At 37.8% G+C, this 72,089-nt stretch overlaps 1 protein-coding gene across 2 annotated transcripts; it reads left to right on the top strand.

Moving 5' to 3' along the window:
- Window positions 1-28,838: 28,838 nt before the first annotated feature.
- LOC133852155 (protein LUTEIN DEFICIENT 5, chloroplastic) lies at window positions 28,839-57,049 on the top strand. Of its 2 annotated transcripts, none has more exons than XM_062288842.1 (16): window positions 28,839-29,109; window positions 29,223-29,385; window positions 35,885-36,101; window positions 36,206-36,277; window positions 36,409-36,519; window positions 36,916-37,107; window positions 37,231-37,392; window positions 43,988-44,083; window positions 44,158-44,259; window positions 44,759-44,791; window positions 44,883-44,963; window positions 45,060-45,142; window positions 49,439-49,570; window positions 55,971-56,031; window positions 56,116-56,181; window positions 56,532-56,656. In XM_062288842.1, exons 1-16 carry the CDS (start codon window positions 28,992-28,994, stop codon window positions 56,553-56,555), a joined length of 1,713 nt encoding a protein of 570 aa, XP_062144826.1. In that variant the 5' UTR covers window positions 28,839-28,991; the 3' UTR covers window positions 56,556-56,656. The 2 variants fall into 2 exon arrangements, with proteins under 2 accessions (XP_062144826.1, XP_062144825.1); XM_062288841.1 differs by having other exon boundaries at window positions 28,840-29,109; window positions 56,608-57,049.
- Window positions 57,050-72,089: the final 15,040 nt, after the last annotated feature.

Below are 72,089 nucleotides of genomic sequence, written 5' to 3'. Positions count from 1 at the left end.
CGATATAATCAGAACCCAATATGCGAACACACTGCCACTCTTAGTATAAATATTATCCCGATCCTCGGCTATTGCCCATTTATGTCAATTTTAATAAAATTATTGTGTAACAATGACTAATTTTAATTAAATTATATTTCCCTTCATTACTTTTTTTTTTTTTTTTTAATTATTATTATTATTGGGAGGATTTATACTACATCAAACATGTAATAAACACATTTAATTACAGGGCTATGTTAGATGTGTATTTACCGAGATGGTACATTTTGTATTAAACCGGGCTAAATATACCTAATAATTTATTGGAGAGTATTTTTTTTTTAAACAAGGAGAAACCTTCATTATAATATGAGACCCAAAAGGCCATATGTAGTAATTAGGGGTACAAAGATTCCTAAAAACAAAGTCCAAGACTGAATCTTGACTTGGGGAGCAGCTGTCAAAGTAGATGGACAAACAATACATGCCTCTTTTTACACATGAGTTCCACTAGAGGAGATAAGAGAATGTAAATTCTGATCTAAAAACAGCTATTACAGTTCAGTTTAGATCTAAAATTTACTATGACAGGTTGCAAGGGTAACAATATAACATAAACTTAAAAAACTAAAAAAAACTAGAACAATAACAAAACAATACTGGCCGGCTAAAATGAGCATAGGGAGTTGCCGGTGGCGACACGTGTATATCACGCGCCCACACCAGAAGACAACCCACCATCAAAACAACCATGAAAACTCTCGAGAATCGCCAACCACGAAATGGAGGAGATGACGGAGCCAACACGCACTAGCGAGTGAGGAGCAATTGCTTGCACGTGCACACCACGCTCCATTGTACAGACGGCCGGGAAAAACACGCCTAGATGCAATAGAGGTGGGGGATGCCGATGTACACCCTAGAGGGGCACGTGACATGCAGATATTGATTGGGAATCATATATCTGGCTTAAAAAACAATAGGCCTGTAAACCAAGCCAAAATACTTTTCTTGCACTGGGTGGTTGCTGGCACCTTACCCAAATCAACCTACCAATAGATTGAAACCCTCGACCTTCCAAATCTTCCGAAGGATTGGAGAAAATTATCTTTCACAGAGTGAAATCGAGAAAGAAGAAACAACAGCAACCCACGGCTCAGTACCGGGCTAAAACAATAAAAACAAAAAGCAGAAACAAATCCAAAAAACAAACAGGGGGTTGGGGGTTGGAGAGTATTGACAATATTATTAATCACAACTACGTTATATATTCATCAAATATGATAATAATTAAACATATTAGTCACTTAAAAGAGTAAATTAATATGATAAGCACTAGCTAATGGCGTATAATGATTATTCAATGAGCAATAAGTGTATTTACGATACGTGTCATTTAAGAAATGACAAGCCACCCTTTTATTTGAAATGAAATAAATAGTATTCGTGATTTAAAGTTGATATATTTAACTGTGTTCATAATTTAATATTATTTAATTTTTTTAAAAGACTTGTCAATATTAATTTTATATGCATTATTAATTGCATCAATTTTAAATTAAATAATCTTTATTTTACTTAAAAGAGAAAAAGAAAAAAAAAATACTATTCCAGTAATTTTAATATATTATTTGACAAATTTCCACCAATCAATAATTTGATCATTTATGAACTTCAAGCTTCAAGGCAGGACTTTCCTGCCTTCCCTTTGACATTTCAATGGTGGATGGATCACATCTTCAGGTTAGGTAGTCGATCCATTTAACCCCTCGATTAACCGTTGAAACTTCAAAAATCCAACTGCCCACTTCTCATCACATGGACAGATGGACTTGCTTATTTTTCTTCAACTGCCGAGTGAAGTGACCCCGAGGTGACCCCCACTCCAGGCAATCCTTAATGGTCTGTACGAAGCCACGATATTTGATAAACAGTTATATGATTATTATATAATTAGAATAACGTAATAATAAAAATTAATTCTTTTTTTTTTTTTTTTTTAACAAATCTTTGTTATTCAAAGTTAGAAAGCGGACCAAAAAAAAGAAGAAAAAAAACAACTCTCAGTAAGTGGTTCGGCTATAAGCCCTTATTGATTCAAAGTTAGAAAGTGAGAAAAAATAACGGTGGTAAGCGGTTTGACTTTTACCTCAAGTCTCAAGCTAAGTATAAGCATAATTAATGACTAACTTTGGTGATCGGGTCCTTGTGACTCAATTTACTTGTGATATCATCTTAACTGGTGATTCCGGCTTTGTGGCATCCGTGCCTCGAGTCAATGGGCCTGTATCATCCGAAGCATTGCCCCCGCGTACTTTCGTTTATAGTTTAAATTTTGGGTTGCCCAAGCCCGGTTATGTTGGTGTTTTTTATTTTTTGATGTAATCGGTTACTGTTGTATTTATGAAAAAAAAAAAAAAAAGAAAAGAAACTTTTACTGTCATGTTATTTTAATTATAAGACAATAGTATAACAGTTTACTAAAACAATTATTTTTCCTCGTGAGATAAGATAGAGCATGCACAGTCCCATCATATATGTATATAAGCATGTAGTCTGTTAAAGTGGCTTCCCCAGGCCGGACAGAAAAACTTACACAAAGCAAAGCAGAGTAAGTAAGAGGAGAAGAATGGCACCCATCACTACCCTTCTCTTATTCCTTCTCTCTTCAATTCGTTTTCTTTTAATTCCTCAGCCAACGACAATTTACAGTCCCAGTTATGGCACTCCCTTGCCGTTCCCAGTTGCGCCATTGGGTTATGGTTTTATGTACCCGGATGTTCTTGCCATGCTGTAATCTCGACTGTTGAGCTCTGTTTCTGACAGAGTAGTCAGTCATATACTTCCTCTGGATCTTGCATGAGTCCTCCTCCCATGTGATTTTTCTTTTACTTTTTTACTCTGAAGTTGTAATCTTATTTTGGGATTTGGAGAATTGGATTCATGTATAAGCTTGCATCTGTTTCATGTAAAATATATAGTAGGATCAGTATGTTTTACTTGAAATTTATTTTTCTTTTTGTTTGGTTGAGACGATATTCAGAGATTTAGGGGGGGGGGGGGGAGGGGTGGGGTTGCAATGCAGGGGAAATCTTCTTTGCATGTGTTATACGTGATGAGATTTTCTTTTTTCTTTTTTCCTTCTTCTTCTTCTTTTTTTTTTTTATTTATTTATTTATTTATTTTTATTTTTATTTCGGATGTAATTGAGCTATGGACACAAGTTGGACGTCAAAGTGTTGACAATATAGAGAGTATTTCGAACAACATCACATATTAGAGAATTGACATCTTATTAACAACACAAAAGAGGAAAACCCCTTTCTTTTTCTCATCAGTCTTCCGGTCGAACCACTCTGGGGAGAGGGAAGCACTGTGCTTCCCTCCCCTCCTTCCTCTAATGAGGCTTCAAGCTCTAGCTTTTCTTTGGCTGGCGCTTGCTCTAACATTTATCTATCTACTATTTTTTCTTTCTTTTCTTGTACATCAACAAAGAAATCACCGGCCATCTCTTACATCCTCTTTGTTTATTGCAAATTTTCCCAAGATTTTTGGATCGAAAATTTAGAATCTAGATCTACGCATCTCCGCCAGTCTTCACATGCCACGCGCCTCTCCACCATGACCGCCGTCGTCCTTTGCTTCCACCGACACCACTCGCTTCTCATTCTGATACCAACTGCTCGGAGCATGGGTTGCACGCGCCAGAAAGGTTTTTTCTCTTTCACCGTCACGTGCAAGGCCAACTCTCCTCTCCGCCCCCCACCGCCTCTGCTATTGGTGGTTTTCAGTTGCGTGCGGCTCTCATGGGTGGGGAGAGGTCTCCAAAAGCTAGTGCGTGGTTCACACGCGCTGACAATAGAGTCTCCCATTCTTCTTCCTCGGTGCTCTTTGTTGATTTTGTCTCTCTATTGTATTTTTTGGCTTTTCTGTAGTCTTGTTTTTGTTGTACATATTCTCTTTGTATTTCTCTGTATTGGTTATCCATGGTTTTTGGGTCCTTTGGATTCTTTATAAAGGGATGCTAAACATTCAAATACTTTTTTCCAGAATTTGGTTCTAATATGATGTGTCACAATTCCATGAGATCTATCATTTTGGGAAATGTGCCACAATCTCATGGGATTGTGACACATCAGGTTGGAACCAAATTCTGGAAAAAAAATGTTGGGATGTCAATCATTTCTCTTCCTTATAAACCATTTACCACATTTAGTGGTAACTTCGATTCTTTGCATCCGTGCCCAAAATTAATGGGCCCGCATCTTCTAAATCATTTCCCCTGCGTATTTATTTTCTTAGCCTTTTACTTGTATTTCCTAGTCTTTATTTGTAATTTAATTGGGTTGCCCGGCCCTAATTAATGTAATTTCTTTTCAAAGTATCTATATATAAAAAAATTAAAAAATATAAAAAATAAAAGAAGAAGAAGAAGGAGAAAAAGAAGAAGAAGAAGAAAGAAGAGAGTATTTCGATGGTGTGATTGAATTTTTGAGGTTTGGACGTGGGGAGGAGAATCCAAACAGGCACATTTGTTGTGAAGAACTCATAATTATTAAAGAAATGGAAGATTATAATTTAACCTCCCAAATTATCAGTCGTTTTAGAAGTAGCCCTCAAACTATCTACCCTTGGACTCTGGCCCCCACACCATCAAAAAGTTTCAAAATAGCTCATTTTGTCAAAATATGCCTATAATACCCCTGCAACGTGTCATTTTTCAATTAAAAAAAATAAAAATTTAATTTAATTTAAAAAATAATTAAAAAAATTAAAAAACTAAAAGAAAACTATTTTTTTTTCAATTTTTTATTTTAACAAAAATATAGGAATAGTCGACCACCCCCATTTTTGCCAGGCCGGTTTTGGGGTGGCATGGGCCATGAGCGTGGTTCGTCCACCCTCAAGGACCAAAATAAGGGTGGCCGAACCACCCCCAAGGACCATGGGTGGTGTTAGACTATATATTATTATATTATTATATATATTGTGTATTGTCCCACATGGGTTATATTGTGTATATATCTTTCATGTACTAGCCTATATATATAGGCCTCTCATGTACAGTTTTTTGTGTGATTCAATACATATTATTTCTCTCAACATGGTATCAGAGCACAGGTTCTGAATCACCGACTTATTTTATTATTTTCTTTTTTTCTTCGACCTCTTCCCGGCAATTTTCCAGCGCCGCCGCCGTCGCTTCTGCCGTATCTGATCGCTCTGTCTTCCAGTCCTTGTTTCGACTTGGTTTATATACCAATCGAAACCTTGGGAGACCACCGTGCCAGAGCCGTCGAGAACAGCCATATCGGAGCATTCACGCTCCTCCACGCGCCGCCTGAAGATTCTGCCGCCGCCAGACTCTGCTGCCGTTCCGCCTTCAGACGATCCAGCCGTTTGATCGCTCCAATTTCAGCACAGATCCCTAGATCAGCTGCCTAGCTGCTCAGGGACACCAATTTTGTCCAAATCCGACGGTGGACGCGCCTCCACGCGCCTCTAGAAGATTGCAGTCTGCTGGTTCACGCGCCCACGCGCCGCCACCCCTCGCGCGTGTCATTCACGCGCCAACCTTCTGCAGCGCCACGTCAGCCCTAGTGCCACGTCTGCGTTGACTTTTTGTCGTTGACTTTGACCGTTGACTCGGCTGACCAGGTGTTTTCTACTTATTTTCTCGTTCTGATTTCATTTTTCTGGTCTATTTCTGCTTTTGGCATCTCCAGATGGCACAAAACGAGATTCTTACTCATATTCATGCTACATTGGATGGCACCAATTACATTGTTTGGTCCCAATCTATGAGAAACCTTCTTAAAGGCCGCAAGCTCTGGCTTTATGTGACTGGGGATATCCCCAAGCCTACTAAAGTCGATGTCGAGACTGATGCTGCTTTCCACACTCGTCTCATTGATTGGGACAGCAAACATCATCAGATTCTCACGTGGTTCCGTGCCACCACCATTCCCTCTATTGCGGCTTTATTTGGCAGTTTTGATGATGCACAGGGTGCTTGGGATATGCTTGCTTCTCGCTACTCATCGATTGATGGTTCTCGCGAGTACCAGATTATTCTTGATCTCTATCGTCTGAAGCAAGAATCAAATCAGTCTATTACGGATTTCTTTGCTCACATGCAGTTCTTATGGGATCAGTTGGCTCTTTCTAATCCTGCTTGGAGGGACCCTACTGATGCTCAGATGTATGCTGCCCGCAGGGACCAGCATCGTCTCTATCAGTTTCTGATGGCTCTGCGGGATGATTTTGAGCCTGTTCGTGGGCAACTTTTGCATCGCTCTCCTCTTCCCACTTTGGATCAGGCTGTCTGTGAGCTTGTTCGAGAGGAGACCAGATTGTCTACTTTGCGCTCTCAGCACACTCCGCATACTCATTCTGTATTAGCTGCTCCATCTCCTCAGACCGAGCACTCTGACAGGTCTGTTCGTGGACCATCCAAGAATCGTGACAATCCTTTTTGTCGCTATTGTCATCGTCGTGGGCATACCATTGACAAATTTTGGCGCAAAGCCAAATCTTCTACACATGCTGCAGCTGTTACCACTACTGAGAGTGCTTCTTCTTCGGCTGCCCCAGCTGCTCCCTCTGGCGACTCTACCGGATCTACTCTCACCTTATCTCCAGCTGACTTTGAGGCAATTATCAACCAGGTCCTCGCTCGTTCTGGTAATGCATCTTCCTCTGTCCTCTCCGTTTTGCCAGGTAAATCTTCCTCTTGGCTTTTTGACTCTGCCTGCTGCAACCATATGACGCCATATGCCTCTTCATTTACCACTTCTGTCCCTCCACCACATACATCTTTAATTCACACAACTGATGGCTCTTCTATGACGGTTCAATCCTTAGGCACTGTTCATACACCTTTCCTTTCTGTTCCTGATGTCTTTCATGTGCCTAAATTATCCTTTAATCTCTTATCTGTTGGGCAACTGTGTGAATTGGGTTATAGACTTGTTTTTGACTCCTCTGGTTTGTATGTGCAGGATCCTCGGACGGGCCAGACACTTGGGACCAGGCGTAGAATTGGGCGACTGTTTGAGCTTTCCTCCTTACATCTTTCCATCCCTGGTGTCTTTGCTGCTGCCGCTTCATCGCCGCCATCTCTTGCTCTTTGGCATTCGCGTCTTGGTCATGCATCTGTGTCTCGGGTACAGGTTTTGGCTTCTAAGGGTTTATTAGGTTCAGTGTCCAATAAGTCTTTTGATTGTATTTCTTGTCAACTTGGAAAACAACCAGCTTTGCCTTTTAATAATAGTGAGTCTTTTGCATCTGCTTCTTTTGATTTAATTCATTCTGATGTTTGGGGGCCTTCCCCTGTTCCTAGTATGAGTGGCTCACGTTATTTTGTGATTTTTGTTGATGATTTTTCTCGTTACACCTGGGTGTTTTTAATGAAATCACGTTCTGAATTATTGGATATCTATCGCAATTTTGCAAAAATGGTTGAGACTCAGTTTTCTAAACACATTAAAGCTTTTCGTTCTGATAATGCCTTAGAATATACTCAACAGGCTTTTCAAAATATTTTAAAACACTATAGCACTGTTCCTCACTTGTCTTGTCCAGGCACCTCACAGCAAAATGGAAGAGCTGAACGTAAACTTCGGCACATTCTAGACACTGTTCGTGCTCTTCTTCTTTCCTCTTTGGTTCCTACTCCTTTTTGGGGTGAAGCCACTCTCACAGCTGTCTACACTATCAACAGGTTGCCTACACCTCTTCTTGCACATTGTACCCCTCACGAGCGATTGTTTGGCTCTTCTCCCACTTACCATCAACTTCGTGTTTTTGGTTCTGCCTGTTTTGTTTTGCTCCAATCTCATGAACGTACCAAACTCGAGCCTCGTTCTCGATTATGTTGCTTTCTTGGGTATGGGGTAGAACAAAAGGGTTATCAGTGTTATGATCTCGTGTCACACCGCCTTCGCATCTCTAGAAATGTGGTCTTCTGGGAGCATAAGTTATTTCATGAAGTAGGGAAATTTTGCATGCCCTCTTTCCCTCCCTTCACCACACTTCTAGAGACACCTCTCTCTCCCTCTACCTCTGGTGATATTTGCCCCGAGTCTTCCTCACTTGAGCCGCAGTCTTCCAATGCTCATGATGACGCTACGCCTGAGTCCCCAGATTCTGTTCCTTCCGAGGCTCCGGCTCCTGCCTCCCCACCTGCTCTTCGCCGATCCACTCGGGTAATGTCTCTTCCATCTCATCTCCAGGACTTTCATTGTTTTCATGCCTTAGCTGCCTTACATGAACCTCACTCCTATCGTGAGGCTTCCACTAACCCTCTTTGGCAGGACGCGATGAAAGAGGAACTTGATGCATTACACAAGAACCATACATGGGATCTGGTTGACTTGCCTCGAGGGAAGTCTGTTGTTGGGTGTAAGTGGGTCTACAAAATCAAGACTTGTTCTGATGGTACTGTTGACAGATACAAGGCTCGTCTTGTGCCCAGAGGTTTTACTCAGGAGTATGGTGTGGATTATGAGGAGACCTTTGCTCATGTTGCTCGCCTATCTTCTGTGCGTGCTCTATTGGCTGTTGCCGCCTCTCGACATTGGTCACTTTCTCAAATGGATGTAAAAAATGCCTTCCTTAATGGCGATCTCAGTGAGGAAGTCTATATGCAGCCACCTCCTGGTCTCTCTTCTCCTCCGAACAAGGTATGTCGTCTTCGTCGGGCTCTTTATGGACTAAAGCAAGCTCCACGGGCATGGTTTGCTAAATTTAGCGCCACTGTAGAGTCTTGGCTACTCCATCAGCTCGTATGACTCTGCCTTGTTTATTCGCCGCATAGATCGAGGCATCATTCTTCTGTTGTTATATGTTGATGACATGATTATCACTGGCGATGATTCTCTTGGTATTCTGGAGCTCAAGCAGTTCCTCAGTCAGCATTTTGAGATGAAGGATCTTGGCACTCTCAGCTATTTTCTTGGCCTTGAGATTTCTTCTTCTTCTGATGGTTTATATTTGACACAGGCTAAGTATATATCTGATCTGCTTTCACGGGCCAATCTCACAGACTGTAAGATCGTCGACACACCGATTGAGCTTAATGTCCGCCTCAATCTACAGGATGGCGAGCCTCTCCGTGATCCCTCTCTCTATCAGCATCTGGTTGGTAGCCTTGTCTATCTTACTGTTACTAGGCCTGATATCTCATATGTTGTCCATCAGGTGAGTCAGTTTATGGCTGCTCCCCGTTCTACTCATTTCTCTGCTGTCCCTCGCATCCTTCGCTACCTCAAGGGGACATTATTTCATGGGCTCCACTTCTCCTCTCTGTCTCTTCTTGAGTTGTATGCTTATACTGATGCGGATTGGGCAGGTGATCCTACAGATCGTCGCTCCACCACCGGTTATTGCTTCTTACTTGGCACCTCTCTTATTTCTTGGCGCAGTAAGAAGCAGTCTGTTGTTGCTCGCTCTAGCACTGAGGCAGAATATCGTGCTTTAGCTGACACCACCTCGGAGCTCCTTTGGTTGCGATGGCTATTACAAGATATGGGTGTCACTCTTTCTTCAGCTACTCCTGTCTACTGTGACAATAGAAGTGCTATTCAGATTGCCCATAATGATGTTTTTCATGAACGGACCAAACATATTGAGATTGATTGTCACTTTGTCCGTCATCATCTTCTTCAGGGCTCTCTACAACTTCATTCTGTTATGTCTCATGATCAGTTCGCGGACCTCTTCACAAAGTCTCATCCTCCAGGGCGGTTCCGCGATCTTGTGTCCAACCTCAAGATGGTCTCTTGCACTCCACCTTGAGTTTGAGGGGGGGGGGGGTGTTAGACTATATATTATTATATTATTATATTATTATATATATTGTGTATTGTCCCACATGGGTTATGTTGTGTATATATCTTTCATGTACTAGCCTATATATATAGGCCTCTCATGTACAGTTTTTTGTGTGATTCAATACATATTATTTCTCTCAACAGGTGGTTTAGCCGTGACCGAACCTACCCCCAGGGCGAACGAGGGTGGTTCAGCCACTCCCAAGGGCTAAAAAGAAAAGAAAAAAAAAACCTCAAATTGAAATTTGCAACAAGGAGAAAGAGATAAAAATGGAAATGAATTGATAAATTACTTAGACTTTCACTACAAAAAAACCGGCTTTTAGAGCCGTTTTTGTTGGAGCCGCTTTATACAAACGGCTCAAATTGAAGCCATTTTAACCGAAACGGCTCAACATGGAGCAACTTAAACAAAACGGCTCCATTTGGGGCCACATTAACTAAAACGGCTCCAATTGGAGCCATTTTTGTAAGGCGTCTCGAATTAGAGCCGTTTTTAAACGGCTTCAATTTGAGCCGCTTTATGATAAATGGATTTAATTTGAGCCGTTCTAATGAGACGACCCATTTGGAGTCGCATTGAATAAAACGGCTCCAATTGGTGCTGCTTTATAAGAAACGGCTCTAAATTGGAGTAGTTTTATTGAAAACGGCTCCAATTGGAGTCGCATTGTTAAAACGGCTCCAATTAGAGCCGTTTGTATAAAGCAGCTTCAATTGGAGCCGATTTACAGCACATTAAAATGGCTCTAATTGGAGCCGATTTAAGGAAAGCGGCTCCAATTGGAGTCGATTTAAAAAGCCTCCAATTGAGGCCCTTTTTGTTAACACGCCTGTAATTAGAGTCGTTTTTGTTAAAACATCTCTAATTCAAGCATTTTTGTTAAAACGACTCCACTTGGAGCTATTTTGAAAGTGAAGTCGTTTTTTTTTTTTTTTAAAAAAAAAAAAAAAACTCCATTTATAATAACCCTAACCCTAGGATTTAAGATTTTAAGACTGATTCGTTTGTGAGTTGAGCTTAATTGAAAAGTTGATCTCGAATTAGAACTAATCTATAAAATGTGTGTTAAAGTATATATATATATATATATATATATATCAAAAAAGCTGATTAAAAAATAAAAATAAATTATTGGAATGCTGTAACCGTTATTTGAAAAACGAATCCATTTGGAGTCGTTTTAGAGAAAACGACTCCAACTGGAGTCGTTTTTTCGAGAAAAAAAAAACGGTTGTAGTCGGTTTAGGCGTGTGCGCGGGACAGGAAATTGTCCAGCGCATACACCCCGGCCAAAGGCCAAATCTTCTTGTTTTTTTTTTTTTTAAAAAATTTTTTTATTTATTTTTCTTTATAAAAGCGGCAGGTTCCTTCTCGCTTACAATCTCTCTCTCGTTACTACCACCCTCTGTCGCACACTTTCACAGAGACCCCCACCGGTACGTCCTCTCTCTATCTCTCTCTCTAGCTCTCACACACGAACACTCAAAAATTGTTGATTTTTAAATCTGATGCTTGGGTTGTGATTTTTGTTGGTGTTTGTCTTTCTGCCATGGCTGTGTTGGTATGTAGTTTGCTGGGTTGATGGCATATCTACGAGTCTTGCCTATAAGTAGTGTGGGTAATGTGTCATCCAGTCAATTTCATCTCCCCTTTCTCAATTTTAGTGGGGTGGGTATTTGTTTTCCAGAAAAAAGGAGATGGCTTTATGTGATTATATGCACTTTCTAGATGAAATAATGGTTGGGATGTGTTTGATTTGTGCTCTTTTACTGGCTTTTATACAATTTTTGCCTTGATGTAGCAGATTTGGCTTCCTAGTTTGCTTTCCCCTTGCATTATGATTTTCTTTAGTTTTAGCATCAATAGTTAGCACTTGCCTTTGGTGTAATGAAACGCAAGCCCTTAAAGAATTCTTTCCTACGCTTGAATGGATTAATTCCCTCCTCTTTTAAGGTTCAATCTTAACTCTGAACATGGGAATACCTGGATTACTGGATAACATGGAAACAATTTTATAGATGGAGTGCAACACACAGGTAACTAATGCAGTGGGTGAAATAGGTAAACATGATGCCCAATATCATTACTCTTTTACAATGAAAACTTATTCAATAAAGATGTACTGTTTTGGTGTTTGGTTATAAAGATTTAATTCATCCAAAAAAAACTTATTCAATAGTACCTATTACAGAGGGAGATACAAAATCAAAGCTATATAAAATGAAAAAAGAAAAAAGAAAAAAAAGAAAAATGGGACCCAAAACAGAGGTGTAAAATTACAAGATAAATTAAAAAACCCCATCTCACATGTTTGATGGAATGTAGAAGAATTAACCATATACCTGAAGCTTGAGCTCTGATATTAAGAAATTTTAGCTTTCTGGAGCTCTGATATTATGAAATTTTAGCTTTCTGGCACATGGGAACCCCTTTGAATTGGGAAATTTGAGGACTTGGCCATGTACAAAATGTTTTTCAGCTAACCCATTTAGGAATAAGCAAGATGGCACAGTGGTTACAGTCAATGACTGTAGGGAGCAACCCTCCATTGCTGGGGAATTTTTTGAAAATTTGGGGAGAAAGAAACGGTATTTTATCCTGTGGTGCTTTTTTAGCTAGGCAGTTGTGGCAAGCCTGCCCATAAACAGGGAAGCAAGCCTGTCTTCGCAAACAGTATAATCCTAACTCTCCTTTGTTACTTGAAAGCTCACTAAGGAAGTCTCACAAAGCCAGTGTCCTGGTTCCGTAGTTGTTCCCTGTATTATTCTATAGCTATTAAGAGTAGATATCAAATCAGTAAATTGTTTTTGACAGAATAAAAATCTCATATCAAAAAATGATCTTCAAGGATTTTCTTTGAATTTGTCATAAACACTGGCCTTGCTTGTATATATGAATGGTTCCATTTATTAATTCACTACCTTTCTATGTAAACATGGATCACGGTCAAAAAGTCATGATCTTTTAGTTCTTGATGGAAATGCAATGTCTTTAGTATCGTGATTGTTTTACTGTGTCATTGTCTAAAACTTTTGTTGCTTTGTTTTCAGTCATTTTATCTCATGAAATTGGATACTGTTATATTGGAAAAAAAAAGGGCTCAAACTCCCCAGTAAAGTTGAAGCTTGGATTGTTTCCCTGTTGTTAGTCTCAGATTCAATTCATGGAACTCTCCAGGAAGATATTGCAAGTTAATGCTTTACTATGAATTAGCCAATGAATTAGCTCCTAATCACATACAAGGCATTAGACCTTGATATCATAAGCTATGCATCAAGGAGAGAATCAGGAATGGTAGACAAATTTAAGAATATCATATGTTATACAGATATATCTAGAACTATCCTGAACCCTCAGGTACCTTCATTTAAACCTATCTTCATATGGCCTTTAATAGGTACTTAATTCCTTCAGGATCACTGAGTTTTCTCAAACTACGTGTTTTCCATTCTCCTTCCAAATTATTGCAGCCATTTCTTGTGCATTAATTCTTCCTTACACAACCACTTGCTTCTTATTAAAATGAAGAAAAACAAGTGAAAAAAAAAATCTTGTGTTTTTATGCTCATAAATATGCAATGGCAATGGGAACAGCAGAATACTCGGGTCGTGTTCGTGGAACAGGGCTTGGGCCACTACCGGTTAGACCCACTTTTCGCTCACCTGCATCATCAGCATCACGCTTGTCCCAAGAAGCTGCATTCAATAATCGAATGAATGAAATGATGGAAAAATGGGAGGAAGAAAGGAGAAAAATGGATGAACGAATGGAGGAAGATAGGAGAAGAGCGGATGAAGAGAAGAGAAAAACAGATGAACAGATTGCAGTACAGAGTCGAATGATAGAGAATATGCAAAAGATGATCAAAAGTGTTGCGGCTGACAATGCAGGATTAGTGGGCAACACTTCAACTACGCAAGACACTGAGTCACCTAATGTCGTGAGGGTGAAACCTTTAATAGCCAGTCAACCAGGTTAGCTCCCAACATGATTAACTAATTAACAAAGTATAAATTTTTTAGTCTATACGATTGAAAATGTTACGTGTATCGTTCTTATATATATATAGTTGTGTAACGTATATTTTCTCCGAATCACTAATGTAGGTGTCGTGCCCTCAACCCCGAATGATGATTCGTATGAGCGACCGTCGTTACATACATTATCTTGATATAGTAAGTGACGATACTGTTAAGAATGTTTTGTCATTTAAAGCGTATTTCTTATTCTTTAGACGTATAAACTTTTGATGTTTAAAGTATTTACTTATATCTTTTAAAAAAAATTGTTTAAGGCTTCTAGGCGGTTTGAGCATGGTTGTGTAATAGTATGGTAGACTTATATAGCAGCTCTAGTAGTTATTGGGACCATGTTACAAGTATTTAGCAATGCAATTGTTTTTATGCTCATGACATTCTAGGTGCTTCGGCCAATGGTAAGGAAGTTGTATGGTAATTATTGCAATAGCAACTGTGGATGCTCTTTGGGTTGTGTAATGTCTTTTGAAATTCTGAAGGAGATGCATGTTGCAGTTGTTTGAAATTTTGAAGGAAGTGGAGTTCAATACTACAAGTAGCGCTTTTATGCAACATCACAGATTGATCTGTTTAAGTTTTGTCATGTCATTCTAAAATATACTGTGTCACATGCAGGCAATTTTATCTGATATTCTTAGGCTACTTGGTATGGTTAGCCTTTGTTTATTTGTAGTGATGAAGATGGATGTGGAAGGGACTGAGTTTGATTTGATTCCGAGGTTGTTTTGAGACCGGGGCGATTTGTTTGATTGACAAGATATTTCTAGAGTGTCTTTACAATAGGTGGCAGAGATGTTGACCTAGTGAGAGGAGTCTCGAGTATGAGAAAACCTATGGCCAATGCTTGGAGCTTTTCACTTCCATGAGGCAAAGTGGAAGTTTTTGTTTATCAATGGTGGCAATAGCAACTGTGTGTGCATTCTCTTGTGACATCTTTTTTCTTTGTTTTTTACTGTTGAAATGTTGTAGTTTTCTTCTTTTTTCAGATTTTGACGTCAATGGTTGTAGTTGAAAATGAAATTTTATTTGTAGGTGAACACAATTTGAAAGTGCTTTCTTCTTTAATTAAGCTTTAGATTTCCATATAACATCCATTTTGTTCATGTTATAAGAACGCTATTTTCTGCAATATATTACACCTTACTGTCTAGGAATTGGGGTTGAAGTACCAGGTATAAACAAAAGTGAAAAAAATAATGATTTAATTTTTTTTAATTGTTTCGAGTCATTTTCAGTCCTAAACGATTTCAATCATTTTGATTCGTTTTGGACCTAAAGTGTTTCAAAATGATTTGAGCCGTTTTGAGTCCTAAACGGGTCCAATCATTTCGAGTCGTTTTGGACCTAAAGCGTTTCAAAACAATTTGAGCCGTTTTGAGCTGTTTTAGACGCCAAACGGCTTCAAACAATTTGAACCGTTTTAATAAAACCGTTTCAAATAACTTTGAACCATTTAGCCAAAACGTTGAAAAACAATTGGAGCCGTTTTGATTAAAACGGCTCTAATCGTTTGGAGCTATTTTAAACAAAAAAAGCTCTAATCGTTTGGAGCCGTTTTGGATCTAAAACAGCTCAAAACCGTTTAAGCCGTTTTTGTTTAAAATGGCTCCAAACGGTTAGAGCCGTTTTTGTTAAAAAGGCTCTAATTAGAGTCGTTTTAGTCACAAACGGCTCAAAACCTTGATTTTCATATCCCATGTTCTAAGCCGTTTTCAAAAGGCTAAAAAAAAAGGGCTCAAAATGCCATTTTTTTTTTTTTTTTTTTTTGTAGTGTTTATGGAGTTTTGTATACAATATCAAAACAAAAGTGACTCAATTTCTACGATTATTATCATGATATTTCAATCCGATTGTATACTAGAAAAAGAAATGAATTCGGGGTTTGATCTGTCCCACTCGTTGGCTAAATTCGCCACCCCCAATGGCCAAAATGGGGGTGGTTTCGGACACCCTCATGTTGGCCATTGGGGGTGGCTGAATCATCGTTAAGGGCCATGGGAGTGGTTTGGCCAACCCTAAAACTGGAGCCACCCTTGGCCAAAATAATGGGTGGCCAGCTACCCCTATATATATTTTATTTATTTATTTTTAGTTTTTTAATTTTTAATTTAATTTTAATTATTTTTAATTGAAAAATAACACGTGGCAGATGTATTATAATCATATTTCGATAAAATGGGTCTTTTTGAAACTTTTTGGTAGTTTGGGGGGTTACTTTCAAAACGGCTAGTAGTTTAGGGGGTTAAACTGTAATTTTTCATTTTTTATTTTTTTAATTGAAAAATGACACGTGGCAAATGTATTATAAGCATATTTCGACAAAATGGGTCTTTTTGAAACTTTTTGGTAGTTTGGGAGGCTAAACTATAATTTTTCCTTAAAGAAATTAAAAGAAAAAGAGCAAGAATAAAGGGTTAAATACAAAAAAGCCATCCAAACTACCACCCATTCTCTAGATGGCTCCTCGAACTACCAGTGCTTGCAGTTTGACCCCCCAAACTACCAATTACTTATTTTTTGGCCCCATCTGTCACTTTGTGCCGTATAAGTGGATGGAAACCGAGTCACCTGCTGTGCACGTGACTCTTTTAGCTAAAAAGCTTGAAAATACCCCTCTCCCTAACGTTGAAATTCCCATTGTGCCCTTCGAAACAATGAGTGTAAATTTCAGGGCATTATTTACAATAATGCCATTCGGTAATAACCTATGCGATTTGGGCATTTTTAACTTTGTCTTTTTTCTAGGGTTCACGATCGTGGAGAGCTTTAAAGAGGGCTTTGTCTTTTTTCTAGGGTTTACGATCGTGAAGAGCTTCAGAGGAGGCTGATTGTGCGGATTGTGCTGAAGGAGGGTGTCGACCGTTTTTTATTGCCGTGGACTGAGTGAAGACGAGAGGGTGCCGAGTTGAAGCTGAAATTTCTGGGTGTCAACTGTGTTTTCTTGCCCATTACTGAGTGAAGACGAGAGTTGAAGACGAGAGGGTGCCGAATTTTTGAATGCTGACCTGGTTATTTGCTACTGAATTGAAGACCCATTCTCGGTATAGAGTTGAAGACCCATTCAGAGGGTGCCGACTTGAAAACCCATATTGCTGCCGAGTGATTTCCAAGCTCGTCAAGTGATTTCCAAGCTTCTCTTTCATCGGGTTGCTCTGCCTTACCAAATCCACAAGCCTTGAGAATTTTTTTAGACTGCCCAAACTCAAGTATGTTCAATTGCTTTTATAATGCCTTATGTTGTTTGTTTGTTTATTGAAACCTCACTTTGTTTATTGGGTGTAGGACATTTTTTCTGTTAGTTTATTGGAAGCCTACATTTTCAATTGATTTGCTTGTTTAGTTGGTCCCACAATTGAGTGAAGATAATGCCGACATTATTGGGGTGGGGTTGTGTTGTCTGCTTGTTGTCTGGTCAGTTTTTCAATTGGTTTGGGTTGCTTGTTTTGTTGGTCCCCCAATTGAGTGAATATAATGTCGACTGTATGGAAGCTTTAGTGGTCCCCTAGGCTATGATCATATTTTAATAATAGCTACTTGTTGCCTTTAATAATGCAGCACGTCCTATAACAAAACCCTAAATAAAGCCTAATGCATTGTTACAGTACATGAATGTTCTTTTGAAAAAAAAAAAACCCAAAAAAAAAAAAAAAAGTCTATGGTGTTCATAATTTGTTGCTTGTGGGGGCAAGAAATTTTGGTCCTATGTGTCTGTACTTTGGCTTCCAAAACATCCTAATTTCTAATTAAAATCTTTCCTAGCAAACATGGAGTCTAAGGGGCTAGCTCCTGTTAGTGGGGCTATTGTTCTTGATGTAAAGTTGCCATGATTACTTTTCAACATGCTTTAGTTTAGGGTTTTTATTTTTCTAGTTGAGTCATTTAGACTTACATATATAATATACTTATTGCTTTATTTTATTCTCTTTTATTGTGAAGATGGCTAGATGAGCATTTGTTTTTGAGGTGCACTATGGAGGTCACTTTGATAGGTGTTTCATGAATACATATGTTGGGGGAAATATTGATGTGTACAAAAAGACCATTAAGCATGATAGATTGTCATTTTCTGTTGTTGAGGGTATTGCAAAAAGTTATTGGTACAAATTAGGGGACTTAATTTACTACTTACTGCCGGGTAGTACCCTTCGAAATGGTTTGAAATTAATTACATCGAACTTTGCTGTACATGAAATGGTTCAAGCTCACTCAGGTTTACCAATTGTTGTGTTGTACATCAATTCATTTAGTGAGTCCATACCTGACATTGGTGAGGAGAATAGTGATGATGATAACGGTGATGATGAGGGGGAGTATTCTAAGATCGAGTGAGACGAACCATATTGGGATGAGGTGGATGAACCAGACCTGCTCGTTGAGAATAATGATGTTCCTGGGCCATCTATGGGGGGGACAATAGAGATGTTGGAGACATTGGTGTGGAGGGTAGGGAAGATAGTGGGGAAGATAGTGATGGTGGTGAGGGTGAAGAGAGTGGCGAGGATGAAGAGTGTGAAGAGGGTGGTGAAGACGGTGGTAGGTCAACAGTCGACCGTTTCAATATTAGATCTGATGATGATGATGCTAACTCAGATAGGGAACGTAGTGACATTCTTATATCTCATCCCAAAAGTGATGAGGAGTACGAGGTAGCCTCCCAGAGTCGGAGGAAACATGTCACAAAGCGGTCTGAGTTTCATATGACTGATATGGGTAATAATGATTTTGTGGTGGGTCATAAATTCTCATCGATCCAGGTGTTCAGAGATGCAGTTAGGGAGTCTAATGTAAATATGGGAAAGGACGTAAAGTTTAAGAGAAATTACATTGCTAAGTGTATAGTAGTATGCAGAGATACAAGCTATAAATATAGAATTTATGGGCGCCAATGAAAGGATGAGGAATCCTTCGAAGTTAGATCATTTCAGCCTGTACACAGCTACAGGAGGAAACATAAAATTTTGATTTTGAAATCAAAGTGGATTGCAGACAAGTTGATTGACAAGTTCATGGCACAACCCAACATGCTTGTAAAGGCAATTGTAGAGGAGGTAAAAGATAGATGGGGTGTTGATGTGAAAGTGCATAGGTTGTATTGGGCCAGAAGATTAGCAAAAGATAAGATTCGTGGCAAAATGAACAAACAATACAACAAACTATGGGACTATATGGAGACAATTAGAAGAACAAATGTTGGCAGTTGTGTAATGATGAAGGTAGATAGGCCTTTACCTGACATTCTAACAAAATTTCAGCAGCTGTACTTGTCCTTAGCTGCCTTGAAGAGAGGCTTTCTTGCTGATTGCCGTCCAATCATTGGCTTGGACAGATGCTTCTTAAAAGGCCCGCATATGGGCCAATTATTGGCTGCAATTTCGAGGGATGCAAACAACCAGATGTACCCATTGGCATTTGCGATTGTGGAAGCAAAAATCAAAGAGAGCTGGACATGGTTTTTAGAAGCTTTGCTTTCGGACCTTAGCACTCCTCCCACAGAGGGATGAACATTCATTTATAATTGTTAGAAGGTAAAGATGTTTATTATGATACAAATTAATTTAGTTATGACATTTTAATTTTACTTTGTGCAGGGTCTGTTCCCGAGTTTGGAAGTAGTGGCTCCCGGTACTGAGCACCGGATTTGTTGTAGACATTTGTACGCAAACTACAGAGATGTAGGTCACAAAGGTTTGGCGTTGAAGGATAAGCTATGGACAGCGGATGCAGCCTACACAGAGGCTGAATGGACTAGAGAAATGGAGGAGTTAAAGAGTATAAGCCCGGACGTGGACGTGTACGAGTACTTGTCCAAGATTGACCCAAGTACGTGGTTGAGGGCTTGGTCTAGTACCTTCCCCAAATGTGATTTAATTGTGAACAACCTCTCAAAGTGTTTCAATGCGTGGATTTTGAAACAACGTGACTTGACAATAATATTGCTACTGGAAATGTTGAGGAAAAAATTGCTGAAGAGATACCAAAAGAAGTGGGATGGCATCAAGAACATGGATGGTAGGATTTGTCCCAAAATTCTGGCGCGGTTAGATGAACTCACACATGATGCTGGTCATTGCTATGGCGTGTATGCTGGGGATGGGTTATTTGAAATCACAGACAAGAAGAAACAATATGTGGTGAACCTAGTGACAAAAACCTACGGGTGTAGACAATGGAACATGACAGGTATCCCATGTGCACATGCAATATGTGCAATATGGGTTGATGGTGCTGAACCTATGGACTATGTTTCTGCTTGGTATATTGTGGATATGCTTAAAAAGGCATATGAACCGATCGTGTATCCCATGCCTGGAAAAGAACAATGGATAAAGACAAACTGCAAGCATGTAGACCCACCAGTGGTTAGAATACAACCTGGGAGGCTGAGAGTAGCGAGGACCAGATGAGCCCAGGAATAAATACAGGATGAGGAAGGGTGGGGTTACTATGAGATGTTCCAAATGCAAGAGGACTGGACACAATGCAAGAACATGTCCCTGCGCAAGAATAGAAGCAGTGAATTACAAAGGACTGAGCATGAGTGATGTAAATTCCTTGGACATTTAAATTCCTTTGACAAATATTTTTTCAATGAACCAAATCCCCAATCTAAAGTTAATTCTACATTGGTAATTTTCAAAACTCTCATAACTTTTCCATCATCTACATTGAATTTGACACTAACTCTCTAACTCTCTAACTCTCAACAAGATTTTGCAGCCCTCAATTCCCCAACATACCCCACAAACCAATGTTGCATCGTCTAGAGGTACCGTTAGGGGTAGGGGTAAGGGTAAGGGTAAGGGTAGGGTAAGGGGTCAACCAACCCCATAAGGGCTTACAGCTTCAAAGGATTCAACTGCAGGTAGAGGTCAGCCTCAGCCTCGGACCAATGCTTGAGTGAGTGCTCAAAAAACCTATATTTTATGTGTTGTTTATTTATTTTGGTGGCTTAGTTGGTTTATGTAAATTCTGGTGTAAACCAATTAATGTGTCTTGACAGTCTCGAGGTACCACCAACACAGTAAGGTGGTGTGGACCACAAGCTGTAGGTCATTCGAAGTCACAGCCTCGGACCCAAACCAATGTTATTGTGAGCATTCATTTATATTTCCTCTATTATATTTCATATTTCATTATGTTCTACACTAATTAGTGTGTCTTTACATTCTCAAGGTACCGTCAACACTATGAGATTGTATGGACCCTCGACAGTAGGTCAGTCACAGCCTCAGACAAATGCTTTCGTAAGCACTCAATCCACCATTCTTTTATATCAGTTGGTTTATGTAAATTTTGGTGTGCCCTAATTAATAATATTTTACAGACCTAGGGTAATGTCAACACAGTTAGACTGTATGGACTTACTAGTACAATAAGTCAATCACAGCCTCACCCACATACTAATGCTATTGTGAGCAATCAAAACACTCATTTATGTCTAGAATTTTGTTTAAATTTTTGACTCACAACATTGCTTTAATTTCAATTTACAATTTTAAGGGACTGTCAATACAATAAGATTGTATGGACCTCCTCAACCATCAAGGTCTACTCAGCCAATAGGGTCTTCTTAAGCAGGAGGGTATACTCAGCCAACAAGGCCTTGACAGGCAGTAGGGCCTTCTTAGCCTTCACAGTCAGGAGGGTCTTCATCAAGGCCTGTAACTAGAGCTCGGATTACTGTTCTAACAGTGGAGAAGGCAATAGAAGTACTTGAGGCTAATCAGAGAAAGTGGAAGAAGCCGGAATGGCAAAAATATTAGGCTACTTGATGTATTGCTGTGTTATTACTATTTTGTTGGATTGTTGTGTCGTTGCTATGTAATTTGAGGACAATCAAAGTGTTGGACAATGTTTAAGTGATGGATATGATGTGTTATTTTATTTGATACTGAAGTGATGGATATGGTATGTTATTTGATACTTAAGTGATGAACATGTTATTTGATGACTTAAATGATGGACATGTTATTTGATGCTTAAGTGATGGATCTGATATTAGATATATAATGTGAAATATGTAAATCCAAAAAGGCTCAAATCAATAGCTTGATTGTATTGGAACTGCAATATGGTTCATCCCAAATCACCTTGACTTACATTTTGGTAGTAACTTACATAAGTATTTATACAATGTGAATAATACTTGGTAGGATTTATACATTTTGGGGTTGTGCAGTGTATTTACCAAAGCTTTTAAGTTGTAAAATGTTGGGAACAGGGGCCTTCGGTAAAATTTCAAAATGATGCGTGGGTTGCCGTAAAAAAGATCAAATATAGAGATGCCAACAGTATTGACCAAGTCCTCAATGAGATGCTCCATTTGATAAATATACATACATAACATTCAAAACAGACAAGTTCGAATTCACAAAAAGTAGTACAACTAAACTGTTTCCACAATTTCATTCTAACATCAACTTAGTACCTCTAGATCCACCATTACAACCACTAAGATAATAGACCAACAACAACATGGTTACTAATGCCATAGCTCGAAACAGCTTCCCATTAGTTTGACTCAACCCTAACTCCCGCCGTAGTTTATCATAATGTTCCTTGCATTTTCGTTCAGTCGATTCCTCAACTCTGACATTAGCAGCATGCATTCTCAACTCCATTTGTTGCAGATATTCCATTAATCTCTTCTCGTGAGCGTTCACTTCCTTATCAGCACACTCAAAAAAATTACAATCACTAGGTTTCTACATGATAAAAAAATAGGCAAAAGTGTCATAAATTACTAACGACGAAATATAAAACAAAGCTAAGTTCATAAATTACCTTGTAGTTAATACATCCACACCACTTCCTACCAGGATTGGTCTCGATCTAAGAGTTTCTTACATGTGCATGAACTCCACATCGACATAATAGGGGACCACTTGACAAGTCACTAGTAGTAGACATTTACTCGTGCATACATTGGAAAACACATGACATGAGAATCTTATAATATTTATAATTGAATTCAATACCATACCAACAAATGGCTTGCATAATCTGATTAGTAGTAATGGATTACATATCAAAAGAATAATAGAAATCTGTACATTTCTTTGGTGTTGTTGGTTTGAGTGCATTTAACCAAGCCAATAATCCAGCATTTACCCCTAAAGCATACTCTATATTCAAATAAATCTAGCATTTATGAACAAGATTGGAAAATTCCATGAGTTAACCATTATACATCATTTTAAAAGTCTCAGCAGCTAGAGACGGAGGAGGGGGGGGGGGGGGGGGGGGGGGGGTGGCGGTAGGGGCCATGGTCCCCCCCCCCCCCCCTCCCACTTATTTGAAAAAAAAAATTCTAAAAAAAAAAACAAATAATTAGCCCATTGGCCCCTTCTCAATTTGTTGGCCCTTACCCAATTAATTTTTGTTCATTAACAAAATAAACCTAAAACAAAGCCCAAATCCACATATTTGTTGTAATCTTGTAGTCTACAGCCAAACAACTCAAATTTTGAAACAAAAATATTTAATAAAAAGAAAACTGAAACAAGAATACGGAATACCTCTACTCTTCTCCATTCCTCAAGCCTCAGCCGACTCACTGCTGCACTGCTGAGTCTGCAGTTTCTAGTTTGCACACCAAATCCGCCGGTTCCATGACACATGGTAATTTATTGTGTTCATATTTTTTGTTAATAACTATTGATGACTTTTGTTTTCAACTTGACATGAACAAGTGAACTTGTGTTTGGGCCGTTTGGCTTTCGCCTTTCTGAGGAAAAAGAGGAGTTGGCTCTGAGTCTTTTGCCTTTCTGAGGAAGGAAAAACTATTTTTTTTGTTTTTGTTTTATGGAAGTGTCTAGACATAAGAAAAGTGAAAAAATATTGTGGATTTGTGTACCTTTTTGACTTGACTTATCAATTGAAAAAGCTTTAAGCTTTTGACATTTGTTCAATTGTCCCTAGAGAGTGAAAGAAAAAAAATTATTTTTTTTTGTTCTCAAATATTCAAAAAGCTGATAGTCATTGTGATAGAGATGCTTTGAATACAGTTATAGGTACAAAAAATCACAGCGATAGGTACAAAGTTTTTTTTTTTTTTTTTTAAATAGGTTTGTTAATTGTTTTGTATATTGTGTGCAAATAAAATTTACAAAGTTTTTTTTTTTAATAGGTTTGTTAATTATTTTGTGTACTGTATACAGATAAAATTTTGAAAATGGTTGATTTGATATGATTTTTATGATACAGAACAATAATTACTTTGCAACACAAAAACGGTGTAAAATCACTCAAAGCAGGTCGCACTTTTTGAGGTTAGTTTTTTAAGCTCAATTCCTAATATAAGTGGTATTGTAATTAGAATATTATGATTATTAAATATTGTGAATATTTGTTATTATAATTTATAAGTCTAAACAAAATTGAAGATGAGTTTTTGACGGATTCTTTAATGGTGTACATCGAAAGAGAAGTTGCTGCAACAATTATCATAGATTCAATCATAAATGGTTTTCGAGATTCAAAAACACGACGGGTTCCATTTTGATAGGTGTTTTGGCTTAAATTTAATGTATTATGAAACACATATTTTATATATTTTCTTTTGTTTATTATTATTTTTTTTGTCAAAACAAAATTGATGTTAATTTTGTTTTTACATATTTATTTCATCTTCAATCTTTATATATTTTTTATTCATACTTTGACCCCTACTCCGATTTTAATATACTTGTAATTTATGCCTTAACGGCTTGGCCCCTGCCCAAAATACTTTCTGGCTCCGTCCCTATCAGCAGCATTAGTCTTAGAATTAGATTATCACAAAATATAGAGTTAACACTCACAGCTGTAGCAGCAAACTCTTCTAATAGAATTGAATTATCACCAAATTATGTATTACACATTGATAACTAGGTAACCATTTGAAGTATACATAGTCCCTTCCTTATTTTACCTTCTAGCATAATCAGTTCTCTAAAATCTGTACATAGTCCCTTTTTTTTTTTTCGATAAATAATTTGAACTATATTAAAACTAGAATCAAACCATACAACTGTTCCTCAAAACACAATCAAAACAACAAAACACAACCAAACAGAAAAAAAAACTCTTGAGAAACAAAACATACAAAAGCCATAACTGGTAAACCACCAGCATTTCTGGAGCTACAACCTAACTAGCAACAACCAACATAGTCCTCTCCCTTATACTTTTTCTTAAATTTGTTTTTCCGTCAACATTCCATTTGTTCTAATCATATATGACCTCTAATCGAATAACTCAATTTTGAGAATTATGTCTACTAACCCAATCAACCAACCCAAAACCCTAAAACCTCTCCAAGAGTAAATTGCTACGAATCAGCATCAACAAGAAAGAAATATACCCTAAAAACTAAACATATGGGAGATTTAGTACCTTTTATTTCGGTTTTCCTATGCTGGGATTTGGAACACTCACACTCGGGATTTGTCGCCGGTGGGCTACCGGAAGACGAGGTCGCACTGGGTGGAGCGTCGAACTGCTGCGCCAGTTCGGTGGATGGAGTCGCCGGGTTGTATGGAGCTCCGGACGTGTGACCAGTGACGGAAACGAGTTGTGAAGAATGAAAAATAAAAGGGAAAATCAAGTTTTAACTCAAATAAACAGGTGGGAATTTTAATGTTAGGGAGAGGGGTATTTTCGGGCTTTTTGGCTAAAAGAGTCACGTGCACGGCAGGTGACTCAGTTTCCATCCACTTAGACGGTACAAAGTGACGGATGGGGCAAAAAAACAAACAATTGGTAGTTTGGAGGGCCGGACTGCAAGCGCTAGTAGTTTGGGAGGCCATCTAGAGAGCAGGTGATAGTTTGAGGGGCTTTTTTATATTTAACCCAAGAATATAATAGAGACAAAATTTTATGTGGTTCATTGTATGATCTACATCCACAGAATGAAGTACTAAGGCTACATCAACATGTTACTTTTATTCACTTGATGAGTTTACAATACAAAATACTTATTTGTAGAGCTTACATATGAAATATAATCCTACTCAAACTGCTTAATTTAAGATGATTCAATCTAATCAAATCATCGTCAAATCTCTAACTTTAAAGTAATCCAAATATACTTTAATGCATTGTCCATGTAGAAAGTGTGTCAATCGCAAGATATTGCCATCCAATAAGGTGTACGACCATTGATGACAGTGGAGATTTGTCAAGGTTCCACGTGTTGGTATGCTCATGAGAACTGCTTGTTCTTGCCTCTAGTCCGCATACTATGGGTTTGTTTGGCAACGTCTTTTAGGATAGCTTTTTGCTTTTTAACAAAATAACAAAAATATTAACAAACAACTCTAAATACAAAACATTTAAAACTACTTTTATATTTATGTTTCATCACAACCAAAAAATAAAAAGAAAAAAAAAATCATCTAAAAAGTTTTACCATATGAACATTGTTGGAATTGGTTTGTTTGGTTCACTCCGATTGTGTTGATCTTGCTTTTGTAAGAGCATTCACAGCAGCTTTCCTAAAGGGGATCTGTTCCCTAAGTTTTAGGATAAGTTTCAAGAAAGTTACAAAAACCTCTCCACAACAGTTTCCCTAAAATTTTCGTTTTCCTGCATTGGAAGCACTATTTACTTCTCATTCCAATTGTTTATTCTAAAAATATATTATCTCTCTCCTACTTTATCTTCTTTTTCGTATTTTTAATTAAAGTAAAAGTAAAAAAAATAATATTTTAATGATATAGGGAAAAATGAAGGGAAGCTGTTGTTGGGTGTTTTGTGATAAGGAAGTAAAAAGTAGTTTTGTTTCCTATATTTAGGGAAGCTGCTGGAAATGCTCTAAACTATAATGAATTTAGGTGAACAGGAGTTTTCTTTTCATGCCAAAATTCTTTTCTATTGGATGTGGAATATCCTTTCCATGGAGAGCAGTTTCTTCTCTTCAACGTTTCTTTTGGTGTGTTTTGAATTCATAGCTTTGAGTCTTTGACTTATCAAATTTATGGATTAAGTATTTCTTTCATTTAAGTGGGGAGGAAAAATTTATTTCTCTAATAGTTTATGTATCTATTACACCTTTGTTTCTATAAGATGATTTGTTAGAAAGAAAATAGAGAAAAATACGATTTACCCTCAAAGTTTGACCACTTTCTCACTTTTGCGTCCACTATTTAAAAAGTTGCAATGTGCCTCAACAAAGTTTCTAAAATTCTCAATGTGACCAATCCATTAGGGACTTCCGTCTATTTTTAACTGAAATTATTGAAAAGAACTAAATGCGATTTTTTTTTTTTTAAAAAAAAGAATAGAAAAGAAAAGAAAGGAAAAAAAGGTAGGCCAAACGGGGTGGCTGATCTAACCGAAATGGGGGTGGTTCGGCTACCCCCAAGAAGCCAAATGGAGGTGGCCGAAACCACCCCCAAACCCCTTTGGGCATAGCTCAGCCACCCCCTTTTTTCTTTTTTCTTTTAAAAAATAAGGGCATTCTGGGAATTAACACGTATATATGAGGCAATTTTGGATTTTTTGTACCAAAAAATGCATGTGCAGCCCACACGAACCATTTTCTGTCAAAGAAGATAGATGTGGCTAACATAGTGCTTATATTGAGAATTTTGAAAACTTTGTTGGGGCACGTTACAACTTTTTAAACATTGGAGACAAAAGTGAAAATGTGGTCAAACTTTGGGGGGTAAATTGTATTTCCCCAAGAAAACAATAAAAAATAAAAAAAAAGGGAAAATTACATAAAAGCTCCTCAAACTACCAGTCGTTTTTAAAGTAGCTCCCTAAACTATTAACACTATCACTTTGACTCCCAAAACTGCCAAAGAGTGCCAAAAAGATCACTTTGGTTGAAATATTCTTATAATACTACTGCTATTTGTCATATATTCAAATTAAAACAATTTAAAAATCAAAGAAATATTAAAAAAAAAATTGGCCAATGGGGCTTGTCAGCCACCCCCCATTTTGGCCAAGAGGTTGGTTGAACCACCCCTATGACTATTGGGGGTGGTTCGGCTACCTTCAAAAAGTAAAATTGGATTGGCCGAGCCACCCTTGTGGCTCATGAGGGTGGTTCGGCCACCCTCATAAGGCCAAAAGAAAAAGAAAAAGGTTTGGCCCTTGGGATTGTTCGGCCACCCTAGAATGCCATAAACATAAAAAAAATAAAAAAGTTTAGGGTTTAGGCCTTGGGGGTGAAATCCAACCCCAGGCCAAACGGGGGTGGCCGAGCTCTTGGGGGTGGTCAAACAACTCCAAGGGCTATGAGGGTGGTTTGGCCACCCCTAGATTGGCCATGGGGTGACTGAGCCACCCCTCTTTTTTTTTGTTAACTTTTTTTTTTTTTTTAAAAAAAATATTTTTAATATTTCTTTGATTTTTAAATTTAACTTTTAAATTGGTTTAATTTGAATATATGACACGTGGCAAATGTATTAAAAGAATATTTTGACAAAATGAATGTTTTTGGTACTCTTTGGTAGTTTGGGGAATCAGAGTGCTAGTGTTGATAGTTCATGGGGTTACTTTAAAAACGGCTGGTAGTTTATGAGTTTTTATGTAATTTTCCCTATAAAAAAAATAATGTTTTTAAAAAAAGAGTAAAAAAGTGAATAATGAATTATCGATGCAAAAGGTATGAAATTAAAGTAAAAAATATGGACAAATATAGAAAAGCCCCCTCAACTACTAACTATTTTCAATAAAGCCCCACAATGTGACATAGGAGTGACAGTTTGATACATCAAATTACAATTTCGTATTAAAAAAAAAATCACTTTTTTATTGCTCTTCCTAAAATATCCTTATTTTCTTAAAAATTACAATAAAAAATTAATCTAAAAAACTAAAATCAAAATAAATAAATAACTAAACAAACGAAATTGAAAAAGTGGCTTTTTTTTTTTTTTTTTTTTTTTTTTTTTTTTAAATTTTTGTAAGCTGTCCGGGCGGTTGGGTTTTCGGTTTGGTATCTAAGGATCTCAAGCGCCAAGGGGACAAAAAGTCTCGAAAAGATTCCGTCCTGTCTTTTAGTTTTAGCATTCGGCAGCTTTATCTTCACAGCCCTCCTCTGCCGCTCTCTCTCTCTCTCTCTCTCTTTCACACACTCACTCTCTTCAGATGAGGAATTAATTCATCTCCGCCACACCTCGGATTCATCATCTTTAGACATGGCTGCCCATTTCCCTCTGCTCCGGGCGCCAGTCTCCCCCTCCACCAGACCTCTTCATATCTGCGGCTTCAAACCCACTACCCCAACTTCCTCTTCGTACACCCCAAGACAATCTGGTCGGTCCCGCTCCACAATTCTTTTTTCATGTTTCTTTTCTAGCAAATATGACCTCTATGTTTTGCTCTTTTCGCCCTCTGTATGTGTGTGTCTGTTTCTGTGTGTTTTGCAGATTTGTGTCGATTATCTTCTCTCGCATGCGCTTATTCGAATGGGAGGGAGCCTGACTCAGTGGACGACGGTGTCAAGAGTGTTGAACGGCTGCAGGAAGAGAAACGGCGTGCCGAGTTGTCTGCTCGGATTGCGTCGGGGGAATTCACTGTCGAGAAATCTGGGTATACTTTGTATAATAACCTTGGAATGTACGATGACCCTTTTGTTTCTCTTAGCATGGTTATTGCGGGAAGTATTGTGTTTGCGTATTAATCTACCTTATCGTGTTAAATAATTGTGTGGATATGCTTATATGGCAAGATATCCCATGTAGTTTAGAAATGTTAACCATGAACAACATTGCTATCTTAGATGCTGTGTAGGGATGCATGACTGAAATGAAATGAGCATATTTTGTTAATCTATCAAATACTACCAGAATCTCAAAATCTATCACAACTTATAAAGAAAAAAACAGTTTGATTATAAGCTTATTAAAAAATACTATCATAATCACATTGTAGCCATTAGAATTCGATAGTCTTTCTACGAAATCCATTGAGATTTCAGACAAAATCCTAGTAGGAATTGGTAGGGGTTGTAATAACCCAGCAGGATTTAGAGTCTCTGTCTTGTTTCTTTGACAAGCGTCAGATTCCCTGATGAACTGTTTGATACCCTCTTTCATCCTAGACCAAATAAAATAGCCTTAGCTCTCTGTAGGGTTTTGCGATACTCTTGAGTGAGTGTACACTGTCCAACAGTTGGGCTACTGTGAACATGGTGTAAAATCCTGTCTTTAAGTCCAGATTCCTCACCCAAGAAATATTCTGCCATTCTTGAAGAGTAGACCATTCCTGAAACTGTAACCCTTTCCGTATAGTTTCCCCTCTTGCAGCTTCAATAGGATTTCTTGGATGTTGACATCTTGTGAATAAGTAGCCTTCAAGTCTTCAATCCATGTAGGGTCCAGAAAAGAATGACAGAAATACTAGAGTCTTCTGTATCAGTGCATTTCCTGAACAGTGCATTTGCAACTCTATTATCCTTACCTTTGTTGTATTCAATTACAAAATCGTAACCCAACAACTTAGAAACCCATTTTTGTTGAGAGGGAGTACCAACTTTCTGCTCTAGGAGGAACTTCAGACTATGATGATCTGTTCGAACTGTAAATGGTTCCCCTAGTAAATAGGCACAGCAAGTACCAACGACAGTAGTTACTTTTCATAAGTTGACATATGCAGAGCCCTTCCCTTTAGGGCTTGACTTAGAAAGGCAAGTGGCCTATTATCTTTGCATCAACACAGTCCTACCCTTTCACTAGATGCATCACATTAAATCTCAAAAGTTTTAGTAAAATCAGGAAGGACTAACACCGGTGGGCTAGTTGACTGCAACTTTGAGGTTTTGGAAAGCCTCTCTAGCTGAGTCAGCCCACTTAAAAGAATCTTTCTTCACTAGTGAAGTCAATGGGGTAGCTATCAGTCCATAACCCCGGATAAACTTCCTGTAATAACTTGTTAAACTTAGAAAGGGCTAAGAGGACTAAAGCATGGCGTAGGCAGCAAAACCCCTTAGTGACTTAAGATGTCCATGAAAAGGCCAATTTAGCATTGAAACTATATTTGCCGGGTTAGCCTTAACACCCTCTTTTGCAATTATGTGACCTAAGTACTTGATTTCAGGCAGCCAAACTAACACTTGGATCTCTTAGCACAAAGTTCCCAAAATAGTTCTTAGATGTGTCAAGTGATATTCTCGACTATGAATGTAGACTAAAATGTTGTAAAAAAACACAATCACAAACTTTCTCAAATAGGGTCGAAAGACATCATGGACCTTCGTGAGTATGAAAAGTAATCTTATGAATATCCTTCTCCCTCATTCCGAGCTGGTGATAACCAGATCGTAAATCCATCTTAGAAAAAATAGTGGATCCATGCGACTCATCCACTACAAGAATAAGATATTTATCCTCAACGGTTCCCTTGTTTAAAGCCCGATAATCGATGCACGTGCGTCAACTTCCATCCGCTTTCCTAACCAATAAAACAAAAGAAGAGAATTGGGATTGACTTGGCCTAACTACCCCATATTTTAGCAACTCCCGAACAATCTTCTCAATTTCTAATTTTTGATAGTAGGGTACCTGTAAGGTGTAACGCGTATAGGTTGTGACCTCTCTTTCAAATTGATTTGATGATCATGGTTTCTGTTAGGAGGAAGTCCTTTAAGTTTTGCAAACACCTTTTCAAATTCCCATAAAATTTTTAGGATTTGCTCATTTTCTTAAAAGAAGAATCTTTTTGACCATGGAGTTGTAATAAAACTCCTCTCTTTTCTGCCCTGTACTTCTTACGAACTTCTTTCTCGTCAATCATGTGGTTCCAGTTGGGTTAAAACCCTTCAAAATTATTGTCCTTCCCATGTAGCTAAAGTCCATAGTCAACTTTAAGAAATCACATAAAATAGGAACAAAGTTTCTAAGCCACTGAATTCCTAAGACCACATCACAACCCCCTAAAGTTAATATGTGAAATTCAGTGACAAAAATGTTACCTTGCACCTTGAACTTGACATCTTTGCATCTGTTTTCACTACTGATCTTCTCCCCACTAGCAACTTAACTTGTATCTACTCCATTTTCTGGATTGGTAACTGACTTCTAGTTACCACAGAATCATCCATAAAATTATGGGTAATACCTGTATCAACAAGTATTACCACCCATTAATTTCTTAATTGCCTCAATAGCCTTGTGGTTCGAGTACTTCATGAACTAGTAATGGCATGAAGAGATATCTCAGGAAATTCACCCAGTTCTTCTACAACTCCCTTGACAGATACAAAGCCTCCCATGCATTCTTTTCCAACTTCCATGTAATCTTCTTGCCTCTCATCCTTGGAAAAATCCATACCTTTTATTATGTACGATTTAGGAACCTTGCATTTGTGGCTTGGATGACAATTTTCATCACAATAATAGCATAATCCTTTAGAGAAATGATATTTGGCCACCCCAGACACAACTATTGACTTCTTCTTCTTCTTCTTCTTTCTTTCTTTTTTTTTTTTTTTTTTTTTTTTTTTTTTTTTTTTAATTTAAAAAAAATACAAAACCATGTAAATGGGTTGGGGTCTATATATATATATATATATATATATATTTTTTTAATTAAAAAAGCAAAAAAAGTCAATAGTTGTGTCTTTGGGTGGCAAAATATCATATCTCAATCTTTTATCACTTCTCTCCTGCATCTGAGATGAAATAATCTTATGTATAGGGACCTTGTTCTTGTTTTGCGATTTCGGAGGACTCGGAAATTTTTGGGATCCTTGTGGTTGTACTCTTCCCACTAAACTCCCCAAAGACCTCATAGCCTTTTTGCTGCTCCACACACACTCTTCTTGAATTGAGCATTTAGGATAGTTGGCTTGAGCATTCTTATAGGTAGCCTTATTACATCATTCACCACACTTGGAAAAAAACTTGATTTGTTCCTTTCAGACAACTCTATCAGCCTGTTGGATAAACTCTGAACTTTACCCTATATGCAGACATTGAAGTAACCTATCTTATAGCCTAGCGAGTGCCTCCATTGGATCATCATAGGCTGTTAGTCCAAACCTCACTTGAAGAGGTTTGACAAATGCATCCAAAGTAGTAAAAACACCAAATTCCTCTGCATCCAGGCCAACAACCGCATGTGTGGGCGGTGGTTGGCTTTGTCCAACTAATCGCCTTGGGTAGTACAGTTAGCTGTAGTAGGTTAGGTGGATGCGGTTAATAACTACTAACCTTCTATATTTTATTTAGGGAAAAATATAATTTAGTCCTCCAAACTACCATTCTTTCTCCAGATAGCCTCCCAAACTACCAAGACTTGCACTTTGGCTTCCCAAACTACCAAGGCTTACACTCTAGCCCCCCAAACTACCAAAACCTTTGAAAAAGACCCATTTTGGCGAATTATCCTCAAAAAACCCTGCCACGTGTCATTTTTCAATTAAATAATAATAAAATAATAAAAATAATAAAAAAATTTCAAAAAAATTCATAAAAATTAAAAAAATTATTATTATTTTTTATTTTTATTTTTATTTTTAAAATTTTATTTTTATTTTTAAAATTTTTAAATTTTCTCATTTTTTTCTAATTTTTTAATTTTTTTGAATTTTTTGAATTTTTTTTTGATTTTTTTGAATTTTTTTCAATTGAAAATTGACACATGATAGAGGTATTATGGGGATTTTTTTTGTCAAAATGGGTCTTTTTCAAAGATTTTAGTAGTTTGAGGGGCCAGAGTGCAAGCCTTGGTAGTTTGGGGGGCTAAATTGTATTTTTCCCGTATAATAATAATAATAATAATAATAATAATAATAATAATATAGCAAAACGACTTCGTTTTGGTATAGGGTATCATACCAAAACACTAAAACAGACAAAATTGTCTGAAAACTATCTAAAGCAGGCCCTAAAAGAGGCCCAAAAGGCTCATACCTTTTTTATTTTTTTTTGAAATCCAAAGGACTCATACCTGACATGTGGTTATCGCAATGTGGTTTGGGTATAAATAATCGCTAAGCGGCGATGAGGGTTGTTGGTAACTGCCCATCCTGCATGGGCAGTGTGGTTACTCAAAACTGCTAACCACCTAAGGCGGTACGGTTAGAGGCAATAATCACTAATTGCCACCGCTTGTACAACCCTACATATGCCATTGATTCTGTCAGTTGAGAGAAGAGTGTACCTTCAACCATTATAGGATGATTTGCTCTGATCCCACTTGTACTGTGCTTGTTTATTTTTCAGTCAAGAATGTAATTCTTTGATGATTTGTAGTGTAATTGGTGAATTGAAGAAGAAAGAAAATGAAAAGAAGAAAGAATTGAGAGAGTGACTTGGTTTGGGCTAGTCAATCTCCAAAACATAGTGTTTATATTTCTCTAGAGTTGCTTTTACATTTCCCCCATGGGCCTTTTATACAAGCCTAACTTAACCACCTCCCTACTCGTCGGGCCTAACTAACTAAAATAATATGATAAAGAAACAATAAATGACTAACAGCCCGATAATCTTATCTAACTAAGCAATTACATGGCAATTTAATCCACCTAGGATTACAAATGGCACTCTCTTGAGCCTATAGGTGCCTTTGGAGTGGGGTTGTAGAAGAACACCAGGAAAGGGTGGGAGACTTTCTCTGGTTTTGCTAGTTTTGAGGTGGGGGACAAAATTTTGGCATGATTTGTATTGCGGAGATACGATTCTAAATGAAGTTTTTCCTGATCTCTTTGGTATTGCTCATGTGAAGGATGTCTTAGCTGTGGATAATATGGAGATTTTGGGCGGTTTTACTTAGTGGAATGTGAGCTTTGTTGGAGAGGCGCATGATTGGGAAGTGGATGTTTTTGCTTCCTTCTTCCAAGTATTGCACTCGGTCATTGTGAGTAGAGATCGTGTTGATAGGCTTTGGTAGGTCTCTTCCAAGAAATCATTGTTCAAGGTCAAGTCCTTCTTCAGCTCTTTGGCCTGCTCTGAAAGTAGACGCTTCCCTTGGAAGAGTGTGTGGCGGACTCAAGCTCCTTTGAGGGCGGATTTTTTTGCATGGTCGGTAGCCCCAGACAAGATCTTTACTGTGGATAATCTCAGGAAGATGCATATCATCATTGTGGTCCTGTGGACAGATGTTGCTTGTGCAAGAGAGATGGTGAATTAGTGGATCACCTTCTTCTTTATTGCGATGTGGCTTCCGCTCTGTGGAATACCCTTTTTACTCGATTTGGTATGTCTTGGGTCATGCCTAGAAGAGTTTTCGACTTGTTTGTCTGTTGGTAGAAGTTTGGAAGGCCGAGGAGTGCTGTGATTTGGAAGAAGGTGCGAATCTGCATTTTTTGATGTCCTTGGAAAGAAAGAAATCTTAAGTGTTTTGAGGATTTGGAGAGTTCCATGGAGGATATTTTAGCTTCATTTTTTCATATTCTGTATCTTTGGATGGTGGCTTTTTTGTCCCCACTGTCGATTAGTTTTGCCAATTTCCTTGTCGGTTTTTCCATTCCTAGTTAGGTGTTTGCTTTTGTATACTTCCAGTTTACTTAGGGACGCTTTACGCTTTCAGTAAAACTAAATTTACTCTCTAATACAGCAACATACACCTTCCATTATTATTCCACACGCTTTCCTCTAGATTCCTTTAGCACTCCCCTTAACACTCCATACGCCTTCCTTCAGATGCATCCACCTGTTTCAAAAACCTCAGATTATGCCATCTGTTTCCCCATTCCCGAGCTCCTCCCTTTCTATGCGATTAGTTTCCAACCCTAATCAAATTGCAACCCTAATTTGAAACCCATTCTCTTCGCACCATTCCCTTCTTACCAAAATCTTGTCGTTGCAACCTTTATCACCGGGCCCATTACATATCCTTTGTTTTATTTCACTTAGGTATGCGTTTCAACACCAATCTTGATAAGAAGACTTATGGATTCAAAATTTAATCTTGGAGGCTTGAATATGTGTTTTTTTTTTTTTTTTTTTTTTTTTGTTTTGTTTTGAATTCAGTCAAGAATAAATCTTCACGTCATTTCTGCCTTCAAATACATGTATGTGACCATCTTACAGATTCATACTTATTCATTTGTTGTTTTTTTATTTTTTATTTTTATTTTGGGTACAAGTTTTCCATCTGTAGTAAAGAAGAGTTTGTCAAAGTTTGGGGTTCCTAGTGCAATTCTGGAATTTTTATTCGGTTGGGTTGATACCCATGAAGAGTATGCAAAGATTCCGGAGGCAAAAGGATTAATTAGTGCCATTCGAAGTGAGGCCTTTTTCATTCCCTTGTATGAGCTCTACCTCAGATATGGTGGAATTTTCAGGTTGAACTTTGGACCAAAGGTTTGTTTGTTCTTATTTCAACATCCATTCGCCTTGAATTTACTAGATTATTAATAGCGCATGTCGCTTATGGATTTTTGATTGACCCTTGATGTTGGTTGTAGTCATTTCTAATAGTTTCTGATCCTTCCATCTCAAAACATATATTGAGGGATAACTCAAAGGCTTATTCAAAGGTAAACCAGTTGACCTTTTCCCTAATTGCTTATTCTCTCTCTCTCTCTCTCTCTCTCTCTCTCTCTCTCTCTCTCTCTCTCTCTCTCTCTCTCTCTCTCTCTCATAGCTGCTGTTAACTCTTTGATGTCAGGGTATCTTGGCTGAAATTCTAGAATTTGTCATGGGGAAGGGGCTCATCCCAGCTGATGGGGAGATATGGCGTGTCCGAAGACGTGCTATAGTGCCAGCATTGCATAAGAAGGTAACTCAAGTGATTTATGGATTTGGTGTTTATGTTGTTCACCTACCAAAGTTCCCATGTTCTTGTGATGTACGTCTTTCCTTTAAATATTTTTCATAAGTTAATTGTACAGTTCAGTTAAGTGTTCTCAATGGCCAAAGAATGAGGCATGACATTGCACACTCCATGAGAGAGATAGAGTCTAAGCCTTCCAATTTTTGTTGAATATTGTTTAATGTCCAAATTGAGGCTGACCTTCCAATTTACTAAAATATTATGTAAACTAGGTAATATTCTTGTTAGAAATATGATTTGGACAAAGAGAACCAAAATCATGTTACTTCCATCTTCTATGACTCACCCTAGTGACTTTTTCTTTTCTTTTTTTGTTTATGTTTTTTAAATTTTGATATGTAGTATGTGGCTGCTATGATTAACCTCTTCGGACAAGCTACAGATAGGCTTTGCAAAAAGCTTGATGCTGCTGCATCTGATGGGGAAGATGTTGAGATGGAGTCACTTTTCTCGCGTTTGACATTGGATATTATTGGAAAAGCAGTATTTAATTACGATTTTGATTCCTTAACAAATGATACTGGGATAGTTGAGGTATTCCTTTGTTCCCCCACCCTTTTATCTTCAGTTTCTTGAAGTTCAGTTTTGCAGCTTCCATCATTATTTGTTAAGTTTGCTCATTTAATGCTTCATATATATGTATTTTGGCTAAACCAGGCAGTTTACACTGTCCTGAGAGAAGCAGAAGATCGGAGTGTTGCTCCAATTCCTTTCTGGGAGATTCCAATATGGAAAGACTTGTCACCCCGGCAGAGAAAGGTTGCTTCAGCGCTCAAATTGATTAATGATATACTCGATGATCTGATCGCAATATGTAAGGTAAGGTCCTCAACTATTGATTCCAAGTGGTGAGGCATGATGCAAAGTGCCACCTGCTAAAAGCATGAAAGCAGTCGGAAAGAAAGTTCTGCCACCTTTAATGCTTACAACTTAACCCTAAGAAGAGTTATATCTAAATATAATATTCTTTGAATCCTAACTATCTTCTAACCGTATCACCCCTTTCCTATTGTTTGGATATTGGTTCAATAGACTTTTTCCAGGGTTTAAACCAAGATGGTATCACTTTGAAATGAATTTATTAAAAAATAAAAAATTTTACCTACTCAAATCTTAGTTCATTTCTGGTAAAATCCTAATCAAACACAATAACCATATTTATAATACAGCTCAATTATAGTTACATAATGCATCAGTGTTACAAAAAGAATTGTCAAAATTGGAATTTGGAGATTCTTTATGGTGGAACTTGTGTAGAATTCTGGCCTTGTCAAAAAAGGCCTCTACCTAGTGCTGATATTGCAAAAATACGATCTTGGGTGGGAAGATATAAATGCCCCTATCCTTCAACAATTCCTTTAGGAACTTATGATTGCTGGCGTTGTTAAAGATGAAAGAGGGAGCTTGTGATAGTTACTAAACTAGGCAATGTTTGCTTAAAAGTTTTGTAAATTATTGTATAATATACTGCAAAATCTTCAATTCTTGTACTCATGAAAGTGTATGTTATCTTGTTATTGAAGAAGATATGAATGGTTGATATCAAACTCAATAGCTCCTTGTGGCTATTTTCTGAAAATCGGAAACTTTTTGAGATTTGCAGAGGAAAATTGAGGTCTATTCTCATGGATAGAGATGAGATAGCGTGGTTGGTTTGTATCTTTGAGGAGTTGGTGGTAGTAGAAGACTCTCAGGTATTTTGGAATCAAGCCCAAGCAGGATTCCCAAGGATCATTGCCTAGCATTACTTTAACAGGCACGGTGGCTTCTTGATGGTTGAGGAGCACGACGGCGGAAGGAAAAGGGTTGCGGTCCTAATTCCAAAAGGAAGACGTGGAAAAGGCTAGGACCATTTTGGTTCGGCTTTATGGTCGGTTAATGAGCAATTCAAAACAAGAGGTAGTGGGGTGCCAGCAATTCCGGAGGTTCAGGCAATGAGGGGAAGGAGGAGTTACGCAGAGGTATTGTAGAAGAATTTGCCACCGCTGGAGGAAAATCTCGGTGAGTGTTCTGGGTCGGTTGCTAGGGTGCCTAAATGGGTGAGAGATTTGTCGAAGGCAGTTTCCATGGACAAGACTGCCCGAGTGCCGGTGTCGAGTAGGAGCATATCCGGCGAAAGGAAATTCGGCTCCGGTGAAGTTGTCCAATGATCCGGTGAAGGTTCTCACTTCGAGCTGTGGCCCAACGGTCTCTAACCAGCAGGCTGTGATGGGAGGGGTGGCTTCTGACTCACATCACAGGCACCTCCATTTTGGTGAAAGCCTCGATCTCCTCAATTTGAGGGAGACGTTGCTGAAGCTAAAAGAAGAGATAGGTGTCTGCTTGAAGAAGTTGGACTTAGCTGAGGATGGGCTTTTGGGTAGGGAGTGTTCTAATACTACCAAGCCTAGTCCAGGAGGAAATGCACCCACAAAGTAGCCTTTAGGGGCTTGTAAACCACTTACTAAAGTTTTCAAGCCCAAGAGAAAGCAGCTGCTGGTGGACTCGGGTGTGAGATAGAAGCCAGACCCAAAAGGGAAAGCCCTTGCCACAGGTGGGTCGGTCCATACAAAAGAATTTTTAGACACGGGTCAGGTCAATAACCTAGGCGTGTTGTTGTCAGCGGGTGGGTTTTCTCCTGTCGTGCGTCCACCAGAGATTTTTCTCCCGTTGAGTGACGTGGGGAAAGATTCTTTGGGGCGTTCAGGCCACCCTTCTGCGGTGGGTTCGTTGTCTGGTGGAGATTCCGGCAAGAATCAGGGAGCTGTGAAGTTGCCTGTGAAGGTTTGTTCAGTGCAGACCGCGTCGGAGAAGGTGGTTCTGGCTGTCGTTAGTGGAGTTTTGCTACAGGGGAAGCCGTTTTCTATTGGACCTCTCTCGGTGGTTGGTTCGGTGGGTCCCTCGTTCATGGGTTTGATGTCTGAGGAGGCTTCCAGCGATCCGAGGGAAGTTATGTCGCCAGTAAGGGTTCATTTGGAGTGGAATCAGTCGGTGAGCAAGAGTAGGGTGGATGAATGTGCAGTGTTATCTCAGCTTGGTTCTTGTTCAGGAAGTGTCGGTGGGGGGATTCCAGCTTGGCAAAGGAGCGCTGCAGAGGATCCGGCTGTCTCTGGGTTGTCTGGGTTGGGACTACCGTTGAATTACTTTCCCCACCTTCAGTCTCTGAAGAAAAGGGTTGTTGGGAATTCCAACAGCCAGCCCTCTGGGTGTGCAGAGATGGTCGTGTTTCAAGAGGAAGCTCGGCCTATTGAAGTGGCAGGAAGTGGGAAGGCAGTATGTGGTTCGGCTGAAATGGAAGGAGATGCAGGTGGGTGTCACCTCTCAATTCCTAATCTACAAAATCGGGGGTTTTTTCAGGTTACTCCGACTGGGTTATTCAGTGTGCAAATGCCATTTATACCATCGTAGGGATTTCGTATGAGGCTCATAAGCTACAATTTTTGGCTCTATTGACTCATATTGAAGCGGAACGTCGTAATGGAGCAATGGGAGCCATGTCAGGCTGTGGAACGAAGGGCAGAAGGGAGGTTAAAAATTTGAAGTGTTCTATCAATTACAATGCGAGAGGTTCATGCTTAAGTCACGGGAGAAGGAAGGTGAAGGGACATCAAGTTGTGTCATGAAGCCTAGGATTCTTTCTTGGAATGTGAGGGGGCTGAACGAGTGGAGCAAACGTCTAAGGATAAGTCACTTGCTCAGGGATTGGAATGTGGATATTATTTGCTTCCAAGAAACCAAGGTTCAGGGTATGTCGAGAAGTTTTGTGCGAAGCTTATGGGGCTGCAATCATTTGGATTGGTGCTGTTTAGATTCTTGTGGGGCCTCAGGGGGCATCTTGATCATATGGGATAAAAGGGTAGTGGAGAAGATTGATGTTTTTTTGGGGGGGGGGGGGGGGGGGGAATTCACTCTTGCAGTTTCCTTCAGGAATGTAGTGGATCGATTAGTCTGGGCCTTTGGAGGTGTTTATGGTCCGAATTCTGATTATGATAGGAGACTTCTTTGGGATGAGCTGGCTGGGATTCTCAGTTAGTGGAGCATGCCATGGTGTATAGGGGGTGATTTCAATTTTACTCGGTTCCCTAGTGAAAGATCTGGAGAGGGTAGTTTGTCTGCTATGAGAGATTTCTCTGATTTCATCTTTGATCAGGGTCTCATGGATCTTCCTCTCGCTAGGGGCTCTTATTCTTGGTCGCTCAGGCTTGATCCTCTCGTTTGGTCTAGGATTGATCGCTTTCTAGTCTCCCCAGATTGGGAAGCTTGGTTTCCTGTGGTTTCTCAGAAGAGGCTTCCCCGCCTCTATTCAGACCACTTCCCGATTCTTCTCGATTGCGTCGACGTTTCTAGGGGGAAAAGGCCTTTCAAATTTGAGAACATGTGGCTTAAAGCGGATGGTTTTGTGGAAAGGGCGAAACAGTGGTGGGATTCTTATTCGTTCCAAGGTACTCCTAGTTATATCCTTGCTTGTAAACTCAAGGCTTTGAAATAGGATTTGAAGAAATGGAATGAAGAGGGGTTTGGTAGTGTAGAGAGGAACAAAGGAAGCTATTTGAAGAACTTCAGGCGTTTGATTCTATTGAAAGTAGTAGGGCTCTAGTTGAGGAGGAGATACTAAAGAAGACAGAGATTGTCAGCGAGATAGAAAGGATTTCTCTTTTAGAGGAAGTAAGTTGGAGGCAGAAATCGAGGGTGATGTGGCTAAAGGAAGGGGATAAATGTACTCAATTCTTCCATTCCATAGCCAACTCTAATAGAAGGTACAACACTATAGAATCTTTATTGATTGGAGATACTCTTTCTTCTAACCAGTCAGAAATAGGTGAGCACGTGGTCCAGTTCTATCAAAAGCTATTTTCTGAGCCATTTCGGTGGATGCCTATGGTGGATGGGTTATCTTTTGATTCTATTTTAGAGTTTGAAGCCAGCTGGTTGGAGAGAGCTTTCATGGAGGAAGAGGTTAGGAAGGTAGTGTCAGCTATGAATGGTGACAGGGCTCTAGGCCCTGATGGGTTTTCTATGGCATTTTTCCAAGCATGTTGGGATGTCTTGAGCTCGGACATTATGGCGGTGTTTCATGACTTTCATGCGAGAGGTTGGTTCGAGAAAAGTTTGAATGCTTCGTTCATTTCGCTTATTCCAAAGGCTCCTGGTGTGATTTCCCTCAAATATTTTCGGCCTATAAGTCTTATGGGAGGTGTTTACAAGATCATTGCTAAAGTTCTAGCAAACAAATTGAAGTCGGTGTTGGAGAAGGTCATATCCAAATCTCAGAGTGCCTTCATTAAGGTAGGTAGTTGCTAAAGAATGTCTTGATAGTAGAATTAGATCGGGGGAACCAGGTGTCGTGTAAAATGGATTTGGAGAAAGAATACGTTCATGTAAATTGAGACTTTCTGTTGTATATGCTAAAACGGTGTGGTTTTGGGGATAAATGGTGTTCCTGAATTGCTTATTGCATTTCTTCTGTGCAGTTTTCGGTGTTAGTCAATGGATCTCCTTATGGGTTATTTAGTAGCTCCCAAGGTTTGAGACAAGGGGACCCTCTGTCTCCCCGTTTATTTGTGTTTGTGGAGGCTTTGAGCCATATGATTTTTGATGCGGTTAGTGGGGGTTTGGAAGGTTTCAAAGTTGGTAATGCAGATTTTTCGCATCTTTTGTTTGCAGATGACACTCTAATTTTTTGTATTGCTCATTCTTCTCAGTTGCGTCATTTACGGAGTCTCTTCCTCCTATTTGAAGCTGCTTTGGGTTTGAAGGTTAATTTGGCAAAGTTAAATTTAATTCCTGTGGGGAATGTTGATCAAGTGGAAAGGCTAGCCGACATTATAGGGTGTGTGATTGCTTCTTTGCCGGCGAAGTACCTTGGTCTTCCTTTGGGGGCTTCGTATAAGTCCACTCATATTTGGGACGGGGTTATTGAGAAGATAGAGCATCAACTGACTAGTTGGCAAAGGTTATGCCTCTCCAAGAGTGGTAGAGTCACCCTTGTTAAGAGTACTCTTGCCAATGTACCTATTTATTTTTTGTCTCTGTTCCTTATCCCGGGGGAGTGTTGCTACTCGCTTAGAGAAGTTACAACGGGATTTTCTTTGGGGTGAAATTGGTGAAGAGTTTAAATTTCACTTGGTAAGTTGGTCGAAGGTGTGTATCCCAATTTCAGAAGGGCAGCTGGGTATTTAGAATTTGTTGATGTTCAACCGCGCTTTGTCAAGCAAATAGTTGTGGCGGTATGGAATTGAGAGAGATGCTTGGTGGAGAGTTGTGGTGGATTCCAAGTTTGGCAGTTTGTGGGGTGGGTGGTGCTCCCGCGAGCCTGGAGGTCCCTTTGGGGTGGGGCCGTGGAAGAATATTAGGAAAGGGTGGGGGATTTTCTCTGGTTTTACTAGATTTGAGGTGGGGGATGGGATTAGGACAAATTTTTGGCATGATATGTGGTGCGGGGATATGGTGTTGAAGGAAGCTTTTTCTGTTCTTTTTGGTATTACTCGGGTCAAGGATGCTTCCGTTGTGGATAATATGGAGGTTTTGGGTGGCTGTATTCAGTGGAACGTGAGCTTTGTTAGAGAGAAGCATGATTGGGAAGTGGATGTCTTTGCTTCATTCTTTTAGGTGCTACATTCAGCCTTGGTGAGTCGAGATTGTGCAGATAGGCTCTGATGGGTCCCTTCCAAGAAAGATGTGTTCAAGGTCAAGTCCTTCTTCAGCCCTTTGGTTGGGTTTGAAGGTCGATGCTTTCCTTAGAAGAGTGTGTAGCAGACTCAGGCTTCTTTGAGGGCTGCTTTTTTTGCGTGGACGGCAGCCTTAGGCAAGATTCTTACAGTAGACAACCTCAGGAAGCGGAAAATCATTATTGTGGATAGATGTTACTTATGCAAGAGAGATGGAGGATCTGTGGACCACCTTTTTCTTCACTGTGATGTGGCTTCCACTTTGTGGAATCATGTTTTTTCTCGGTTTGGTATGTCTTGGGTCATGCCTAGAAAGAGTTATCGACTTATTTTCCTGTTGGTGAAAGGCTGGAAGGCCAAGGAGTGTTGCGGTTTGGAAGATGATGCCAATTTGCGTTTTTTGGTATGTTTGGAATGAGAGAAATCTTAGGTGTTTCGAAGACATGGAGAATTCCTTGGAGGATATTGTTGCCTCGTTCCTTCATATGCTATATCTTTGGACGGTGGCCTTTTTGTCACCCTTGTCGATTAGTTATTTTGATTTTCTTGTTCGATTTTCTTTGCCTTCTTAGGCGTTTCCTTGTATATACTTCCTGTGTACTTAGGGGCGCCTTACGCTTTCAATAAAACTTTATTTACTTATAAAAAAAAATATTGAATTGTAAACCCATGAATCATCATAATGTTTTTTCAGACCTTTTGCACGTACTTGACTGCTAAGTTTGCCAGTTCTCGTTAATATGAATATTTTATCTCTTCATCTGCAGAGGATGGTTGATGAAGAAGAGCTTCAGTTTCATGAGGAATATGTGAATGAACAAGATCCGAGTATTCTTCACTTCCTTTTGGCCTCAGGAGATGATGTATGGTACTAGAGATTGTCAAATATTTTTGTTCCAGTACAATTGATTGAAGCTTTCCTCTCAATTGTCTGCAGGTTTCAAGCAAGCAACTCCGTGATGACTTGATGACAATGCTTATAGCTGGGCATGAAACATCAGCAGCGGTATTAACATGGACCTTTTATCTTCTCTCCAAGGTAATGTATGGTTAGGGCTAGTTATTTCGTAGAGTGCATATACAAGTTTACATCAGCTTCCAAATAGGAAAATGTTTGTAGTAGTTCATTAGGTTGGAATAATTTGGAAATATTATAGCATTAATGTTCTCGAAATTCCTTTATTAGATAAATTCTGTGCTTAAAATGGAAAATATAATTGTGTAAAGCACAACTTAAGGAAATTTGTCTAGTAATCCTTGGATTGACAGTTTCTATCTTCTGGATGTATTCATTGTTTTGGCGTATCTTCTACATGCAGATTATGTATCAAGAACAAACAATGTAGCTTTCTAGCAATATGTAAATATGTATATATATATCTTCCTCTTTGTCAAGTGTGGCTATATATGTTCACGCCATAACCTTATATGTGTAAGTACTTATGCATATGAAGACACCAAATGTATCTTGCACGAGTGGCTACTTTGTAAAGGTCATCATTTTTTATTTTTATTTTTCCTTTTTTGATTGGCTGCAGGAGCCTAGTGTCATGTCCAAACTTCAAGAGGAGGTATCTTAAAAGTTCACATTCATTGAGATTAGTAGCAAAAGAAAGAAGAGTGACAAAATTTTAATTTATGTGATATTGTTATATTTTGTAGGTAGATTCTGTTCTAGGAGACCAGTTTCCAACAATTGAAGATATGAAGAAACTCAAGTATGCAACTCGAGTAATCAATGAAGTGAGAAGATGATATTTTTAACCAGTTTTGGACTTAATCTTTTGCTTTCATGCATTGACATTGCTTTTTTTTTAAACTCTCTTCACTTCTTTGCAGTCCTTGAGGCTTTACCCACAGCCGCCTGTATTAATTCGTCGTTCACTTGAGGATGATGTGCTTGGAAAGTACCCCATAAAAAGGTATGCCCTATTTAATTCATTGTCAGGGATATGTTTTGTTGCCAGTTAGTATACGTTTTTCTTGGTAATTTTCTTGCTTAAAACCTTTTTTCTTTTTAGTGAGAACCTTAGTATTTCTTTATATTTTTTTGTTAATATCTTTTAGTCCCTCCCATATTCTATATCAGGTGTTCTATTTCATCCAGTAGGAGAAAAGTGTGTTCCATGGTACGGAAAAGAACCCTATGCCAGTGGATCATGTCTATTATTACTCTATTTCCCCCCCACCCCCCCGAAAAGAAAAAGAAAAAGATGACATTGTTATCACGTGCAAATAAATCAGCCCACTACTTGGAGGGGTCTAAATGATAAAAGACAAATGCTAGAGTATTAAATTATAGCAGCTTTACTTAACTCTACACCCCTTCCCCCCTCTTTTGTCTCCAATAATTGTTACAGTTTCAAAGAGCATGACTGCAGAACATTGATAGTATGCAGAAACAGTGATGTAATAGTTGGAAAAGATCAATTTTATAATGGATGTACAATATGAGTTTATGTCAACTTGCGTCAAAGTCGGAATATCTTTGGAAAAATATGAGTTTCTATCAACTTGCGACTAATTGAAAGGAACAAGAAATTAGTGTTGGTTGGGGTTGTTAGAATATAAATTAAATTATTAAATTTATCAATTCCTATCAGCTTAAGCTTTTGGGATAAGTGGTGATTTAATATGGTATCAGAGCAGAGGTTCTGAGTTCGACCTGTGTCTCCATCATTCACCTCATATTTCAATTAAATATTTCACGTGTTGGGCTTTACCTATCATGAGAGAATTTGAGTTCACACGTAAGAGGAAGTGTTAGAATATAAATTAAATGATTAAATTCATCAATTTCTATCAGCTTAAGCGTTTGTGAAAAGTGGTGATTTATTAGGGGTTGCATGGGTACTTGTGATTGAGGATTTGCCTAGTTGGTGATTGCCATGATAATTAAGGTTGATTGAAGAGTATTCATGCTGGTTTGTTGTGATCATTTCATGGACAAAAGGGTCTGAGATTCTTAAGAGAGAGAGAGAGAGATAGAGAGTCAAATCCTTAGTTTGTCAAAAATACTACATCCTATTTGATAAGTGAGAATACTTTGAGATTGAAGGTAGCTTTTGTCCAAGACAATTGCGTACAATGCTAGCTTCCATATGAATTTGGGTGGTTAGCATTCCCTTTACATATTTACTAGCTATACCGCAGTGTTTTTTTTTTTTCATTAAATTAATATTACAACATTATCATTTGATCTTAAGATTTTCATTATAATGTTTTTGCTTGTAAAGACTCGACCTTTAGACTTAAATCTATGCTTTTGTACTAAAGCTATGTTTACTGCCATGATAATTAAGGTTGATTGAAGACTACTCATGCTGATTTGTCGTGATCATTTCATGGACAAAAGGGTCTGAGATGCTTAAGAGAGAGAGATAGAGAGTCAAATCCCTAGTTTGTCAAAAATACTACATCCTATTTAATAAGTGAGAATACTTTGAGACTGAAGGTAGCTTTTGTCCAAGACAATTGCATACAATGCTAGCCTCCATATGAATTTGGGTGGTTAGCATTCCCTTTACATATTTACTAGCTATAGAGCAGTTTTTTTTTTTTTTTTTTTTTTTTTCATTAAATTAACATTACAACGTCATCATTTGATCTTAAGATTTTCATTATAGTGTTTTTGCTTGTAAAGACTCAACCTTTAGACATAAATCTATGCTTTTGTACTAAAGCTATATTTACATTCACATACATAATATTTTGCTGAATAATAACGCATGCATATTATTTTAACTAATTATATTATTGTCATGTTAAGATTTTCATTATAATTTTTTTTTTGTATGATTATTATTATTGTAATAATAATATTATTCATAATGTTTAAAATAATGCTTTTGCTTGTAAAAAGACTTGACCTTTAGACTTTAACCTATGCTTTTATTTTTTTTGTTTTTTATTTTTATAAGTAACTAGCCCCCAAGGGGAGGGGGGATGGTTTAACGTATGGTTTTATACTAAAGCTATGTTCACATTCACATACATATTATTTTGTTGAATAATATCGCATGCATATTATTTTAACTAATTATATTATTGACATGCTAACTCATATAAGTGTTATAATTATATTATGGTCCTAATAATGACATTCACAAGAGAGTACTTTGGGATGAATTGGCTGGGATTATGAGCTGGTGGGAGAAGCCATGGTGTATTGGGGGAGATTTTAATGCTATTCAATATCTGAGTGAGAGATTAGGAGATACCCATCATTCTCTAGCCATTATGGAATTTTTAGATTTTAAATAGGGCCTTATGGACATCCCACTTGTGGGTGGACAATTTATGTGGTCTAACAATCATGAGAATGAATGTTGGTCCAGAATTAATAGGTTTCTTCTTTCTTGTGATTGGGAAGAACAGTTTCCTGATGTTGTTCAAAGGAGACTTGCTGGACTTTTATCCGATCATTTTCTATTGTTGTTCGATTGTGGGGTTTCGAGTAGGAGAAGTCGGTATTTTTAGTTTGAGAATATGTGGTTGAAGTCTTACAATTTTCAGGGTTCCCCTAGCTTTGTGTTGGCACATAAATTGAGAGCTTTGAAAATGGACTTGAAAGAATGGAATGAAGAGATCTTTGGTGATGTGGGGAAGAGGAAAAAGGAGTTAATGGATGGTATTCGAGAGCTTGATATTATTGTAGAAGGTCGATCCTTGATTGAGGAGGAAAGGCAGAGAAAAGGGGAGTATTCTAGGGATTTGGAGAGGTTGCTTCTTTATGAAGAAGTGAGTTGGAGGCAGAAATTTAGGATGCTGCGGTTGAAAGAGGGTGATAAGAATACAAAGTTTTTTTCACTGGTTGGAAATTCTAATCGAAGATATAATATCGTGGATGCTCTAATTGTTAATAGGTCTTTGTCTTCAGATTCTATGGAAATAAGGGAGCACATAGTCCAGTTTTATTCTCAACTCTACTCAAAACAATTTAATTGGAGGCCACAGCTGGATGGACTGTCTTTTAATCTCATTGAAGAAGATGAGGGTTCTTGGCTGGATCTCGGATCGGCATCAATCTATCTCAAAAAAAGTATGTATTGGATTTACTCAATGACACATGACTTGAGGGTGCTCGTCCTGTTGATGTTCCTATGAACCAAAATCAGAAACTCTTGAAGAATGAAGGAGAGCTAATTGAAGACCCTTGTAGAGTAGTTAGAAAGTTGAACTATCCTACTATTACCAGACAAGATATCTCATATGCACTTAGTCTCATAAGCCAGTTTTTGGGAGCACCTAGAATCCCACATTAGGATGTCATTTGTATTGTTCGATATTTGAATAAATCCCTTGGTCTCGGTAAACTGTATTGGAAAAATGGACATCTCTTGGTAGAAAGTTTTGTTGATGCAAATTGGGCAGAATCCCCCTTAGATGGTAGATCCACTACAGGTTGTACATTCTTGGGAGGACATTTGTCACGTGGAAAATTAAGAAACAAACTGTAGTTGCCCGGTCAAATTTGGGGCTAAATATAGAGCAATGGCTATATTGTTAGTGAACTAACATGCAACATTTCCTTCAAGTGATTGGTTTTTCGGCTCCTACTCCTATTCCTCTGTTTTGTGATAATCAAGCAGCTCTGCACATTGCTTCTAATCCTGTGTTCCATGAAAAAACCAAGCATATTGAGGTTGACTAACATTTTTATCTTGGACAAGATATGGGTGGAGCATGTACACCATTTGTGAAGTCTGACGATTAACTTGTTAATATGTTTACAAAGTCCTTATGTCATAGCTGGTTAGAATTTATATGTTCTAAGTTGGGCTTATATAACATATATGCTCCAACTTAAGGGGGAGTATTAGAATAATATGATGTGGACATATTCTAGAAGGGGTGTGATGTGTCCATATTCTCGAAGCATGATGAGGAGTCCCTATTGAGCTGTCCTATTCAGAATATCTTACAAACACTCCTCTAAATAGAAATGAGTGTCTCATAGAGGGCAATGATTATGAAGCCCATTTTCTATTGGGCATAACAGATACTAATATGGTATAAGACCCTAGGTCTCTACGGAGGTCCTTGGTTCAAGTCTTGGAACCCCAATCTGTTAGTTTCTTGTGTTGTGCATGTTAAGTCTCGTGTTGTTTCAGTTTTCTGTTTGGTGTTATCACCGTAGCTTTCATGTCCAATGCCATGTCTTGGATACAGTTAGTATAATGCAATATATTTTATCTGTTTCTGTTATTAATTTACAGGGGTGAGGATATCTTTATTTCTGTTTGGAACCTGCATCGTAGTCCAAAGCTTTGGGATGATGCGGATAAGTTTAAACCTGAAAGGTGGCCTTTAGATGGACCCAATCCAAACGAAACTAACCAAAACTTCAGGTATATTTAATCTATTTTGTACAAATATCATTGTGTTGATTTCCTGTCTTTTACAGCTGGTCAGTTATGTGATTGAAGAATTTCATGTTGTTTTCCATGTCGGAACCTTCCCAATTTGTTGTGCCATTTGAAATAAGCTCAGAGAAGTATTTTGTTAATAGAAAAATCAAATTGTATAAGAGAACCTGCAATATTTGTTGGAGTTAGGGAAGTAAGAGTTCAGAAATGAAGTACCACCAGAATGCGTGGATGAATGGGTCTGCAGGAAAGTATCTATAATACAACACTGAATCTGTCCTTTTGGGTTTTTTTTTTTTTAACGTTCCACTTGATTTGTTGTCACATTATCCCCTATTGGGTTTGCTTGAAGCCAGTTGATGTTCACAGTGTTGGGTATAATGAGTCATAATTATTTTTTTGATACGTAATTAAAGTTTTATTGAGAAATGAAGCATAAGGCACCCCTAAGTACACAAGTGGTATACAAAGGAGAACTAAGGCTAACCCGAAAACCCAACAAACAACCAAAGCAATAGGAAAAAGTAAACCTAAGGACCCAAGAAACAAACCACAAAAACCCCCAAGATGAGTCATAATTAAGACCCCCTTATAATATATAGCTTGTTTTTCCCTTAGAAAAAGTGATTAAAATTAGAATAAGAGGAATGCATAGGTCTTTTAATTTTCACTTTATTCAATTTTGTTGTATAGTTCTAAATTTTTGTCAATGATATAGGGATAAGTTTGTCAATTTTACATTTTCTTTTGACTTAAGTTCTGAAATTACACTGTACTGTAATTTCATAAAACGTGAAGGAGGCCCCATGTATGTTTCAGAGTCCAATGAAGTGAGAGAAATTTACCCATTAAATAATAACTTTTGAGTTGATGGGTAAGCACTACATGATTTGTGGGGTTTAGCAGATGTGTATTATTATAGGTGTTCTATTTAATAGAAATAATAGGTGAAAGGGGAGAACAGTAATCTTTTCAACACATTTTCCTTTGTAATAATATTCTATTTGAAACCAACTGCACAATCTCAACAACTTTAAACTCACTGCCCATATAGCATATTATTACACAAATATAGATTTCAGAGAGGAGGGAGAGTGGGGAGAAAGAGATGCATTATGTGATTCTTGATGCTGTGGACAGTCTAGAAAGAAGCTTCATAGCAGGTGAATAGGCAATTTTTAGCTAAGTTATGGAACTTGGGAAAAGATAGTATGCGCCATGACATACTTGCATTGCAAAGATTATAAGCTTGAATATTTTCTTCCTTTTCCTAGTTTTTTCCACTGCTACACTAAGCTTGACTGTCTTTGTTTGTGGAAAATACATATTTCTGAAGCCTAAATAGCTTAAATGACGAATTTAATTGTGAAAATGTCTCTCTTCCCCCCACCCCTCCAACCCCACCCCAATAAAAAAAGTCTGGTTTCTGCTAGGACAGTGACAAAAGAATTGGCATGCTGTAATTGAATTAAATTAAAACCAAATATACTATAGAAATAAAAGTGGAACTATAACTTACTTTGATAGGAACAATTTTGTTCTCACCAAAACTGGAGATTTGGCTGTATATAACAGTCTAGCACTATGGTTTTTGATGGGTAAATTGTAAATAAAAAATAATAGGTGGAATAGAAGTTAGGTTGGGTAAGTTTTAAAGGCATTTACTGACTGTAATCAAGAGGTGGAGCTTGGATCGAACTTCTGTAAAGCAAGGAAATTCAGGTTTCCCAAAAATGGATAATCTAGAAAGTGGGGCTTTTGATGAATATGGCATAAAGAGGGCCTGGTAATGGCTGAATTATTTTGAGCAGCGGTAGAGAAATATAAATAAAAAAAAGTGTAGAGAAGAATGAGGAGCAAAAGAATAGTAAGCTTGAGAATTCTTCTTGGCGGCCAAGGGTAGAGGGCCTTTCTTTTCTTTCAATTGATGAAGATGAGAGTAGCTGGATAGAGAGAGGGTTCGAGGAGAAGGAGGTGTGGGAGGTCATCAGAGATTTCAATGGAGATAAGGCTCCGGGCCCCGACGGTTTCACTATGGCTTTTTTTCAGAAGTGTTGGGATATCTTAAAGCATGACATTATGGCTGTTTTTGCAGATTTTCACTCTCGAGGCAAGTTTGAAAAGAGTTTCAATGCTACTTTTGTCTCTCTGATTCCAAAGAAGAATGATGCTGTGGTTGTGAGTGATTTTCGGCCTATCAGTCTTATTGGGGGAATTTACAAGATTATTTCCAAAGTCCTTGCGAACAGGTTTAAATCAGTGTTGGGTAAGATTATTTCAAACACCCAAAATGCGTTCATTGGTGGTCGACAAATCTTGGATTCAGTGCTTATTGCTAATGAATGTGTGGATAGTCAAATCCGTTCAGGGGATTCTGGGTTGTTGTGTAAGCTGGATCTGGAAAAGGCCTATGATCATGTGAATTGGGACTTCTTACTTTACTTATTACAACGTTGTGGCTTTGGGGAGAAATGGAGAGCTTGGATTCGTTTTTGTATCTCTACGGTGAGATTCTCCATCCTTGTCAATGGAACTCCGACGGGTTTCTTTACTAGCTCTCGCGGGTTGCGACAAGGTGATCCTCTGTCGCCTTTATTATTTGTGGTGGTTATGGAGGCTTTGAGTCGGATGCTGGCTGCTGCGATGGAGCAGGGTTCGATGACAGGCTTTACTGTGGGACATAGTGAGTTAGAGGCAATAGTAGTGAATCATTTATTGTTTGCTGATGATACGTTGATTTTTTGTGGAGCGCAAGAAGAACAAATTCGACATCTGAGGTGCATTTTTCTTTGTTTTGAGGCAGTTTCGGGATTAAGGATTAATTTAGGAAAGTCAGAAATTGTTCCTATTGGTGAGGTGGAGGATGTTGAAGGGTTGGCCCAACTTATGGGTTGTAGGGTTGGATCGCTGCCTATGACATATTTGGGTATGCCTTTGGGTGCCTCTTACAAGTCCGTTCTTACTTGGAAAGGGGTGATTGAGAAAATGGAAAGGAAATTGGCTGGTTGGAAGCGTATGTATTTGTCAAAGGGCGGTCGGTTGACTCTTATTAAGAGCACGCTGTCCAATATCCCCACGTATCTCTTGTCGCTGTTCCCTATTCCTTTGAGGGTGGCTAATCGTCTTGAAAAAATCCAGAGGGATTTCCTATGGGGTGGCATAGGGGATGAGGCCAAATTTCATTTAGTGAAATGGAACAGGATTTGTACTCCGTTGCATTCAGGTGGGTTGGGAGTTCACAACCTTTCCCTGTTTAACCAAGCTCTTTTAGGTAAATGGTTGTGGAGATATGGTAGGGAGAGAGAGGCTCTATGGCGTTTGGTGATTGACGCCAAATTTGGGAGCCTAAAGGGTGGGTGGTGCTCTATTGAGGTGTCGGGTTCCTATGGAGTAGGGGTTTGGAAATATATTAGGAAAGGGTGGGAGAAGTTTTGCAATTATGTTCGGTTTGTGGTAGGGGATGGATCATATATCAGTTTCTGGCATGATCGGTGGTGTGGGGAGATTTCTTTGAAGCTTTGTTTTCCAGTTCTGTATAGTCTTGTGAGGAACAAAGCGGCTATGGTGGTAGATAATATGGCTGTTCATAATGGCAATATTCATTGGAATGTTCTCTTTACGCGGCAATTACAGGACTGGGAGTTGGAGATGGTGCTCTCTTTCTTCGAGCGGTTGTACTCCACTCCGATTCGACAAGGAGAGGGTGACAAGTTAGTTTGGAACCTCTCTACAAGGAGCTATTTTGAAGTGAGGTCATATTATGAAGCACTTAGTCGGAAAGAAGGTCCATCATTCCCGTGGAAGAAGATATGGTGTGCTAAGGCTCCGACAAGGGTGGCGTTCTTTGTATGGACTGCAGCTTTAGGAAAAATTTTGACTCATGACAATCTACGAAAGAGGAATATTGTGGTTATTGAGTGGTGTTGTATGTGTAAAAAGAAGGGGGAGTCTATTGATCATCTATTACTTCATTGCGACACCGCCCGTGAGCTTTGGAGTTTTATGTTTTCTTTATTTGGAGTTGAATGGGTCATGCCACAATCGGTGATGGGTTTGTTGACTACTTGGGGTGCTTTTCGAGGGCATGGCCTAGCAAAAAAGGTTTGGCGTTTAGTTCCTCACTGTGTTTTGTGGAGCATTTGGAGGGAGCGGAATGCGAGGCTTTTTGAAGATGTCGAGACTGTAATGGTAGTTTTAAGGAAGCGTCTTCTTAACACGCTATATCTATGGATAGCTCCCCATCTTTGCCACCTAGGTGTTTCTACTTTTGTAGACTTTCTTAATTTATTAGTTGTTCCTCCTGTTTAGGGGCTCTCTTGTATACTTCCCGTGTATTAGGGTTGCGCCCCTCTGCGCTTTTTATTGAATTTTAAATTACTTATCAAAAAAAAAAAAGAATAGTAAGCCTGAGGCCTTCAGATAAGGAAAAAGACTTTCTGATAACCAAGGACCAGCCTAAACCAAAACAATAATGATAGGACTTATATCTAAACACTTATTAGTAACTGTCCAAGTCCAACAGTAGAAAATCTGAATCGGTAAGTACCGACAAATTTTGATATTTAGATTTTTGCTCATCAAATAAGGCTGGGACCTGGTAGGTTCATTGTTACGTACCTAGGGTAATTAGGATTAGGGTTTAAATTAGGTAAGTGTCGTATTATCATTTAAGAGAATAATAGGTTTATTAGTATGGTATTATTCGTATAATAAATTAATTAGGAAAATAATGAGTTTTGCTCATAAAAAAAAAAAAAAAAAAAAGAAAGAAAGAAAGAAAGAAAAGAAAAGAAAAGAAAAAGAAAAAAGAGATACTCTCCACATCAGCAGCAATTGGAGCATATTTTTAGGACCTTGAGGACAAGGTCCATTTGAAGAGGGTAAGAGTGTTACGGGTCTACACCATGACTAAGAAGGAAAGAAGTGGAGTTGCCAAATACCATGCCTCTTCTAAGGAAAGTCTTGAGCTACACAACATGGGTAAGAAGGAAAGAATACTACATGGAAAAGGAAGTGACTAATTAAGGCAAGAGGACCCATTGTAAATGTAGGATACATGCTCATAAAGCAAGAATTCTACTAAGAGAATAAATGCAGGATTTTAAGGAGATAAATAAGGGACTTGTTGCCTATTAGAATAAGCAGGATTTTTGGGAGAGAAATAAGGGACTTGTCTCCTATTAGAGTTATAGGTAATATTTACGTATTATATTTCCCTTGATGTAATCATCTCTATATAAACCTAATAGAGTGATCAATAAAAAGGGAGAAGAAAATTATTATAATTCAGCTCTTGTAGTTGATTAGGAGTTTTTTAGGGTTTCTCGAATAATCTTAACTTTAGGAGGCCTAGGGTACTTCGAATACCCTACTATCCCATACATTTCCCTAAATTAATTAGGAAAATAATGAGTCTTGCTCATAAAGCAATAATCTCAAAATTAAAGGATTTATATCCCATTATATTAGGTTTTTTTATTAGGAAGGAAATAAGGGAATTAATTATACCATTAGGTTTAGTATTATTTATGTAATATTTATTTATTTATTGTTTCCGTATTTTTAGCTTGTAACCCTATAAATAGGGGTATTGAAGAATGAATAGTATCGAGAAGAAAATTATTATAATTCAGCTCTTGTAGTTGATTAGGAGTTTTTTAGGGTTTCTCGAATAATCCTAACTTTAGGAGGCCTAGGGTACCTCGAATACCCTACTATCCCATACATTCCCCATCCAAATTATACACCAATCATCCCCGTTACGGAGGTCCGTAACATTCATCCTCCAAAAGTTGTACTTATGAAAACAATTTGTCCCTGTGGTGGGACTCACTAGTGGAATTCATATCGACTCTGGACATATATAAAATTACCATCGTTGACCCTTATTTTTATTTCCAATACATGTTTATATCGTTTTAGCACAATGCACTATGATGCATATAATTATAAGCTTATTGTCATCACTTCTCTTTCTTCTGACTAGGGCTTTGCTTTTTCTGCATTTTCGAGTTTAATCATTTCAAGTTGAAAATGTGGTCAAAGAAGGCTCTTTCCTTCCTTTTTGGGGAGGTGACCCCTAGGTGCTGGTTCTTGCTTAGAATTCCACTCATTGTATGGATTTAAACTTGGTACATCCTCTTGCAATGTCCATGCTTCTGCAGCCAATATTTGGCCAGGTCACCTTTTATTAAAGTCATGCTTGGCATCAAAATTTTGTAAGAGAAATATTAGTTTCCAGGATACTGTTATTTCTTAATAGCCATTACAAACAATCTTTTAGACCTTTTTTGGGGTGGGGAGTGGTAGTAGATCAGCCTTTTCTTTAATTGAAAAGTCACCTGCCATGTTTTTACAAATAGATGATACCATCTTTTTTCAGTTACTTGCCATTTGGCGGAGGACCGCGGAAATGTGTAGGTGACTTGTTTGCTTCATACGAGGTAATCTTATTAAGTTTTCCGTAAACATTGAAACTTGTTAGACTATCAAGTATAAACTTCAAACTTCTGCCTCACATTTTGCAGGCTGTAGTGGCACTTGCAATGCTTGTCCGGCAATTTAACTTTCAAATGGCCGTTGGAGCTCCTCCTGTAAGTAGCATGCTGTTTATTTTTTACATGTTTTCTGGGCAAGCCTGAAATTTTTGGAACCATGATTATAGACTTATTATCTTGACATATCCTCACAGTTAAATGGAGTAAAATCTGATAACTTATCACATCGAAAACAGTCAGACTTGACACATATATGTTGCTACCCCTAAATATTTTAGTAACCCAGAGAGTCTGTGATAAAGCTATTAAAAGGTCAATAGCACAGATAAAGAAATTGTCAGGTCTAATTTGTGGTCAACATCACCTGACCAAGATGCTGTTGATTGAGCTTCCATCAAGCATCTCGTTTTGTTTATACTATGTACACTTGAATTTGTTTAAGTCAGGTTCCAGAAGTTAGGGGATGCTAATGGACTTTGAGAAAGTGAACTTCAAGTTTATCTACTAACCATGGGTGTACAGGTTGAGATGACTACAGGAGCGACAATCCACACAACAGACGGGTTGAAGATGACCGTCACAAAGAGAATAAAACCTCCCATAGTCCCCGTACTGGAGATGCCGGCATTGAAAATGGATTCATCAGTGAGCCTCTCAAAAGGGGACACTTTTTTGGGTCAGGAAGGTGAAGTTTCCTCCGCCCATTCCTGATTGCTATAGCCTTGCTACATTCTGGCTATATATTGTACAATTTGCTTCCCCTTTTTTGGGTTTAAACCTATGGAAGTTTGTCTATAATTTTTTAAGAGGGGGTTAAAGTAAAGAAGTCAGGACATGGAAGTGGAAATATCTCATTTTGTAATGCCCCGGCTTTTTTAAGCAAAGCCGTAAGTGGAAATATCTTATTTTTCATGTGACACTACTACTATTATCTTAAAACAACGCAACGGAAATTTTCGCTTTCTCTTCGACATCATAACCAAAACTTTTATTTCATATTACATAGTTATTAAAATATGCCACATGTGACGTTTATACAAATTTATGACCGACTTAGCTCAAGTCAGCACATTACAATGGTAGACATCTAGACTCGCATACGGGTCAATACCAACTCCACACCTGCAAGAACAATGTAATGGTGGATTACCCCAATTGAATCTACAATTACACAGACGGATAAGTTAGTCCATAGTCACAGTAAGTATAATAAACAGTGATATTGTATTATAAGCCTTCTTTTTAGAAAATATTCCGGACGTGTTTATAAGAACAACTATATGGGTTTTCCAAAAATAAGTGTTTTTTTATAAAATGATAGCTGATAAGATAAGTCCTGTAGAATTGTTTAATAATATAATATAAATCCATTATCTCTTCCTTCTTTACTACAATAACCTCACACATATATATCTTAAGCAAGAAAGTAATTCTTAAGACAATAAAACATATAAATCTCATCATATATTTTCTCATGCAATGCAATCTTTTATCCTTTTATTTTATTTTCTCTGCTCTTTTTCATTTCTTAAGGGACTTACTCCCTTCAACATTCTATGGGCCTTACTCCCACTCTTACGTCTGATAGGAGTCTTACTCCCCACGTTTACGCTTCTCACTTATTATCAACACTGGGGACTTACTCCTCTAGGCTGGGGACTTACACTCAACTTATTATTATTAGGTTAACAATATGCAATATCGTGTCATGTTCTTAAACCAGTGCATATCTTTTTCATAAATCATCATTTATGAACATTATAAATCTTAAAACATGTGAAATTCATCGAAAGCATATAATCATGTCGTTAATAAAATAGTCAGGCTCATTTGAAGCATAGATATCATGTCTCTTAAAAGTAGTATCAAGTCTCAATGAGTAATATACTTACAAACTTCGCAAATTGATAAGGTGAACTCCCAACTCCGTACACTTTCTACTTAATATTGTATCTATGCATTAACCTGTATTCTTTATTTGACATTTCCAAGCCATTATTCAAATCCTAAGATCTTTAAAATACCTTGAGAAATATTATTTCTATGCTTTGTCTTTATACTAAAGATTTGGGAGGCACAACGACATATTTGCAATGTCATAGTATCGATTGGGTATTATAATGGCATATCTAAAATATCATAATACCATTTGGGCATTACCACATATTTTCATATGGGCATTGCTTCGACATTAGTATAATATTTATCTAAAACTTATAACATTATTCTGGCATTACAACGACGCTGTTGTAGAATACCTAATGAAGTACAACGACGCTTTTTTAATATTTAAAGAACGATTAAATATAATAACTGATGTGGTCGTTTTGTGTACAAAAAATATCAATAATAAAATTACCACTCATAATAATACGAATTCTTATAGGATAGAGCTATATTGAGGGTGTCGAACCTCAAGGACTGCGTATGAATTGCTACCAAGTTTTTCAAGATTAAATATAACTTAATTAAAAGAAGTTTGATTTTATTTTAGGGATAATTACACTTAACCCCCCTGATTTATCCACGGTGTAGCGATTTACCCCCCAATGTACCAAAATTGGTACATGACCCCCCCGAACTTGCCAACGTGTGGCAAAATCAACCTTCCGTCCAATCGACCGTTCGTTTGGACGGAAAATCGGTCACGTGCAAGTCACGTGACCGTTTAAGACAGAAACCCTCCCTAAGTCACGTGACTTGCACGTGACCGACTTTCCGTCCAAACGAACGATCGATTGGACGGAAGGTTGATTTTGCCATACGTTGGCAAGTTTGGGGGGGTCATGTACCAATTTTGGTACATTGGGGGGTAAATCACCACACTGTGGATAAATCAGGGGCGGTTAAGTGTAATTATCCCTTTATTTTATTTATAACTAAGTTAAATGCATAAAATTAAAGACATAAAAATAAATATTGTAGTGATGAGAGAAAGAATAAGTGATTAATTTCACCACTCACTGCATAACAATAGTCAATCATAAGTTAACAAGGAAAATTCATACTATGCATGATATAGGGCTCGTCTCACTCGAGTAGTCAAGAAATTACCTCTAAAGAATAAGTATAATCCATCTTCGGTTGGCACGGATCGTCCACCTAACTACTAAGATATGGTATGACCCGTCTTCTCTAGGTATGGATTAACTACGCCTTTAATAGGATACACATAATCAATGAAATAGTATAACCCATCTTCGGTTGGTACGAACTGTCTACCTAAATTACACTAAACTAGGGTGTAATACAATTCGTTAACCCTAGGCATAGCCTATCTAACCCTCATAATCATATGTGTATTAAAACCGTTGTATAACAATCATTCACATAATCACAGAAAATATGAAGGATTGAGTTCAATCAATATAGAAAACTTTCTAAGACAAGATAATAAATTCATAATGATTGAATATAAACATTAAGATCAATTCTCACAGTTATACAACCATCATGCATATATAAAATCTCAAATTAAAATACAATTAAACCATTGTTACTTTCGAAAGGGCTACATCAACACCCTATTACGAATTTAGCCGCTCATTGTGGTGCTGTGATGGCCTTCTGTCATGTTCTTCTCATCTTCAACTTGTCAAGCTTCCAAGAATAATTTTCTGTCTAAAACTAAGCACACATTCTCTTGAAGCTTAGGGGTCTATTTATAGAGACTAAGAGAGGCCTACAAGCCCTAGGAATCCAATAAAAATCGGAACTTAATATCTTAGTAAAAGTAGGAGTTGAAAATTCAATCCAAGTAGGAAAATGATTCCAAATTCATCCAGATTTGCGGTATTTTATTGCGGGGCGATTTTGACATGGTAAATGTCCGAATTAGGAAAAAAAGTATTTCTAACATATTTGTTTCATTTTGTATTAGCTTTCCAACTCCACCAATTTCATTGCAATCTGAGACTTGAACAGAAAGTTATGATTAAAACACTAAGACGTGTGCAAAATCCAAATTTGAATCCAATCCTATTTTGACTCTTATTGGAGAAATTTTGATTTAATCCTTCCTTTGATTTAATTAAACTTAATCACATCATATAGGTCTTCTATTATGATTGGTTAAACTTAAGCATGTCTTCTAGGTCTTCTCAAAGTGTGTTTTAAGCCCAAAATCAATGGAATTAATTGCGTGTTTATTTAAAACCTTAAAACAATAAAACAACACAAAATCAAACAAATAACAATACTAAGGAATTAACATATGCAAGTTAAAGAGTTTAAATGTGCAACATTTAAAGCTTATCAATAACCTTCTTTGAAATATTCAACCATACTTTCCTAAAAAATTTAAGCATCATAACGACATAATTTAACTCTAAGAACTAGAATTTATGTAAACTAGAGATAAAAGCAATTTATGGACAATTTTGAAAAAATCACTTTTCGGGCTTCAAGAACACTATTCCTGAGCTGATTGGCCTTTCTCCGACATAAGAGCTCTCAAATCTCCTTGAATTTTTCTCTCTAAAGGTGAGAATGAAATGGTGTGAAGAAATGAATGAAGGTGAGTAAGAGACCCAGGTGAATTCTATGAAGATAGAAGAGCGGACTTCTGAGGAGACTGGAAGCCTATAAATAATAGGAATGGCAAACTGGAACCTCATCCTTCAAAGGTTTGGTGTATTTTTGTCCTATTTGTAACGACCCCGACCTTGCGTCAGGGAAAGTGGGAAAAACCCTAATACTCTACAGGCTAGCCAAGCCTAAAGGAGCTTATAAAATTCCACCTATGTTGTGACTCGCATACAACAACCAAGAGTCTTTCTTCTTATCTCCTTTGGAATTTAATTTTTCTTCATTTCCCACCCAGCAAACGAAGGTTGAATAGCCGTAGTGTGGTAACAGAAAAGCAACAGATTGAGTCATTAAGTAATTTCGACACATGGCAACAAAAGGTGGCACTGAAGCACGAGATGGCATGACAGCTTATGAGGAGTTGACAAATGGAATCACAAGGTGGCATAGCAGCTGATGAGGTATTATTGACACATGGAAGCACGAGGTGGCATAGCAGTTGATGAGTGTTGACACATGAAAGAAAGAGATGGCATGAAACCACAAGATGGCATGGAAGCACGACGTGTCAAGGAAACACGAGGTGGCACTATACATGAATGATACTTAACCAAACATAACTTTTGGCATTTGCTACGAGTTTCTGAATTGCGCATAGACCCAAATCCGAAAAGCTATATTTAGCGCAGCCATCATGGCTTGTTATTTTCAAGTCCAAAATCCAACATTTTATTGACATTTCTAAATTATTTGGGGTAATTACGTTTTTCCTTTATTAACTACCGGTAGGAGTGAGCAATACCCGCATATACCCGCCCCGTCCCGCCCCATCTAACAGCAAAACCGTAGGAATGGTGCGGGCCACGTGCCTTTATTTGGGCCCTCTGCACGATGCTATGCGGGCTGCGAGGGGGCATTTTGAAAATGCTCAAGTCCCCGCCCCACCCCGCATAATTAAAAAAAAAATTAAAAAAAAAAGGAAAAAAAACTGAAAACTCTCTGGCTCTTTGCATGCTAACCTAACCCTAGCAAACTTAACATGGTGCCACACAGTTATTTTGTTTAAGTCCTCTACTCCTCTCCACTCTCCAGTCTCCACATAGTGCCACACCCGCAGGGCCGCACCAATTGGTCCATAGTCCATACGTCCTGCAACCCCCCTAATCCCCTAGAAGCGCTGTCATGCCGAGTTGTTGATCCTCATCTTCTTCAACACCAAAAACTAGCCTTTGCCGACAGTCGATCTTCATCTTCTTCGGAGATATTTTCTGTAAATTTGTATTTGGTTTTGTGGGTGTTCTTGTTTACTCCTTAGAAGTTAGAAGTTGGTTCTAAATCTCAGATGCATGATCTTAGTTTTTTTATTGATTTGAATCGTATTCATTTGCTTATTGATATCTATGGAGAAATGTGTAAGGTATTGAAAGGACAATGTGTTTGTGTGTGAGTTTGATTGATTCCCTTGATAAGAGATTTGCTAGACAATAGTTTTGCTTGTGTTCACATTTACTGTGTTCATGTTTACTATCCAAGAAAAATAGTTTTGCTTGTCATATTTGGGCAGCTACACATTGTTTGATTCCCTTGATTTTTTCATGACATACTTATAATTATACTCATGAAGCTCTTTGGCCATGGCTATAAGATACCAGCTTAACCAATATAAATTGTCACAATATTTCCAATAAGGTAAAGGTGATGTGATTGGTTTGAGACCCACATCAGATTTCATCTCATTACATATATATATGACTTCCATAAAAGATTAGCATGGCCAAGATTTATTAATCTAGTTTGTATAGATTTTTCCTCTTCTAGACTTAAAGAACTCCCCCAAGTGCACTCACTGCCTAGTAAATTTTACTTGAATTTCAATGGCTGGCAATAATATGTCGAGAAGTTGTAAGAAGAAATTCAACTCAAGTATTGCTTTGGTATTTGGTACTTTGGTTAGTTGCTTTGGTGTTGTTTAGCAAGTAATAGTTGTGTAGCTCCTGTTTGCTATTTTGGGAGATTTGGTATGGATTTTTGCCTATGTTGATTATGGTTTTTTTCCCACTTAAATTATAGACTCAAGTCATGGATGATTCAACTAGTGGTACTATTGGTTCTAATTCTGCTTCATCTAGGCCTAGTCTTTTGGATACTAATATTGGTTCTAGTTCTTCAACTATTGGCCCTCAAAATCCTAGTTTAGCTCTCCCACTAAAACCTAAAAAAATTGAGCAAACATCAACGATTTGGGAACATTTTACCAAGTTAGAGGCGAGTGACCCCAATGATCATAAATCACAGTGCAATTATTGTAAGAGAGAGTTTAATTGTCACCCTAGAAGCCATGGTAATTCATCTATGCTATAACATATTGGGAAAAGCTGTAAAAAATATCCTGGTAGGTTTGATAAGACACAATCGAAGTTGAGCTTTGAGGCTAAGAGGGAAGGACAAGTGGCAGTAGGTGAAGGATCTAGTGGTAACCTTGTGCTTGCTAAATTTAATGCTTTAAAAATAAGGGCGGCAATTTTTAAGATGATCATAGTGGATGAGTTGCCATTTAGGTTTGTGAAAGGTGAAGGGTTTCAGGACTTCATGAAAACAGTTGAACCTAAGTTTTCAATTCCTTCCCGTTTTACTGTGATGAGGGATTGTTTCAAGCTATTTATGTCTGAGAATGAAAAGTTGAGGGGAATGTTCTTGACATCCGGTGTTCAGGTTTGTCTTACCATTGATTGTTGAATTTCAATACAGAACCTTAATTACACTCGTATCACTGCTCATTTTATTGATAGTGAATGGAACTTACACAAAAGAATTTTAAACTTTTGTTTAATTCCTAATCACAAAGGTGAGACCATTGGAGGAAAGATTGAGTCGTGTATGCATGAGTGGGGCATTGGTAGCACTTTCACTATCACAGTTGGTAATGCTTCTTCCAATGATACTGCTTTGGAGTACTTAAGAATGAGAAATGCACATAAGGCTGGCGCCATATTAGAGAATCAGTTTATGCATGTGAGGTGTTGTGCATACATCTTAAATCTTATTGTGTTTGAGGGGTTGAAAGAGGTTGATGAATCCATTATGAAGGTTAGAAGTGCGGTTAAATATGTGAAGTCTTCTTGTTGTGCAAATTATAATACTCGCAAGTGCACGAATCGTTTGCAATATAGCGTTTTGCAAGTGCGAGGTCGATCCCACAGGGAATTGTGTTGCAAAAATTAATCTCTATTCAAACTAATCATATTTTAACATAGTTCCAAATTTAGGGATTTTTAACAAAAGAAAACATAGACAAAATTAATGAAAATAAAGGGGTCTAGGGTTTTTGAATCCACACTCACCAAATCATAGCAACTATTCTCATGCTCATCACACATATTTCGAATTCTCTCATACAGATCTTAGGTATGCTCTACTTTGCTTCAAAAGTTGTTTAAATCATTCGATGAATCCATACTTGCACAAATCACAAAAGATATCTAGTTTTGACTAAATCATCAAATGTATCCATGGAATGAAACACAACGAATATCTAACATTTTGATAAATGAAAACCCAAGCCATCAATTTTAATGAAACTATATCAAATCATCACTTGTATCCGGAAATCACAAGAGATATCCAACAATAATCTCAATAATTGAAGTAGAACAATGAGAAATCAAAATCCATAAACTCAAATAGCATAAACAAGCATGGAAATTCAGTTTCTCTTCAATGGTGAGGTTTCATCCTCACCCCTAGACGAAATTTCAGCTACACATAACTAAAGAAAGCATAAATAAACAACAAGAATGCATTAAAAATCAAAGAAACTTACAAAGAATTGAAGTTCTAGGTCAAAATCAACCCAAAAACCCTAAACTACAGTGAGAACGGCACCTAGGGTGTTCCCAAGCGGCCTCCTCTTTCGGCCTCCTCTTCTAAAAATGAGAAAAGAATGGTATTTATAGAGTTAGCTAGGGTTTTTGAAATTCCAGCTCCGCATAAATTTGATCGATCTATTTTATAATCGATCGATCGACTTCGGGCAATTTTCGATCGATCGACTTGAGATTCGATCGATCGACTTCCCACCAATTCTGAATTTCCAGCTTTTTTATGTATTTTCACTTGAAAATTACCGTTTTTCTCTTAATGTCCTGCAAAAACGCAAAATCTAACCAAAACATCAGAAAATAACAAAGCTAAAGGTATAACTAATGTAAATTAAGGGGGTCCAAATATACACTTTTTGGCACTCATCAAATACCCCCAAACTTACATTTTGCTAGTCCCTTAGCAAAACAAAATGAAAAACAAAATCAAAGCATGAAACATAAGTCCTCTTTCGTGGGAGACACGATTGCATTTAGCGTATGCAACAAGCCTTTTAAACCCCTAGGACTCCCTAGTGGACGAGTGAAGTCTCGTGGGGGTTTGTCAGAAATGATACCCACAAACATTGAAACACTATGTTGTCAATAAGAAAGAATTTTTACGCAAATCATGGTTCATACGTCATTGGCATGCTTAAAAAGACAAACCCCATCAACATCAACAGGAGATCCAACATCAAATCACTCATAAGTGGACAATTAAGCATCACATTTTCTCAAAAGTGTAGAGTGAAATTAACATGCAATCATGAGGTTTCATTTTAATCTCAAGATAAGTACCTCAAAAATCATTGGACTCCCTATCAAATGAAACAACCAAGGCAAGATTTGCAAATTATTTTATTTATATATATTTTTTTTGTTTTTTGTTTTTTGTTTTTTTTTTTTTTTTTGTGTAGGCTGTGCAATGCTCGGCTCCCTTAAGCTTTCTAATTGACCCATGTAACGAGTGTTAGGCCTGTGACTCCCAAACTTGATGGTCTTAGGGCACTAGATGTACAAACATCCCTAAGGGCTTAATTACTCAAGTAAAAAAGGCTATGAAGCCAAACTAGTCATACAATTAACCAAATTGAAATTATCACATTTTGACTCGAACACTCAATGCTTAGTGAGGCAAGAGGCCCGGTTACTCAGTTAAAAACTCAAAATGATCTTATTTTATTTTTTATTTTTTTTCTTTTTATATATATATATATATATATATATATATATATATATATATATATATATATATATATATATATATATATATATATATATATATCTTGCAAGCCAAGGTTATTTATCAATAGGTTATCCAACAACTCTCAAAATACACAATTAAGCACAAATTCATACCCCATAGATTACATGCTAATGTGCTCGTGATAATTCAACTCAAAATAAGTGAAGTTTCTCTGGCCCAAAAATAAGTCGAAAGACTCATATTCTTAATGACATGATGTGTTTAAAACTTTAAGCAAGCCAATGAAATGTAAACTACAGCTATGGCTTAACTCAAACTTGACAACAATTTTTATTTTATTTTTTTATTTTTATTTTTTTTAGAACAAAAAGACAACTAAAAATAACTAAACAAACAGAAAAAATAAATAAACAAACAAACAGACAAGTGTTTTTCCATATCCCCAAACTTGAATTACACATTGTCCTCAATGTGTAATGTAGAAATACATTACTAGAAGTAAGGAAAAATCAAGGTGTGAAAAAGGTCAAGGCGCCCCCCAAACTTAAACACCAAAAAACATGTCAACAAAAATTAACAGCAATATTTTCTCATAGAAACAAACATCAAAAGGTTAATTGCTGTCAGAAACAAAAATAAAATAACAAGAAATGAAATGAAAAATGAAAGAAATTAAATGTGCGGAAAGTAAAAGGGAAAAAGAAAATTTACAGCGCCTTCCCCGATCACATGGATGTCCAACCAATCCCTTCCACCATTTCTTCTTTAGAATTTGATATCCCTTTGGTGGAATGTTTCGTCATCTCATGTAGCTCACTTGCTTGCTTCGAAGGATCTTCTTAGGACGATGGTTTCTAGATTTGCGCGGTTGTGTGCATAGATCCTTGACAGTTTTGGCATAAGATGGCTCTTTGAGACATTTAGGAATTGAAGCTTGGGGCTCATGAAATGTCTCAAGAGGGATGGTGATGAAGGAATGAGCTTCAGTACTCATTTTCTTGTCATTGGATGACTTTGGATTTGACGGGGGCGCTGTGTGCTCCAGGTGCTCATCTTTTTCTTCCTCTACATTGCTATTCACAATTTCCTCACTCTCAAATTTGGTGATGGCAGGGACATGCTCATGATAAGAATTGCTGAAATCATCCTCATCAATCATGTAGTGCCCTGTAGCCATCAGCAAACTTTGAAACTTTTCTTCCTCTATTCTTGTGACTTCAGCAACCAAATATTCAAACTATCCTTCTATCTTGACAATCGCCTGAGTGTTTTCCATAACAGCATTCTTCACGTCACTAATAGCCTGGCCTGTGAGCTCCATGAAGACCTTGAGAGTGTCTTCCAAAGTGGACTGTGAAGAAAAGGTTGGATAATTGTAGGATGAAGGGTGGGAAGATTGGTTATCGAACTGCGGATAATCTGGATGGTGCAGTTCTTGAAATTGGGGAGCACAATTTCCCATGGCTTGAGCTTGCCACGAGAAATCAGGATGGTCGCTCCAGTCCGGGTTGTAAAAATTGGAATTTGAATCAAATCCAGGGCTGGAGAAATTGGTGTTCATTTGCTTATAAGTAAGATTGCAGAATTGTCCCCAAGATGGACAATTACTAGCACTATGATAAGGATCAGAGCAATATGAAACATTGTTCATGTGGGTAGAAATTGTGAGGGTAGTTGGTTGGAGCGGGTGTCCTACTACTAGGCGAAGCATGTTGTGCAGAAAAGTCAGTATAATTATCAAAATAAGAATCCATACTTCACTTGCACCCTCTAGCATGCAAATATCCCACAAAAGAACTAAACAAAGTTTTTTTTTTTTGAAAATTAAAATAAGCTAACAAAGAAAAACAAACAATAAAATAAGGAAAAACAGAAACAAAATATTAACAAATTAAACTAAAAACAATTTTTTTTTTTTTTTTTTTTTTTACTGCTTCCAGTTTCCTGCTGACTTCGGACTTTCGCTCGATCTAAATTAAGTTCGATCGATCGATCGATTTTAGATCGATCGAATTTTGGCTCGATCGATCGATTTTACAAGGCACTCAGAAGGTGCAGCAGCTGCAGAAACAGAATCCGGAAAAATAAACAATTTTCTATTTTTTTTTTAGAACATAAAACAGAAATAAAACATCAAATTTACAAAACAAAAATCTAACTAAATTAGTAGAAAAATAAAATCAATTCGAACAAAAATCAATTTCCACAAACTAAACAATTCCCCGGCAATAGCGCCAAAAACTTGTTGTGGAAATTATAATACTCGCAAGTGCACGAATCGTTTGCAATATAGCGTTTTGCAAGTGCGAAGTCGATCCCACAGGGAATTGTGTTGCAAAAATTAATCTCTAGTCAAACTAATCCTATTTTAACCTAGTTCCAAATTTAGGGATTTTTAACAAAAGAAAACATAGACAAAATTAATGAAAATAAAAGGGGTCTAGGGTTTTGGAATCCACACTCACCAAATCATAGCAACCTATTCTCATGCTCCTCACACATATTTTGAATTCTCTCATACAAATCTTAGGTATGCTCTACTTTGCTTCAAAAGTTGTTTAAATCATTCGATGAATCCATACTTGCACAAATCACAAAAAGATATCTAGTTTTGACTAAATCATCAAATGTATCCATGGAATGAAACACAACGAATATCCAACATTTTGATAAATGAAAACCCAAGCCATCAATTTTAATGAAACTATATCAAATCATCACTTATATCCGGAAATCACAAGAGATATCCAACAATAATCTCAATAATTGAAGTAGAACAATGAGAAATCAAAACCCATAAACTCAAATAGCATAAACAAGCATGGAAACTCAGTTTCTCTTCAATGGTGAGGTTTCATCCTCACCCCTAGACGAAATTTCAGCTACACATAACTAAAGAAAGCATAAATAAACAACAAGAATGTATTAAAAATCAAAGAAACTTACAAAGAATTGAAGTTCTAGGTCAAAATCAACCCAAAAACCCTAAACTACAGTGAGAACGGCACCTAGGGCGCTCCCAAGCGGCCTCCTCTTCTAAAAATGAGAAAAGAATGGTATTTATAGAGTTAGCTAGGGTTTCTGAAATTCCAGCTCCGCATAAATTCGATCGATCTATTTTATAATCGATCGATCGACTTCGGGCAATTTTCGATCGATCGACTTCCCAGCAGTTTTGAATTTCCAGCTTTTTTATGTATTTTCACTTGAAAATTACCATTTTTCTCTTAATGTCCTGCAAAAACGCAAAAACGCAAAAACTAACCAAAACATCAGAAAATAACAAAGCTAAAAGTTTAACTAATGTAAATGAAGGGGTCTAAATATACACTTTTTGGCACTCATCACTTCTCCTGCAAGATTTGAGAGTTTTAAGACTTGTCTGGAAACAGAAAAAATTAATTTCAAAGGGTTGTTGTGTTTGGATGTTCCAATTAGATTTGAACTCTATATTTAAGATGTTGGAAGGTGTAGAAAAATATCAAAGTGCTTTTAAACTTATGGAAGAGTTGGATGGATATTATGTTTCTACGTCGTGGGATGGTAAAAAAGGTTTGGGACCTCCTAATTATGAAGATTGGGCTCATATTAAGATTTTTTTTCAAGTTTCTCAGACTTTTTTATGAAGCCACAATGCGATAGTGATGATTATATATTGATTCTATAGTGGGGAAAATGATGCCGAAGTATAATAAGTATTGGAGGGATCTTGATAAGATTAATGTGTTGTTGTTGCTATAAAACTTGATCCACGAACCAAGTTGGGGTCATTGGAATATTGGTTCAATGATGTTCTTAATGTTAAGCAATGCAATGATATGATGATAAAATTGAAGAAATATCTTCAGAAATTATATGATCACTTCGACATTGGAAAGAGTTCATCTCAAGATGAACATAGTGGTGCATTTTCTCAAGGTTCCTCAACGGCAGAAGAAACTGAGAAACGTCCATATCACTTGATGAATAGGTACTTAAAGTACCTAACTTCTAAAAGTGATGTTCAACACAAATCAGAGTTAGATAGGTATTTGATGGAGGAGGTTGAAAAACCGAATGTGGACTTCGATATTTTAAATTGGTGGAAGGTGAACTCAACCAAATTTTCAGTACTTGCCCAAATAACACGTATTGTGTTGGCTATTTCCATTACTACAGTTGCTTCAGAGTCGACATTTAGCACTGGAGGGTGTGTGTTGGATCCTTTTCGAAGTTCATTGGCCCCAACAATGGTTGAAGCATTAGTGTGCGCACAAAACTGGTTAAGATCAAAGCCCATCAATGGTTATTACACAGAGATGGTTGATGATCCTGAAAGTTATAGGCTCATATCAGATAAGCTTTTAGCTTTCTATTATTCACTTTTTAATTTATTTTGCTATTTAAATATTCTAATTATCGGTTTCAATTGAGAATGTAATTATTATTATTATTTTTTTTTTTTTCAATCTTTGTAGAAATAACTTTGAAGAACATTAATATTTTGCTTGAGGAGGATTAGTGAAGTGAAGACTAAAGATTGATGTTGCAACTGACAAGGCTAGATGGATGACATGGGTCATTGACTCATTGGGTTGTTGGATTTTTTCATTGGGTAGTGAAATTTGTTGCTAGGATTTGTGGCTAATCTTATTTTCAATTTATTTTACAATTTTGGTTGAAACTTGGGTGCTTGATGCTTGTGGTGACCGATTGGGAGGTGGTTCTTATGGGTGTTGTTGAGAGGAGCTGTGGTGTGAGATTTGTAGCTTGATTTCTTGTGTTTTCTGGGAACAACCAGTGCATTGTGGACTAAGTATTGTTGTTTGTTATGTGTCCATAGTTTGGATATTGTGGACTGAGTATTTTAGATTGCTACAAAATCTATAATGTGTATTTTGTGTTATTTAATCTGTGACTTAGATGAAAGCGGGGATTGACAGAATGTTGGAAAATTTATGCAAAATTTATGCAGAAAATATGTAGAATTTCTGCAAAATTTCTGCATAATCTATAACCGTGGATCCTCGTCCCGTGCATCCCCGGCCCGCACGAATGCAGGGGGATTTTAGCGGGGTGTGGGGCCAAAAAAGGGGCATCCCCGCCTCCACCCCCCCCCCCCCCCCCCCAGCCCCACCCTATGCTCAGCCCTAACTACCGGCCATTGTCAATATGCTACCACGAACTGACACCTCAGTCAAAAGAGAGCATTGAACTACCATTTACATACCAATACCCCCCTTTCGTCAGTCAAATTCGTAAAAAGATTCAAATACCCTAACTCAAGTTTTAAATTTACATATAATACCTTAAAATTAAACAATTAAAAAAAATTAGAAAAAAAAAAAGAAAAAGGAAAAGGAAAAGAGAGAAGTCGCCGCTGGTGGAAGCCACCACCTTAGGGGAGGGGGGGGGGGTGGCTTGCAGAGGTGGCGTCGGCCACCACTGAGGTGGCTTGCCGCCACCTCGAATCTGGGGGTGGCTGCAAGCCACCCCAGATCCAAGCCGAGGGTGGCTCGCAGCCACCTCCGAACCTAAGGGTGGCCACGAGCCACCCTTAGAGGTGGCTCGCGGCCACCCCAGATGCACCCCAAGGGTGGCGTGGGGGTGGCTGCCACCAGTAGGCACCCCCTCTATTTTTCCTTCTTTTTTTTTTTTTTTTTTTTATTATTATTTATTTTTACAAAATATATATATATATATATATTATTAAATTACTGTTTGAGAGTATTTTTGTGTTTAAACAAAATTTCACGTCTAAAAATCGAATATTTTGTTCGATTTAATGAGATTCCCTAATGGAATGGGGGTTTTGGTATGTAAATGGTAGTTCAATGCTCTCTTTTGATTGAAGTGTCAGTTCGTGGTGGTATATTGACAATGACCGGTAGTTGATGGGGAAAAAATGTAATTACCCCAAATTATTTTAAGAGATCCTATTTCTCGGGTGTTTCAAGGTGAAAATGCAAATTAATATAATCATGTCTTAGGGTTAAAGTTGTAGGAATAAAAATTTTATTTTTCATTTGCAATACTTGCTTAGTTATACTGCTCTGTATTGTTTTTTTAGATGAAGTATGTATTATATCACAAAGAAACTGCACAAAAGCTCAAGGGCATACTCTAGGGAAAGATACAAAAACACCCAAGTTAGGAGGGAAAGGAGCTCCCACCAACTTAGATAGACTAATCAAGATGCAGAAAGAACATCTTCGAGATACCCCATGAATGTTAGGAGTCATTGATTTTCCTGAGATGGGTATATGTACATCGTTAAATGTACCAACTTTAAATCCTAACTATAAAATGAATATTATCCACTTCAAATGAGGCTTCATAAACATCCATAGTCATGTCCAAAAGGATTTTACTTATTATGATTATGCAAAATGAGTGCGAACTTCCATACATATGGTATTAAAGTGTTTTTC

The sequence above is a fragment of the Alnus glutinosa genome, chromosome 12 (assembly GCF_958979055.1).
Source record: "Alnus glutinosa chromosome 12, dhAlnGlut1.1, whole genome shotgun sequence".
Taxonomy (NCBI): domain Eukaryota; kingdom Viridiplantae; phylum Streptophyta; class Magnoliopsida; order Fagales; family Betulaceae; genus Alnus; species Alnus glutinosa.
The sequence above is the reverse complement of the archived record's forward strand: the minus strand, read 5'-3'. Positions and strand labels throughout refer to the sequence as shown.

What these genes read in the sequence shown, in the direction of transcription:
- LOC133852155 (XM_062288841.1), top strand. Translation starts at nt 28,992, where the DNA reads ATGGCTGCCCATTTCCCTCTGCTCCGGGCGCCAGTCTCCCCCTCCACC. An exon ending in TTCACTGTCGAGAAATCTGG is followed by an intron (nt 29,386 to 35,884) that starts GTATACTTTGTA and finishes TTTGGGTACAAG; the next exon opens with TTTTCCATCTGTAGTAAAGA. An exon ending in CAACTCGAGTAATCAATGAA is followed by an intron (nt 44,964 to 45,059) that starts GTGAGAAGATGA and finishes ACTTCTTTGCAG; the next exon opens with TCCTTGAGGCTTTACCCACA.